The following is a 72089-nucleotide window of genomic DNA, read 5'->3' on the forward strand; positions in this document are numbered from 1 at the left end:
TTCAAAAAATTTAAAATCTGCTTTAAAATTTCTTGTTTTTTCAAAAGCTCATCCTCAATTTTTCTAACCTTTTTTAAACTTATCTTACTTTTGTTTTTTATGTATATCAAAAGGGGAGAGGACCGGAATTAAAAGTTAAGTTTATGAGGAAATGTTAATCTTGTTCTTACCTTGTTTTCAAAAAGGTTCAAGTATTTTAAAAAAATCCCTAAAATGTTAATTTCAAGAGGAGAGATTAAGTTAAAGGGGAATGTTTTGAAAAATTATTGAAATTATTTTTAAGTGCTTTATATTTACTTAACTTTGAGTCAGATTGACATAATAAAAAAGGAGGAGATTGATGGTGTAGAAAGTATCAAATAATCAAACTTGGTTTTGATGTTGGCAAAAGTTCAAAGTTAAGCTTTGTTGTAATCTAACAGAATTGATCAAGTATGCAGGTAGTTCAGAAGAAAGCTCTAGTAGATCATCTGAACCAGATGCTAGGCAAAGGAAAGCTCTAGTAGGTCAACTAGACTTGATACTAAGCAAAGGTGGAAGACTTGACAGATCAAGGACACCATGCGGAAAGTCTAGATGGGTTAGTGGACAGATGTCTAGCAAGTCAATAGGTCAGCAAGGACCGGACATCGAAGGAAGGTTTGAGGGTCAGAGGATCAAATGTTAAGCAAAAAGTTCAAATAGATCTGGAGGACCGAATGTTTGACACTAAATAAACTCTCCTGAGTGGAGTGGGTAAGGATGAGTTCCTTTTAAGGGAATAGTAGGTATCAGTCTAACCTAGAGTTTTATGGGAAACTCAAAGTTGAGACCGAACAATTGTAAAACGGTCACTCTATCGTATTTTTTATATTGTTGTGCTAACATTGTGGTGCAGGGATCTGTAATCGGAAGATGGCCGCAACCAGTGAACTCTAGCTGATCATACCTGTTTCTAGCGCCCAGAGATCCAAGTGCCCGGACAAGTCCCAAGCACTTGGATGGCATAGGTTTGACTGAATGTGTGGATGATGTGGCATAAGTTGATTGGTCCAAGACACATCATATCCAGGCGCCCGTAAAGGATCCAGGCACTCAGAATAGGATATGAACAAGTTGGATAGAGTTTCCTCTAGAACACGTCAAGTTAGTAGTCCAGGCACCTGGAGGGGTTCGATGCGCCTAGAGATGGATAAACTGTGATGGAGTCGGATTGGATGAGATTCAGCTGGGGCATCCAAGGTTGATTCGGTCGCTAGAAAAAGTTAATATAAAGGAGCCTCAACCAGAGCATTAAGATCAACTCTTCTACTAATCTCTATCTTTGTGTTAAAATTAGATAGCAAGGAGAAGCTCTACTATTGGAGAAACTCTAGGAGGAGTACACTGCGCTCAGGACTTTTAGATCGGATCACAGTGTTTTTTTTGTTTAATTTACAAGCTTGTACTTTGTTTTATATTCTTTATTGTGCTTGTTCTTGAACTGTAAGATGAGTTTCTTTGCCTCAGAAAAAGTTTCGGAAAGGATACCACTAGTGGATGAGCACCTCCTATATTTAGGCCTTGGATGTACTGACCTTGGGGGTTGGAAACTAAGTAAATCCCACAAGTATTCTTTTCGTTAAGTTGTTTATTATATTTCTAGTTCAAGTACTAACTCTATACAAAAGATAAACAAACAAATGACAAAATGAGTATGAAAGACAAATCAATATTCACCCCTTCCCCTCTATCGAGTTGCACCGGACTTGCACTAGTCCTACTGTCACGCCCCGAGGGTCTACTTGTCCGCCAAATTGGACGGTACCCTCTAGTGACAATATAGAAAATACGATATCGAACTAATTCAAGCCAACATAAATACCAATGTGGTATAATAATAACATCAAGTCACAAATGGCAATGCGTGTATGTATGCATGAACAAGTTATCATACTAACTAACAGACTAAGAACAACACTCAAGCATTTAATATAGAAAGAAAATTGTAAATACAAGAAGTGAAAAATAACCCAAATAACTAGAATAAAAATCTGAACTCAAGTGGGACTAGCAGCCAGGACCTTTGAGCAGCACAATACCTCCTCTATCTTTTAATCTGAAAGGCAAAGAAAAAGCAAAGAGTAGTGAGTACAACCACTCGGTGGGTAGAAGAAGATAATGCATGAATAATATACTGACAGGAGATCAAAGGATACAGTCTCAGGTAAAATACTTACTAACCAATGTAGGTGTCCCAACATAATCACCAGCTAACCAAAAGTATAATCAATAACATAGCACTTCACTAACCTGCTCAATCAAGTATAATCAACAAATTGGGAGTAAATATAGTACATCCAAACCTGCACGAATAAATACATGATCAACATATAGCAAGTATATAATAAACATTGACTGCGGGAGAACACTCTACCATGGATGGTCCCGTGGACAATCAAGGTAATGACTAGTCACTGTTTGTGGGAGAATGCTCTACCATAAATAGTCCCATGGGCAAACAGGGTCAATAATTAGTCACTGTCTGTGGGAGAATACTCTACCACAGATAGTCCCGTGGGCAAATAAGGTATATACCAATGGTCACTAACGACTCTCTCTCGTCCACGCATGGGAGACTAGATATACTAACAGTCGCTGACGACTCCCTCAACTACGAATGGGAGATAATGGTCGACAGGATATATCAATGGTTGTTGACGACTCTCTCAACTACGAATGGAAGACAATGATCGACAAGATATACCAAAGGTTGCTGACGACTCTCTCAACCACAAATGGGAGACAATGGTCGACAAGGTATAGCAACCAAGAGTCTAATAGGACCCTCGAAATCCTACACTATGATATAATTCTACTAATGTATAGGTAGAAAATAGGCAATCACATCCCCAAGTTACTAGTCACCTAGTATTAATATCTTGACTAATTCCATGAAATCATCACAGATATAATAAATAATGGGATCAATATTAAGCAATCCTAGGGACTGATTCAGAGGGGAAAGTCTAGTGGAATACATTACACTTTTGCTAGGGAGTGATTTTCATCAAGTCTAGGTCAGTATAATCTCACTAACATATATGCTCTCACACTAGTTTACAACTATACTACCTATAATATCATTGCCCTGCAGGCACGAGCCTAAGTATATAACCATACTATAATGCAAATTCATGAACATAAGCTATAGGCCTAAATAACAACGAGGGTCTATTAGGATACTCAATATCCTACACCATAGTATGAAATAACAAACACAGGTTTAGCAGATGCTCCATATCTAGAGACGTAAACCTGAGGGAGGCCTTGTGACAGGAGGTACTATACTGAAAATCTAGAATCTCTAAGTTACTTCTTCACTTGATGACATACTTGGTTACTAGAAGGGGAAGTACTCTGATACACCGTCGTGGGGTGGTATTTGGGAGTAATTTAGACTATCCTGCAAACATATAAGTGGAGAACTAGGAATGAGCGAATTCATAGCACCACATTCACCATTAAAATGAAACCAACGACCTAGAATATCTTTTGAATTAAGGACTTCCTCCATTATCTTTCTTTACTTTTATTTTCACATCTTAGTTGAAAACTCAAAACGAACGATTATCGATGTTGTCTAGCTAAATTCAATGTGTAAAACCAATTACAATTTAATCCTCAGTTCTTGTGGGATCGACTTATAAATTTTATTACTTGACGCTGATCGTGCGCTTGCGGTAACACATCACTATCCCTTCTTAAAAAGACCATTTATAAATTTTCAAAATACCTTTTAAAACTTTTCAATATATTTTCAAAAATTTCTATTAAGGTTTTTCAAGGTCTTATATTTTCAAAATTTAAGGTTTTTCAAACTCCTATATTTTCAAAAGAATTTTCAAATATTTTTTTCAAAGGAATTTTTAAATAATTTTTTTAAAGGAGTTTTCAAAGATTACAATTTTCAAAGATTTTTATTTTAAACAAAATCAAATATATTTTTGAAAACTCATTTTCAAATATTGATATTTCAATAAAGACCTCCCCTAAACAGATATACCCTTAGGATATCCTTATTAACCACAAATAAGACATATCTATGTGTCTTAGGGGACTCGGAGTTCAATATCAACCTAGGATTTTATACTCTAAGTATTGGTCAACAAACATCATTTTCAAAGGAATATATATTTTTGAAATACACACACACACTAGCCAAGAAAAGAATGGAACTTTTTGAAAAATATACAATAGCAGAAAGAGGATAGGAAAGTAGTGAATGAAGCAAAAAAAAAAAAAAAACTTTTGAATGATATATCAAAAATTGGATTAAAAAAATAGAAAAGAGACATTTATAAAATAGCTAAGGTAAAAGAAAGGAAGATAAGAGATCTTATCCAAATAAAATATATTAAAGATGAATGCAATATGGTACTAGTAAATGATGGAGAAATAAAAGAACGATGGAAGACATATTTTTATCAACTTTTTAATGAAGGTTTAGGTGAACATCTTAACTTAGGTAGTTTAAGTAAGTCAAATGAGTATAAAAATTTAAATTTTTATTGTAAAATTTAAATTTTAGAAGTAGATCAAGTTTTAAATGTGATGCATAACGACAAAGTTATTGGACAAGATGATATTCTGATAAAGATATGGAAATGCCTAGGAAAATAAGGTATTGAATGATTTATAAAATTATTTAACATGATATTAAAAAAAAATGTCTGATCAATGGCAGGTAAGTACTCTAGGTCCCTTATATGAGAACAAAGGTGATATATAAAATTGTACAAACTATAGCATTATTAACTAATGAATTATACCATGAAACTTTAGGAAAGAGTAATAGAAAAAAGATTAAGGAAGAAGACCACAGTGATCAAAAATTAATTTGGATTCATGCTTGAAAGGTCGACAATAGAAGCTATATATCTTCTCAAGCAACTAATTGAATAGTTTTGGGAGCAAAAATAATATCTATATATGGTATCCACTGACTTAGAAAAATCTTATGATAGAGTACCAAGAGAAATTATATGGAGAATTCTAGAAAATAAAAAGGTATTAGCGTAACATATATTGAACTAATTAAGGATACATATAAGAATGCAATGATCAGAGTGAACACTTCAAGAGGATTAACTGAATTATTTCCAATAAAGATAGAGTTACATCAAGGATCATCTCTAAGTCTCTATCTTTTTATAATAATTATGGATGAATTCACTAGACATATTCAAAACATAGTAATGTGGCATATGTTGTTTACAGATAATATTATTTTGGTATATGGGACACATGAAAAAGTAGATATTAAACTAGAATCTGATGAAAAATACTATAAGTGAAAGACTTTAGTCTTAGTAGAGTAAAAATAAAATATATGAAATTTAAGTTTAGCAATATTAGATGAAATGAGACAATTGTTAAGATAGGAGATGACGAATTATTTGGAACAAAGAGCTTTAAGTATTTAGGATTATTTTATAAAATAAGGGAGGAATTGAAAGAGATGTCTTACATAGAATACAAGCAGGATAGTTAAAATAGAGGAGAGCGTCAAGTATTTAATGTGATTGTAAAGTACTTCTAAAACTTAAAGGAAATTTCTACAAAATAGTGGTTAGACCTGCTATGTTATATGGTGTTGAATGTTGAGCTATGACTCGAGCACATGAGTAAAAGATGAGAGTTCTAAAGATGAGGATGTTAAGGTGGATGTGTTGATATACGAGGATAGACAAAATAAAAAATGAGAGCATTAGAGAGAAAGTCAAAGTTGCATATATTGAGGAAAAACTCGAGAGATACCTTTAAAATGGTATGAACATGTACATAGATGATCAATAAATGCTCCAATTAGGCGATATGAAACTATGACATATATACATCAAACGAGGAAGAAGAAGACAAAAAAAATTAGTTAGCAACAATAAAATAGGATAAAATTTATTTAAGTATAGATAATGATATAATAGGGGATAAAGCTCAATGGTGTAAAAGGATTCATATACTTGACCCCACCTAGTGGAATAAGGTTTGGTTGTTGTTATTGTTATTGTGTGTGTATATATATACACACACTCAATCAATCATGAATTATCATTACACATTACTATTTTAATGACTATTTTGAAATTACTTTTAGAAAATAATCCTATAGATTTTGAATTTTTTTAAAAAATATTTTTAATTTAATAGTTCTTATCATCTCACTCATTCTCAGTGTCTCAGAATCAATCAAGTTAACCAAAAGTTTATGTAAGATGCTTTGTCAATTTTACTTCATTTAAAATTTAAGTTTGAATTAGAAGATTGTTTGATCTTATGTTAGATTCAAATTTAATTTTCAGTCAACTAAGTGGATATTTTAGACTTGGCTTCCAAATTGTAGTGAGACATAGGGACCTTCTTAATCAGATCAATGGTAAAGTCAGTTCAAGAAATTGTACGCTCAACCAATTTATTAAAAATCTTGATCTAACTAGTTTATGATGTGGCGAGATAGTCTTAGTCAATTCCTCTTAGTTGAGTTCACCAAGTAGCATACTCCTTATCTAACCCAAGCACACTTAGATTAAATCTCTCTAACATATTATCATTTTACCGCATCCTGATAATATGTTGTCAAGTGTTAAATAATCTTTTTCCTATCTAACTATTCTAGATTACGCAAGAAATTAAAGTTAGCATGTATGACATGGTGTGGCATAAATAAACATAAAATAATTAATTAACATATGCATTTTCATGATAATTATATGATATGCCAACCATGTTAAACACTTAATAGTTGATTTATAATAATGTATCAAATTCTTGATTTGATACATTTAGTATGATTGTGTCACTCGCTTTGACACATTTTTATTTTTATTAATTTCATTGTTTCATTGGGTATAATTTTATTAATTGGTTCCATAATTAAAAAATACTTTATGATAATTAGTATTACAATTTAATTTCAGATATTTTAAATTTAGATTTGACTTGTTAAAATATGTAGATTTATTTTTCTTAAATTATGGTATTTAATTTAAAATTTCTGGGATTTATTTTTGATTTTTTTTATTAGTCATTGTTTCATAACTAAATGGTACTTTATTATAATGAATTTTAATATTTAAATTCGAATATTTTGAATTTAAATTTGAGTTAGTATTTTAAAGATTTGAAATTTTATATTATTAATTTTTAAGATTTAATTTCAAATTTTTTGAATTTTTAAGATTAGAATTTATCTTATTTAAAATTTTATCCTTTGAATTTGTAAAATTTATCATTTTAAAATTTGATAAATTATTTTCTGAATTTGTCTTTTTAAGATTTGTAATTTTTAAAATTTTAAATTTATTTAGGATTAATATTTGAAATTTTCTTTTTAAGATTTATATTTGTAGACTTATTTTTGAATTTATCTTTTTAATATTTTTAATTTTATTTTCTGAATTTTTAAAATTTTAATTTAGAATAATTGACTTTATCAAATTATTTTTAAAATTATATTGATTAATTAATTTATTAATTAATTATAAATTATTTAAAATTTTAGGATTATCTTGATTAATTAATTTATTATTTAATTTCGAATTATTTAAAATTAGAATTGATCAAATAATTTTTGAATTATTTTGATTAACTAATTTACTATTTAATTGTAAATTATTTAATTGACTATCTTGATAACTATTTTGGTTATTATTTAATTTTGAATTAATTGAATTATTCAATCTGGATTTATTTTGATTGAATAAAGAAAATATTTTGTTAAGATTATGATTAATTTTATCTAGATGTAAATTGACTTGGTCATTTTCTTGATTATATTTATTATCAATATTAATTAATTCTCAATTAATAAATATTCAAATCAGAATTTTCTTTATTAATTAAATCATTATTAAATTTTGAATTACTAAAATTAATTAGTTTTGATTTATTCAAATTATATTCATCTTGAGATTTAATTAATTTCATATTAATTGAATTATTCAAGTTAATTTATCATGCAAATTATCTAATTTATTGCTAGAGTACGACAAAATTAAATTAGCATGCATTTTGACAGGGCTATTTTTGTAAATTTCAAACTTACTAACATTGCTTGCTTCTATAACGCCCGAAAATTTTCAAATTAATTTTTAGAAATATTCTATTATTTTTCAGAAATTTTAGGATATTTTTATGGAATTTTTAGAATAGCCGAAGTAGCAAAATTAAAAAAAAAACATAAAATAATTTAAGCGAGAATTGAATCCAAGACCTATTAGACCATACAATAGAAGCCTCTAGTAACCAAGGGGCCCAACAGAGGTGTGCTGAAAAAAAAAGGAGAGCAATTATATTTAAGATTTAGTTGGGTTGTATTAATCACTTAATATAAATAGGAATTTAAGAGGGAATTTATTATTCTTGAACGACAACTTCCCCCACCCTCAAACCCTCACCGTCGCCTCTCTCTCTTCCTCACCCTCTCGGCGCACAAACCCAAGAAGACCTAGGGTTCCATCCCTAGGGTCGTAGGAGCACCATCTGACGACGTCTCCGATACGAAGACACTCCCCTCCGCGAGAAGGGAGCGTAGACGTAAGAGGATTGCCGAAACGATCTTCTTCTCCGGAAACCTAGCGATCGGATTGTAAGAAAACTTAGCGCAGGATGTAAGTAACCCCTCACCTGCAGTATAAGTAGCTAATCGTATATTTTTATGTCCTTAGTTCGCTCTTATGTTCTTAGTGCAGCCATATGCAGAGTTAGAGCACACCAGATGCTCGATAAAATGCTTAGTACAGTTATATGCTACAGTAGGTGTTAAATAGTTCAGTTAAATGCCATAGATGTATTTTAAATAATATACTTAGTCTTGCTTCAGTTGATATGGGACTACGGTCCAATGGGTGGGCTCTCATAGTCGCCTCTAGGTTCAGATAACCTAGTCAGAACAAGACAAAATGAATTAGATTAAGAATCAGTATTTTACTTTATCAGTGGCACTGTACTGGACTCTCAGTTGCCCTTAGGTTGGGCTCCCATAGTCGTCCCTAGGTTTAAATAACCTAATAACCCTACTAGATTTGGGACTTGCTACCTCGGGCCTAATTAGGGATGCGCGCACAGTAAGTACAGTTGTCGGACCCATCAGCAGCATGTTTATTATGTTTATCTATTTATATAAATAGTTTTCAAACTTCACAAACCAGATATGTGAATACAGCTCAGTTTCAGTTTAATTTTCCTATTGATATAACAAATAGCTTAGCTTATGTATCGGTTTAGTTTGCTTGTTGATACAATGAATATCTTTATGTTCAGTACTTGATTAGCACGACTTGTATGCCCATATGCCATGTTTTAGCATTATCAGCATATCATCAGCATGTATTTCAAAAAGCATCCTTGAAAGCATGTTTTCTTCGAATGCATGTTTTTGTGAGGTAGATGGTTCTTACTAAGCTCCCAAGCTTATAGTTTCCTTTTTCCTTATACTGCAGATAAAGGTAAAGGGAAGATGGATTAGTGGAGGCTGGAGGGCAATGCGACGAGATGTGTGTGAGAAGGAACTTGGAATAAAGATTCTTGGTGACTAGCAAGTCTAAAGACTTAGTTTTCTTATAGTGTTACTTTTCCGCACTTTTAGATGTTTAAGTGTCTTGAACTATGAAAATGTGCTTAGATTATTAGTTGTCCTGATATTAGATAGCTAACCATGAGTTATGACATGCCTAGTAGTGGTATTATGCTTTTATTTGATTTCTGAAGGTCCTGTACGAGTTCAGGTGGGATTTCTGCAGAAATCAGAAACTCAATCGATCAGCCGATCGATTGAGGAGTCCTCAATCGATTAGTCGATCGATCGGGAAGTAATTCCCCGCGTACAGAATGCTATTGAATCAATCAGCTGATCGATTAAGGAGCTCTCAATCGATCAGCCGATCGATTGAACACGACTTCCGCGTACAGAGAGCTGCAGAGTCGATCAGCTAATCGATTGACATTATTCAATCGATCAGCCGATCGATTGGGAGAACTCCCCGTGTATAGAACGCTGCCGAATCGATTATCGGATCGATTGACTAGACTGGATCGATCAGATGATCGATTCTGAATTTACCTCCGTGCACAGTAGCAAGTTGAATCGAACCGTGGATTGATCAAACAACTCCAATCGATCAGCCGATCGATTGGAAAGTCTGATTTCAACTAGAAGTGTCTGATTTCAGCTTTATGATCAAATAGAAAGTTTAGGTTCCCTTCTTTAGCATATGTGTAACTTCAGACGTGTATTTTGAATATAAAACCCAGATTTTTATAGAAAATAACAGAGAGTTTTAATTAGTTCAACTTTTCCGCACTTTATAGTCCAGTTTAGCATAATGTATGTAACCCCCGACCTTACAGCTTAGTCAGTAGAAGGTGAGGCGTTACAGAGTGGTATCAGAGTAAGTTCCATACTTCCTCCACACACACATCAGCATTGAACCTGTAGCTTCCAAGTAAGAATACCTCTCACTTTATTTATGTTTTGGTTGCTTTCATGTTTATAGAAACTAAAGCTTGTTTATATATGACAACATCTAACATGATAATAGTAGTTATGTACCTATGGTTGTATTAGTTATGTATGTCCTCTATTTCTCTAGAAAATGGTACGAGGACGCCCAGCTAGAAAGATACCAACTACTGAGCCCCAGCATGAGGCAGGCAGCTCAGTGCCTCCCCAAGACCTTACAGAGGTAGTGGCTCAGTTACAGAAGCAACTAGCTGAACAGCAACAGGAGATAGCCACCCTAAGGGCTAATCAGCAAAACACTCCCACTGTCACTCCAGAACCGAACTTAGCAACCCCAGTAGTGATAGAGGTTCCACCAGTCCAACCTACAGCACCAGTAGCCCCAGCAGCAGGGGCAAGGAGAGAAGCCTATCTGATTCAGTGGCAGAAAATCAAGCCAGAGAACTTCTCAGGCACCAGTGAACCATGGGATGCCCAAGCTTGGTTCAAAACACTGGAGAGTACGATGGAGCTTCTGGACTGGCCAGAGTATGAAAAGGTGAAATGCGCCTCCTTCTGCCTGGCAGGAGACGCACGTATGTGGTGGGAGAGGATTAAAGCGAAGCGCCCAGTAAACCAGATGACATGGACCGACTTCCAGAGAGAATTCTTTGAGGAGTTCTTTCACATGCGGGTCACAAACCTCCACTATGACGAGTTCACCGAATTTCGTCAGGGCAACCTTTCAGTTGAGGAGGCCGTGAAGAAATTCAACAGACTGGCTCGTCTATGCCCTGAACTAGTCAGCACTGAAAGAGAACGAGTCCGGCTGATGCTCAAAATGCTAAGGCCAGAAATAGCACTGAACGTGGCTAGCAGCGTCCGTAGGCCGTAAACCACTGAAGAACTGGTAAGTACTGCTCTGATCACCGAGCATTACCAGAACAGCATGAAGCAGCAGAAGCAAGCCTTTTCAGAGTCCAAAGGCCAAGGAGGCTCAGGTACTCAGAAACACCAGGACCACAACTCTAACTGGAAAGGGAACTCCAGTAACAAACATAAAACAGGGAGTTACCCAAAAGGAGGACCAGCTAGTAAACAACCTAGCTATCCCAAGTGTTCTACTTGTGGGAAATTCCATCCCGGAGTTTCTCGTAAGGGCACACGAGGATATTTCGAATGTGGCCAGGAAGGACATATGGCTAAGCAATGCCCGAACAAGACCAGCTTTCCTCCACCACAGTTGATTCAGTACGGAGGTAACCCAGCACAGTTACACCAGATGCAGGCCGTTTTAGATGGTCCACACATCAGCCAGGGCAGACTAGAAGCCCCCTCAGCCACGACGAACGTGAGGATCTACTCACTCACCAGAGAGGACGTAGCGAATGCCTCGACAGTTGTTACAGGTCAGATCAGTATTTTACAACAAAATGCAACTGTCTTATTCGATACTGGGGCAACCCATTCTTATATATCCAGGACATTTGCCGAAAAGTTAGCAATATCTCCAAAGATACTTAGTGGTCAGTTTTTGACAACACTACCTTCAGGAGAAATCATGGCATCCACGCACTGGCTCCGAGCAGTGCCAGTCATTATAGCAGACAGAGAGTTTTTTGGTGATCTGATAGTGCTAGATATGACTGACTACGATGTCATCTTGGGAATGGACTTTCTGATCAAGTACGGTGCCTCCATAGAGTGCCGTAAACAGAAAGTTGTATTCCAACCTGAAGCAGGAGTGCAGTTTGGGTACATAGGAGAACCAAAGAGAAAGGCCAAGAAGTTTCTCTCAGCTCTGAAAGCACAGAAACTACTTGATTCAGGATGTATGAGATTCCTAGCACATGTAGTCAATACCAGTCAGGACAAGGACCAAAAGCTAGAAGATGTCCGAGTTGTGTGTGACTACGTAGCAGTCTTCCCTGAGAAGTTACCAGGCCTAGCACCAGACAGGGAGATTGAATTTGAGATAGAACTTATCCCCGGTACAAATCTCATCTCCAAAGCACCCTACCGCATGACTCCAACAGAACTGAAGAAACTTCAGGAGCAACTACAGGAGCTGCTCGACAAGGGCTTTATACGCTCTAGTCACTCACCATGGGGAGTGCCTGTATTGTTCGTGAAGAAGAAGGACGGGAGCATGCGCCTGTGTATAGACTACCGGGCACTAAACCAAGTCACGATTAAGAACATGTATCCTCTTCCCAGGATAGATGACCTGTTTGATCAGCTAAAGGGAGCAGCAGTGTTCTCTAAAATAGACCTCAGATCGGGATATCACCAAGTGAGAGTTAAAGAGGGTGATATACCCAAGACAACTTTCAGGACCAGATACGGACATTATGAGTTAGTGGTCATGCCCTTTGGCGTGACGAATGCTCCAGCTACTTTCATGGACCTCATGAACCGAGTATTCAGAGAATACTTAGATAAGTTTGTTATCGTGTTCATCGACGACATTCTTATCTATTCCAGAACTCAGGAAGAACATGCAGAGCACCTGAAGATGGTACTGTAGACTCTCCAGCAGAACCAGCTGTACGCCAAGTACACGAAATGTGAATTCTGGCTCAATTAGGTATCCTTTCTGGGTCACATCTTCTCCAAGGATGGTATCATGGTAGATCCCAGTAAGATAGAGGCTGTGAGTAACTAGAAAAGACCTAAGAACACCAGTGAAATCAGAAGCTTTTTGGGACTAGCAGGCTATTACAGAAAATTTGTAGAGGATTTCTCCAGGATAGCCTCCCCACTGACAGCTCTCACCAGGAAGAACAGAAAATTTCAGTGGACAGAAGACTGTGAGAACAGTTTCATCGAGCTAAAAAGAAGATTGACCAGTGCACCCATCCTAACTCTGCCAGAAAATACAGACAGTTTTGATATTTACAGTGATGCCTCTAAATTGGGACTAGGAGCAGTACTGATGTAAAATGGCAAGGTGATCGCCTATGCCTCCAGACAACTCAAGGACTATGAGAGGAACTACCCTACTCACGACCTTGAGCTTGCAGCAGTTGTTTTCACCCTCAAAATTTGGAGACACTACTTGTATGGAGCTCAGTGTAGAGTGTATACAGATCATCAGAGCTTGAAGTACTTCTTCACTCAGAAGAATCTGAATATGCGACAGTGTAGATGGCTCGAGCTGGTCAAAGACTATGATATAGACATCCTCTACCACCCAAGAAAAGCCAATAAGGTGGCAGACGCACTTAGCAGGAAATCCAGTGCCACCTTACTATCCCTAGCAGCCATGTCACCGCCCCTACAAAAGGAGAGTATAGATTTCGATCTCGAGCTTATAGTTGGGCAACTCTCTACTATGACATTAGCATCTACCATACTTGGTGACATCCAGACAGCTCAGGATCAGGACCCTGAAATTTAGAAAATCAAGCAGGGTTAGCAAAATCAGAAAGTGGAGAGTTCAAAGTATCTGATAGTGGGGTATTATATTTTGGTGACAGACTATGTGTTCCGAATCAGGAGGAACTACGGAGGAAGATCCTAGACGAGGCTCACAAGACTCCTTATGGGATGCATCCTAGTTCCACCAAGATGTACCAAGACCTAAAGAAATATTTTTGGTGGCCTGGGATGAAAAGGGACATCGCTAGATATGTCAGTACCTGTCTGACCTGCTAGAGGGTCAAGGCAGAACACAAGAGACTAGGAGGAGTTCTGCAGCCTATTCAGATCCCAGAATGGAAGTGGGAGGATATCTCCATGGATTTCATAGTGGGACTACCCAGAACCACAAATGGTTTTGATGTCATCTGGGTAATAGTCGACAGATTGACTAAGTCAGCCCACTTCTTAGCTATCAAGATATCGTACTCCAAGGAGCAGCCAGCTCAGTTGTATCTCAAGGAGATCGTCAGACTGCATGGAGTGCCACGGACCATCATTTCAGACAGAGACAGTAGATTCACGTCACACTTCTGGGAGTGTGTACAGTCAGCATTGGGCACCAGGTTAAAGTTTAGCACAGCTTTCCATCCTCAGACAGATGGTTAGACAGAGCGGGTAAATCAGGTACTCGAAAATATGCTCCGAGCATGTGCCCTAGACTTCAAGGGAAGTTGGTGCAAATATCTGTGCTTAGCAAAATTTGCATACAACAATAGCTATCAGGCCACTATCGGCATGACACCCTACGAGGCTCTCTATGGGCGGAGGTGTAGATCTCCAATCTGCTGGTATGAAAGTGGTGAACAGAAAGAACTAGAACTCCAGACAGATCTAGTAGCAGATACCACAACAGCTATACAGCAGATCCGCTAGAGGATAGAGACAGCTCAGAGCCGCCAGAAAAGCTATGCTGATACACAGCGTCGACCCTTAGAGTTTTCAGTTGGAGACACAGTATTCCTCCGAGTGGCTCCCATGAAGGGAGTAATGCATTTTGGGAAGAAGGGCAAATTAAGTCCTAGATATGTGGGACCATACCTTATCACTAGAACAGTTGGCAAGGTAGCATACGAGCTAGAGCTACCCCAGGAGATGTCATCTATCCATAACATATTTCATGTCTCTATGTTGAAGAAGTATATCCCAGATGCCACCCAGGTGATTGAGCCTCAGTCGGTACAAGTCCACGAAGATCTCAGCTATGACAGTCGGCCTATTCAGATAATAGACCGAGCAGTTAAGAAATTACGGAATAAGGAGGTACCATTAGTAAAAGTTATTTGGCAAAATCACACAACAGAAGAGGCAACTTGGGAGACAGAAGCTAGTATGAGACAGAAGTACCCAGAGTTATTCTAAGTTCGAGGACGAACTTTTTATAAGGTATGGGGGATTGTAACGCCCGAAAATTCTCAAATTAATTTTTAGAAATATTCTATTATTTTTCGAGAATTTTAGGATATTTTTATGAAATTTTTAGAATAGCCGAAGTAGCAAAATTTAAAAAAAAAAACATAAAACAGCTTAAGCGGAAATTGAATCCGAGACCTATTAAACCCTACGACTTATAGATGACTCTAGTAACCAAGGGGCCCCAGCAGGGGTGTGTTGAAAGAAGAGGTGAGCAATTATATTTAAGATTTAGTTGAGTTGTATTAATCACTTAATATAAATAGGAATTTAAGAGGGAATTTATTATTCTTGAACGACAACTTCCCTCACCCTCAAACCCTCACCGTCGCCTCTCTCTCTTCCTCACCCTCTCGGCGCACAAACCCAAGAAGACCTAGGGTTCCATCCCTAGGGTCGTAGGAGCACCATCCGGCGACGTCTCTGATACGAGGACGCTCCCCTCCGCGAGAAGGGAGCGTAGACGTAAGAGGATCGCCAAAACGATCTTCTTCTCCGGAAACCTAGCGATCGGATTGTAAGAAAACTTAGCGCAGGATGTAAGTAACCCCTCACCTGCAGTATAAGTAGTTAATTGTATGTTTTTATGTCCTTAGTTCGCTCTTATGTTCTTAGTGCAGCCATATGCAGAGTTAGAGCACACCAGGTGCTCGATAAAATGCCTAGTACAGTTATATGCTACAATAGGTGTTAAATAGTTTAGTTAAATGTCATAGATGCATTTTAAATAGTATACTTAGTCTTGCTTCAGTTGATATGGGACTACGGTCCAATGGGTGGGCTCCCATAGTCGCCTCTATGTTCAGATAACCTAGTCAGAACAAGACAAAAATGAATTAGATTAAGAATCAGTATTTTACTTTATCAGTGGCATTGTACTGGACTCTCAGTTGTCCTTGGGTTGGGCTCTCATAGTCGTCCCTAGGTTTAGATAACCTAGTAACCCTACTAGATTCGGGACTTGCTACCTCGGGCCTAGTCAGGGATGCGCGCACAGCAAGTACAGTTGTCGGGCCCATCAGCAGCATGTTTATTATGTTTATCTATTTATATAAATAGTTTTCAAACTTCACAAACCAGATATGTGAATATAGCTCAGCTTCAGTTTAGTTTTCCTATTGATATAATAAATAGCTTAGCTTATGTATCGGTTTAGTTTGCTTGTTGATACAATGAATATCTTTATGTTCAATACTTGATTAGCACGACTTGTATGTCCATATGCCATGTTTTAGCATTATCAGCATATCATCAGCATGTATTTCAAAAAGCATCCTTGAAAGCATGTTTTCTTCGAATGCATGTTTTTGTGAGGTAGATGGTTCTTACTAAGCTCCAAAGCTTATAGTTTCCTTTTTTCCTTATACTGCAGATAAAGATAAAGGCAAGATGGATTAGCGGATGCTGGAGGGCAATGCGATGAGATGTGCGTGAGAAGGAACTTAGAATAAAGATTCTTGGTGACTAACAAGTCTAAAGACTTAGTTTTCTTATAGTGTTACTTTTCCGCACTTTTAGATGTTTAAGTGTCTTGAACTATGAAAATGTGCTTAGATTATTAGTTGTCTTGATATTAGATAGCTAACCATGAGTTATGACATGCCTAGTAGTGGTATTATGCTTTTATTTGATTTCTGAAGGTCCTGTACGAGTTCGGGTGGGATTTCTGCAGAAATCAGAAACCCAATCGATCAACCGATCGATTGAGGAGTCCTCAATCGATTAGCCGATCGATCGGGAAGTAATTCCCCGTGTACAGAACGCTATTGAATTGATCAGCTGATCGATTGAGGAGCTCTCAATCGATCAGCCGATCGATTGAACACGACTTCCGCGTACAGAGAGCTGCAGAGTCGATCAGCTGATCGATTGACATTATTCAATCGATCAGCTGATCGATCGAGAGAACTCCCCCGTGTACAGAACGCTGCCAAATCGATTATCGGATCGATTGACCAGACTGGATCGATCAGATGATCGATTCTGAATTTACCTTTGTGCGCAGTAGCAAGTTGAATCAATCTGTGGATCGATCAAACAACCCCAATCGATCAGCCGATCGATTGGAAAGTCTGATTTCAACTAGAAGTGTCTGATTTCAGCTTTATGATCAAATAGAAAGTTTAGGTTCCCTTCTTTAGCATATGTGTAACTTCAGACGTGTATTTTGAATATAAAATCCAGATTTTTATAGCAAATAGCAGAGAGTTTTAATTAGTTTAGCTTTTCCGTACTTTATAGTCCAGTTTAGCATAATGTATGTAACCCCCGACATTACAGCTTAGTCAATAGGAGGCGGGGCGTTACACCTAATTTCGCTAATTTTTTCTTCATCTTCATCTTCTTCTTCGGGCACTAGTTCTTGTAGTGATCGGTTTTTAGCACTTGAAGTATACGATATGCTCTTTGTTCCTTTGAATTCCTAATATTGGTTCCTCCTTTGCCCTTTATTGTGTCATCCAAATCTTACAAGTAGGACACTTATTTTTGTAATATCTTCTCTCCTTGCACTTAAAATATATTATATGAAATTTGAAAACGGAATTAACAATCATATCTTTTCTCCCCATCTTTGGCCTCCTTGCTCCCTTGGCGATTAGTTTGATCGAGAGCTAGTTATCTCTGATACTAATTGTAGGATCAGTATGATCGATAAAGGGGATAAAGGGGAGTGAATATTGATCTTTAACTTCATTTCATTGTGTTCTTTATTCTACAGAGTTAGTACTTGCATAGAAATATAACAATAACTTAAACAAAAAGTAAGGAGAAGAAGACACTGATTTACTTAGTTCCTAACTCCCAGGATTAGTACATCCAAGGTCTATGTACGGAAGGCACCCGTCCACTAATGTTCTCTTTTCTGGATGTTTTTCAGAGGTGGAAAAATCTTTCTTATAAATTTGTACTTACTAGCACAAGTATTGAAAGATAAACATTAAGCATATGTATTAACAAGCAAACCAAATAACTGGAAGGTCGGTCCAGAAACCCTGAGCATCTCACACTCCTCCCGGTGCTTACCCAGTCGACGAGCAACATGTTGTTTCTTTTCTTCGAACGCAAAGCGGGAGAACAGAATATGAGAATTGATATTGTAAACATCATGCTCGAGGTTTCTTTTATAGGAATTTTTTTATCACATAATAAGGCCTATCAGTCTACCAATTATGGATAAGGCATACGATCATCCTTGACTTATTTGATTTTTTTCTTACTAGTCATCTAGTCAATTTTTTACATTACTATACTTTACCTTTGTTAATCATCCTATCAATCTTTGACCTGACTATACATAGCTCACTTTCAAACTTAGGGGTGCAAATGAGATGAGCCACTCGTGAGCCGCTCGTGAGCGACTCGGTCAAAGCATGACTCGAGCTCGAATTTGACCGAGCTCGAGCCGGATCGTTTAACATTCGAGCCGAGCTTGAGCTCATTTAATACTGGCTCGAGGGCCTGTCGAGCCTTGTTGAGACAGGTTAATTTAATATTTTAATAATTAAAATTATTATTACTTTTAAAATGAAGAGTAAATTAAGGAGGATTTTATGGCTAAAGCATGTCATATTTGAAGTCTACGGTTCAAATTCCTAATTGAATAGGCTTTTAATAGATTATAAAACATTGAAACAGGTTGATTACACAAACATAGATTATAAAACATTGAAACAGGTCGATTACACCGACATAGGATTGTTGAACCACATAAAATTACTCTTGCTTGTCTATATATTATAAAACATTGAAACAGGTTGATTACACCAACAGAGGATTGTTGAACCACATAAAATTACTCTTGCTTGTCTTTCTTCATTGTCTTGTGTTGTTTTTGTTTGCTTCAGATGCACTAACAATTACAAGCATAAATATATTTGACCTTGGAGGTAGGCATTGGAGATCAATCGACAGGAAATTAAAAAAACTAATACCCTAAAGTGATTCGAAAGTTTGACCAATCAATTAAGTGTGAAATTCAGTTGAGTTGATTGATGAAATAAACAATCATCTAATAAATCAAAATCCTAAAGTTGTGATAATTTGAGATTTGTAATTTGGGTCAGTTGACTAATTTGAAATCGAGTTTTATATGTAGGACAAGGGAGTACAACTCACAACCAACACAAAAGGAAGAGTCCGTGAGATAATTCGGTTGAGTGATGCCCAACAACCATAATAAAAGATAAACAAGCATTGCCTTCATCCAAGAATAAGGGAGGTCATTGATCCTGAATGCATCAATCTCCAACGTGAAGGATGACGCTCGACTAATCAAGGGAAGAGAAGCATTTACCTCTTCAAGGTCTGAAAGAGAGTTTAACTCTTTCGAGTATTGAAGATCCCACACCCAAAAGTTTACAAGTGTTAAATATTAAAATTAAAAATCATATTGCATTGTTTTAAGTTACAAAATTAGATGTCCTACATCTACGAGAAAACTCTAATGTCACTCAAGACGAAGGAGGCTCCATCCACATCCCCAAACTATTAATGGCCAAAGAGCACATAATGTGCTTCTTTTACAAAACTAAAGACATTCTCCAAATCAAATGCCAAGGGGAAGGAAACTCAAGAAAAACATGAGGAAGCTGGAATCAAATTGAATCTTCAAAGGTAAAGGAAAAAAAGTATCATCTAATTTATATGCAACTTTTAATAATGTACCTCATTGGGATAAGATGCATGCAAGAACATTTAGTGCCATTAACGGAAATTAAAAAAATGTGATAACCCAAATCACAATTTTATATCTATGCATGATAGACATGGATAATTTAGGATTAATGGATATCTACATCCACATCATCACATGTGAAAAGTAATGGATCAAAACAAAACTCAACATGACAAACTACAGCTGTTTCAAAACAAATTATTTCAAATTTGCCAAAATTCCAAGATATTAAAATGAAAAATATAGAAACAAAAATTGCTAACATGTCGGGTAAAATCCATCCTTCAATGTGTATCATCAGCACCAAGGGGCAAAGAACATTGAGATCCACATGTTAAGTGTGCTTGACCTGCACAAATTGCTTATGCAGCATCCAATCTGCAAACCCAGTTTCTTCAAATAATTGCCCTGCTCATACTGAGCATTAATTGCTTCTCCTTTAATATGCTACACTTGAGGTTTCGGAATTAAATAGAATCTCTAATCATAAATTATCACCAGTAATACAAGGTGGATGAATGCTGGTCAACTATCAATCTGTCCATCTTGCTAGCTTTATCGTCAATCTTCATCATCTGAGTTTGAGAATGTAATTTTAGTCGACTTGGGAGCATCAGCTGTGATTTCCTTGAAGTGTGCCCCATAAAGCTTCGATTCCTGCATAAAGTAGACAACCATGAAGCTTAAGGTACATATAGTTTAGAATGTAGTCACGTACATTTTTGTAGCTATACTGTGATAAATGTGTGCTGTTTGTGAGCGGGTACAACATCTACAATATTATGAACGTGATATATCATTCCAGAGTCGATTTTTTAGACAATTTAACCAAACAGCAAACACATCTACATTAATTCATGATTCTTCAATATAATTAGTTGGATAAGCTATCCTTTGATACCAGATGACATGGAGATTAATATGGCAAATCCTCCTTATCCTTTAAAATTAAATAAAACTCATGCAATAGAGGATATGTAATAATGAAAAGATAAAGCATGAAGGGACAGATGAAAAGTAGAAACAAGTGCATATCAAATAAGATAATAACTATAGAGACTGAATTCAGAAAACCTCATGGAATTCCCTAACACTCTAAGGCTCCGTTTGGTTTGTGGGATAGGGATTAATGGTGTAGGTGGGATAGGGATTAATGGTGTGATAAATAATCCCTTGGGGGAGCCAATGATTATTTATCACACCATTAATCCCTACACCATTAATATCCCACCTACCAAACACTCACTATCACATTATTAATCTCTAACACCATTAATCCTATCCCACAAACCAAACGGAGCCTAAGGGTAGTCAATCATAAACTTGAATGATATTGATGATAAGTTACTCAAAAAGGAAAAAAAAAAAAAAAGCTATCATGATATTTAATATCTTGCAGTTGCTTTATCATTTAGAAGAAAGATTAGATATATAAATTGCACACATAAAAACAGTTCAGCCACATTCCAGATGCTCAATGCTGGCATGTACTGGAAACCATCAGATAAGTTTGGTTTTTTCTGTTTTGGACTTCCACATGGATTTCATGATCAATTAAAAGTTACAATTAGTACCAAAGATTCATCATGAAAAACTGTATTGATAGTGTTCTACATAGTCTTCCTTAATGACATACCTAGAAAAATAATAATAGTTTCTTCCCATAGTAAGGAACATAGTCTTGAATCAACTAAAGAAGATTTCATTATGCAAGAGGCAAGTAGATGGCTATACAACAGTGTGAGAGAGAGAGTACTTCGTTTACTGACCTTTTTCTTCACATGTGTACCAAAGTTGGTAAGGGCTACAGGAACAGTCTGCCCGGCTTCTCGAAGGACATTAACAAGTTCTCCAGCAAGGCCCTAAGTTTAGCAACAAAATAGCATGTTCAACACCATCATAACAACAAACAAGTGACTCAAAAATCGATAGTATGATTTTGGCTGCTACCTTATTTTCCTTGGTGAAAAAGGTATGTGCAACTCCCTTTTTACCCGCACGGCCTGTCCTACCTATCCTATGGACATAATCCTCAGTGGTTAGAGGAAAGCTGTAATTGATAACTACTTCCACATCAGGAATATCCAATCCTCGGGAAGCTACATCTGTAGCAATCTGCAAGAGTTTGACCAGGATAAAACTCTCTCCATGTCAGTACCAACATGAAGCTTGAATGATACCATTCAAATAACCAGAAAAGGGGAAATCAATTGCACACTAGTTTTTCACAACCTAATGATGAGCCAGATTGCAAACTTGTTTCGACATTTAAACTCACCATTAAAGGGCATGTCCCTTCCTTAAATAAACATAATGATTTTGTTCTATCATGCTGAGCTTTGTCTCCATGTACTGAAACAACCTTCCATCCTCTAGAAAACAAAAGGTAGCAATAATAACTTGAACAAAAAAATAGCAAACACTAGAGGCACACACACAAGGTTGCAGATAGAACAAATTGAAAGATATATAGGCTTAGGAGCACAAAATCACACCACAATTTTGTCAAAACAAACTAGGAGATAGTCACATTACTTATTTTGGAGCATATTCTCAACGCGAGCAGCTTCTTTCTTGTACAAGACAAAAACCAAGACCCGATTGCTGTTACAAAATAATAGTTAATTGGAGACTACAACTAAAAATAGATTGATTACTTTAATGCTTCATTATCTTGATTTTGCAATAAGAATATTGAGAAAATCTGCAGGCTTATAAAACAACAATTTGCACTTCCTTAAGGTAAATTGGCCTCATGTGCAACTTATATCAATTGTGCAGAGACTACAACTAAAAATAGATTGATTACTTTAATGCTTCATTATCTTGATTTTGCAATAAGAATATTGAGAAAATCTGCAGGCTTATTAAACAACAATTTGCACTTCCTTAAGGTGTATTGGCCTCATGTGCAACTTATATCAATTGTGCAGCAAGATAAACTATAAGAATTCAAAATTCAGCTACTAAAACAAATTATAAAAACAATCCTAATTTGATTAATCACCGTTGTGATTGGTGGTATTTTTCTAGCAAGGAAACCAAGCGAGAATCCCGTGAATGATCATCCAAGACCTGTGAATATTAAGTTGATAAGTAAAAAGAACATACAATGCAGTCATTGTTTAACTAGAAAATAAAAATTACCTCTACTATCTGCATTACATCATGATTAGCAGAGAGATCCTCAGATCCCACAACAACCTGGAAGTGGTAATTCCAGGATATAGATGAGCAACTATGTCAAAAAGTCAAAACAAAGCAGTAGCCATACCTTCACAGGGTTTGGATCCATGAACTCTTTGGCTAACTGGTGAACAGCAAAAGGCCATGTTGCACTAAACATTACCATCTGCCTTGCTGTTTAAGCAAGGATGAGTTATATATAACAAAAATAGCACTTCATAATATATCAGTTCATTTAAAGGGACAAGATTTTGTAATTCAGAAGACATCCAATAACAACATTTTATGCAATATTGTAAAGAAACTACAGAATTCAAATTAAAACAAGACAATGACTGAACATAGAGAGCAATTTCGGATTCACTAAATGTAAAACAGGCATAGTCATTCAACATGGTAAGTAATGTAAAAAATTAATACCATTAATCCACCACTGTCAAATATCAAGAGACAGAACTACAAAATGCAAAGGATGGAGGAAGATTCTCTTTCAATTTATAGTGACATCTGTTTGGTACTGGAAAATGCATTGATATCATTAAAAATCATGTTGTATCTATATGATGAGCATAGAATGTTTTGCAAAAGTGATGCCATTTCAATCAACTATGACATTTTTAGGTGGGTATTTTGGCAGGGCCAGCACAAAAAAAGAAGAGAAAACTTGAAATGAGGTTTGAAATTAGATGTTTTGGTTTGAAACGAACTGTTTAACTAGCAGTTAGAGACTTAGAGTATTCCCCACATTAATTGATGATGAAAAATAATCATGAAGTGACTGCTCAAATTTCTTCAGCACTACATAACTTACTTAGCTTTGGAGAAACGATAAAGTTGCTACTAAGTGACCTTGTGGTCACGAGTTTGAGTAACGGAAATAAGGTCTTGCAATGTAGGGTAAGGCTATGTACAATAAACCCAATGTGGTATGACTCTTCCCCATGACCTCACATTAGCGGGAGGTTCGTACACCAAGCTGCCCTTTTTCATTACGTAACTTACTAAGTGTTGCTCAATGGTGTAAAATTATCAACTTATTCTACCCACTATTATGATGATGGTGTGTTGACAGTGTTATCAACAGTAGTAAAAGCTACTCAACCTGGATACTTCATGTACAACTAATAAGAAGATATCATTTCCACATCATGACTACTATGGAGATGCAGCTATCATTCTCACCCCATGACAAGTCGGCGCATTTTCTTATTCATTACAAGGGGCAACCAAAAAGAAAGAATATGCATAAGTTTCTTAGTTATAGACTATCAAAGAAAACATAAAGAAGAAACTATTGTTCCTTGTACTTGGAAAGTAGCCAAGAAAGATGATAACAATTGGACTACGATCAAGTTTTCAATAGGATAGCACAATGCAAATTAGGAAGTTAAATTTTAAAAGTTTCAGAAATTTTTATTTTGGTAGAACCTCTTAAGAGGACTAGTTATTTAAGAAAAATATCTCATTAGATGAAGGATAGTTTTGGTAAACCTTTAATTTAATTTGATTTATTTTCTAGTTTGTAATATGATGTATTTCTCTTCGGTGGCATAGGGTTATTCATTTCTCGAATAATTTTATATTTTATTTAAGTTTGTCTAGGTTGGAGACTTTAGACCTTAATCCCTCATCTAAAACACTCTTTTGCTTAATAAAAATTTTCTTTGTGAGCTTCCTTCTCTATGAGTACATTCATTTCTCTGTGTGAGGTTGTTTACCTCTCAACTGAATTAGGTGGTACCAATTCTCTAAGTTTTGAAACCTTTCCATGGTTCCTTGCTGAAATTGACAATGGAGGGAAATCAAGGGAAATGTAGCAGAATATGATGTTGGAATCAAACAGAAAACAGTGAGGACTTGAATATAATTTGAAAAAAATCGCAGAATTGAAATTGTAGAATCAATAGAAGATAACTGAAACTGCAGGAACGATGCAAAGAATAGCAAAAATGGAAGGACTGGAAAAAACAAGCTAATCTGATCTGCTTGAACAGAGTCACTGAAAACTAGAGACCAGAAAGAGGATCTGTGAATAAACAGCAGAAAGAGAAAGGTGGAAATCTGAGAAGTGCAGGGATAATTCTTCCTAGCATCAGTGGAACAGATGTCTGAGAACAATTTCTGCAAACAGCAAAAATCTGAAAAATAGTGAAAAATTGAGAAAACTGCAGAAGAATAGGACAGCAGGTTGAGAAGAACAAGGCAGCAGATTGCCTTATTGGTATCACAAATTTGAATTGAGAGAACCCTTCACAGAAGCAGCCATCATCCAAGCAATTTCTGCTTGTTGATGAGGACAGCATTTGATGTTTCCCAGCAGCAGGTTGTCCAGGTCATAAGACAACAGATCAACCATGCTTTGAACAAGATGAAGAGATCTCCACTCCATGATGAAGAAACTCACAGGAATGGAACTCGCGAAAGGATGAAGCCATTTGGCTCTGATACCATGTAAATTAGGAAAGATATTGGGGTTTCATACTATGCATGAATAATATAAAACTAGACTTTAAATAAGAAAATTATTGGTGTTTAAAACCAGTGGTAGTCCCCACTATGTATACACAATATAAAACTAAACTTTAATTGTATCACATTCTAGATCACTAGGATTACAATTAGGTCCAAACAATTATAATGACAAAGAATGATGCAAATACAACCAAGCTATTCCTAATCATATTTTCTGAATGATAAAAAATAAAGCTATTTTCAAAGCTTTGAAAAATAAATAAAACAAGTGTTACTTGATGATGTTTGACTTAATATCGAGCGGACTTCTGGTTCAAAACCCATGTCAAGCATTCTATCTGCTTCATCAAGAACCTACAATTATCAGCTAACCATGAGTAAGCACTCTTCAAGATCTGCATGTTACTGAAAAAGCAAAATAATATTTGCAAAGTACAGAAAAGTAGGCAAATTATAGTGATGCAAACATAGAATAAATTTAAATTTTGAATTTTTATTTGAATTGTAGTTGAATTTTGGTTGTATTGAGTTTTTGAATTGGGTATCTTTTGATTTAATACAAGAGTATGTTATTTTAGTTAATGTTTAAGCAGGTTAATTTATTTCTAAATTATTAGTTTTTTTTATTATTTTGATTGAAATAGTCTATAAAAGTTATAGTATATTATTTTCTTAGTTTGATTGGAATTGTATTTTTTTCTTCTTAGGTGGTAAGAGAAAAAAAAATTGAGTTGAGTAGTGAGCCATCATCGATAATGCCATATAGTTTAGATCATCTTCAAAGCTATTTACAGACAAACTTTACAAAGCGGGTTAAGGATTGATTACCAAATTGTTAGATCCAGTATAACAGATACCAAAAATTGCAAGATCGAGTGCAACCACCTTTCAACCTCAAACCTAATGGTAATTTCAGCAACAGACAGGCCTCACATGATCTTGGTATAAGTCATGGTTTGAAATCTCATACCGTGCAAACAGTCAAAATGTATCATTCTGATAAATTACCAAAACACGATACTACTTGGCACAATAATAGAAGATTCAAAATTTTGAACTATGCTAGAATTTCGGGTTATGACTGAAACAAGGTATTGTTTCCATATTGTGTCATGCCAATACGATTTCAATACTTTTTAAATATAAAATATATTAATTAAAAAAAAAACTTAATTGCTATATATGTATAAATTTGAGATGTTGAATATTGAGTTCAAGTTTTGATATTATCTCGTGAGATATTTAATATCTATTGAATCTTTTGTAACAATTGTTAAATGTATAAATTTAATATATATTTTATTATTATTATTATTATTATTACACATAATAAAATATTTTAAATTATAATTTTATTGCAAAGGCATCAAGTAAAAGAACTTGCATTTACAATGATAATGAAGATTGATCTTTAAGTTTATTGTAAAAGCATCAAGTCCACAAACTTACATTATGAAGATTGATCTTCATTTTGAAGTTTTATTGCAGAGGTATCAAATTCGAGACCTTGCATTTATAATAGTCATAAAGATTGATCTTTGATTTCTATATTTTGATGATTTTAAGTATTGATCATGTTATATTTATTTAAAAACTTTCAATTATCATGGATTAATTAATTTTTCATATTTTGAGAATTATGTAAATGTTTTGGCTAAATTTTTTATTATATAGTGAATGGATAAAGACAATCTTTTAAGAGACTCTCTAACTATCACTAGTATAAGAGATAAGAGACGTGAACCTAGCTGTCCAAATGAAGAAGAGCTTAAATTCTTAAAAAACTAGATCCGATCAAACAAATAATTTTAATAAATATTACCTTTTATACGCAAGTGGCTCCATGGATGATAGGCACCTCAACATATGATTACATTAACCTTTATTTGTGAATCTAATTTGAAGACAATATTTAAAACCTCTAATTCACTCATAATAAAAGAATTTTTAATTCATCTAAAGAAATTAAGCTTAAAAAGGTATTCGGCTAACTCAAACCTAAAAAGGCCCTCACATAAAATTTAAGAAAAAAACCCTTTAATGACACCTTATATGAAATCTTGATGTCCAGCGACTTGGCCCCCGAGGTAGCGTTGAGTTGGCTAGTGCAGAGCAGAGTTGCTACATAGGACAAGGGTTCAAATCTTGCAAAGCCAAGGAAAAAAAGCCTTCCCCGCGTTGGCCAACAACATCTTCCCGATTTACCTCCTCACAGATGATCGTGGGGTCGACCGTGTGGAGCCGCTAGGGTAGCGGATTCCACCTTTTGCTACCATTGATGACGAGCGACTTCATATGACTTCTGCTATAATTTATTTATAAAACAATCAAATATAATTAAATTCATATCATGGTTTAAAATTTCGTACAGCAAAACGGGCAAAATTTGTCGTTCTGCCCTCTGCTCGGCATCGTCTCGAGGTCACGGAGGCTATGGCGACCTCCGCGGGATCACGGAGGCAGTTGCAGTTCGCAAGACATCGGCAAAGAGGCCAGTCAGACAGCACAGAATAGGAAGGGCAGTGGTAGCATCGTTGCTGCCCACATGGAGGGAAGGGCAGCATCGGCGGTCAAACATGCGACTGCAAGGCAACAAACTTAGTTTTCTAATTAAACTTAGGTTAATAATTCAATTAACTCCTAGCCATAAATAGGGATAATCTAATTGGCTTAATATTAGGTACTATCCCACTATATATATATATATATATATATATATATATATATATAGTTTATTTTAGTTTCAAAAATATCCCACTTGTTAGTATCAATTTCTACCTTATGGTTTCAATGTATACTTGAGACAATCTATTCCTCCTTATTGATTATCTCAAAAGTATGCAAAATAAAATAATAATTTATTAATAGTGTAATAAAATAGATAGGGTATAAGCATACTTCCCATTGTCACAATGTAGAAATTACTGATTATCTCTTCCCATTAAGAATAGAAATAAAATAAGTAATAGGAAGCTTGCTCATCAAATGTTTTTGAAATGGAAAATCATTATCGTCAATAAAAGACAACTTAGCCACGACCTGACTTTAAAGTTACTATCAGTTTCTTCCTTGTTTCAATGTACACATGTGAGAATTTATTCTCAATCATTGTTACATGTTGAGTTCATATTGGCTATCGTCAACTCTATCTATTTGATACAATTTTTTATTTTATTCTTAGCTTTGAAATTTAACTATCAGACTACTTTACTTTTATCATAAAGGGCATTCCGGTACACAAAACTTATGCCAATGTGGGGTATTGGGGAAGGGTCGGATCACATTTGGTCTATTGCACACAGTCTTACCTTGCATTGAAATAGATTGTTTCCATGACTCGAACTCGTGACCACGAGGTTATATAGCAACAATTTTATTGTTGCGCCAAGGCTATCCTTCATATATAATATAAAATTCAATAATTTTTCTTCTTTTATAATAAATTTGATTTAATTTTAGCATATTGGGAATTTTGGTAAATTTTAATCTTTTAATTAGTTTTCTTTCTCATATTTAGAAATATAAAATGAAATTTGCATTAAATTAAACTAAATCATAATGGTAATTTTCACTTCCAATTCATATGTAAGAATTGTATCTTTCATATATGAATAGTATCATATTGTATGATAGGAATCATGAGTTGTATAATTCTGACAACTAGAAATCCAAGATGAATTGCACAAAAGAAGATTCGTGAACATAATGAAATTGTTACAACTTACAAGCAAATTATAATTATGATTATACCCAAAAGATTAGATGTATAATAGTGAAATAAATTGTAAATGAATTACGGTCGAAAAATTGTATAATAATCTATAGTTTATTCTAAGGGTAATAAAAGTTGACCCAACCCTTTTACACTTGACCCATAATTCGGCTGGTTTGAATTGGTAAACAAGTTTGGAGTATAAGCAGTCAACCCGGTTATGACCTGCAAATAAAGAGGTCGAATTGGGTTTAAAATGATAAATCTATTTAATTAAATAGGTTGAATTGAGTCACATGGCCCATTATGACCCAATTAAAGCATTTAATTAAGCGGGTCCTTTGGCACAATATATCCCGTGTAACTCATTTAATTAAATAGTTTCGGTCAAGGCAATCCATTTGAAAGTGGATCATATGCAAATTATATAATTTGGCCCAAAGGATGTGAATGTGTCATGGTGAATGAGATGCAATCCGTTTATAACTTGCCAACCTAAATTGTGTTACCCTTAGTTTATTCTTACCAAAAATGGAAACCAGTAGTAATATCCTTTCATTTAAAAAGGACCCCATGAACCATCACTTGAGTTATCAATCATGAATTCAACATTTATAAACTATATTGTATGTCAATTATTGAGTGCAGATCCTGTGTGTTCCTAGATCAGAACATGTAAATGATAGTATGATGAATGTCTTACAATAATTTTATAAAAAGATCCACATTGTACGAGAAAAAAGAAAGACTAAAAAAATGGAACATTCAATGAAGATCATCATACTCACCACAAAAGTTACTTCCTTGAGTTGGCAAATGCCCATTTCAATTAGATCTTTCATACGACCAGGAGTACCAATAACAATATCCTGGGAGAACCATAGGAAAAAACCTAGTTAGATATTGTACAAGAATAGATAATTGCAAATGAAGTGGGGCCGTGTATTTTCTTTATGGCAATTACTATACAATTTATGGAGAAAGAACAAAAAACAAACTTTACTTACTATCTACCTAGTTGAGAAACTGAAATTTTTGATTGAGTTTATACATTCAGAGAACAAAACTATTTTTTCCTATTTTTATCATGTTCCCTCATGAATAATCTCAAAAGGCAATTACAGATGGATGACTGAAATATCAAAGTTCATCAATAAGGCAAAACAGATGAAATTAAGTGGCCAAAGCAACTAATAAATGCAAAGGAAAAAAAATAACATTGAGAAAAAAAGGCGTACTCATTTAGTCCTGATATAAGCTACTTCACTGTGACTTCGTTTACTTATGAGATAAGTCAACAAAAGGGTAACATTACAAACATTGCATGGAGGAAGGAGCCCTCAATATCCAGTTAAACCTCAAAGCTTTCTCTAGGCAACTTGAATTTAATTTGATCAAAAAATGCTCCTCTTGTCCAGGTTTCCTCATAAAATTTTGAATCACACAAACCAAACCTCTTCGATTTTGAGTTCCTCGTGCAGTCAAAACTAAGGCCTAAGGTGAAAGAGTTCAACTAGAACGAGTTTTATCCTACGCCCTCCACCATAATAGGATCCAAACTAGAGAAATTTAAGGATAGACAATACAGCCCAAACTCCTTTTTCCTCCAACTTCTTTTTCCTCCACGCACCAGTTACTAGCAAGAGAGCCTATGTGTCTCTCGCCAATTGCGCTAACCTTTTCTCTAAATTCTTTCATGTCAGCATCCAACTTGACTTGCACCCTTTTATCTAAAAACTTAGAAATCTAAGCATTAGTCAATTCTCCCCTAATCACGGGTGCCACTTGTTTACCTTCTTAACTGAGTGATTTTTAGGGTTAAACCCAAGTGAAAGGTTATTTCACTGAGGGTAGAGGGTATGCATTACCAAGAGAATCTAGAACATATCTCCACTTTCATAATGGAAAACCAGCATTTCCCCTCTTCTACTGGGGGTAGAAGAAGCAGTTTGCCAATGTCTCTTGCTCCTTTTGATTGATCCTCAATGGGTCTGCTGTGACATGACCCACACAACATTCTTCTGGGGCTCTCTGAGAACAAACAACATGATGCAAAAACACTATCTGAATGCATTAAAACCTCCAACTTCCTAAATAAGATAGACAGAAATATTGTATAGTAATTCCTCGAACACACCCTTGAGATGACCATTGACAGCAGAGGGAGTATGTCTTATGTGCTTGCATGCACACCTCTATCAAAAACCCCAAAAACATCAACACCAGGAATCTATCATTGGCGACCTCTAGAATCACTTCTTGAACCTATAGGCCATATAAATCAAGCTCAATGGGATATAAAAGACAGATGAGACTTGGAAATACTCTAAGTTGACCAAAATCTATCTTCATTGAGTTATGTTCCCAAACCTCTCAACGAAACTCCACATCTAATTCTTTCATGAATTTTTAGCCCTTAGAAATTTAGCCAATGATATTGAAGTGCATATTAACCTTCTGTTGGGGAGAGCTAACAAACTTAAAGCTGATGGTGAGTGTAGACAACTTAAAGATGAGAACAAACAACTCACATGGGAACAAGTCAACCCACTCAAACTAATATAGCAGAATTACAGGTGGCATTTTATATCGTAATTTATCATGTTAAACGTATCCTAAATGAAATGTGTTATTTAGGTCAACTAATTATATTTTTTTTAAAAAATAATTTGGTAAGGTCGATGATTAACCTCTCTATAAATTTGTGACATAAAAAATTATTAAAGATTTTAATATTAATATACCTTGTACATGAGTCAACTTGTATCACTCATTTATATATTCAAATTTTATTGTCACTTTCAAGGTTAAATTATATTATTGGTTGTCTGATACCGTTATCCCTAAGCATAACCATGGCCTTTGAGCTCAACTAGAAAAAAAGAAAAGTTGTTGCTCTAGAAGCAGGAGCAATTAGGTCTTCTACAAGTTCAATTCACCTTAGAACACATGATTTTCCAGATTATCTTGGACATCTAAAAGGGATTAGTGGCTGAACTCAAGACTGCCTTAGACATTAGCGTCGCCACTCATAACAAGAACTTGACTGTTTCAGCATCAAGCATACACAGACTAGACAAAGCCACTGGGACATAAGAATTGTGCAAAAAGCTCCTTGAATCAGTTAAGGACTCCTGAATTTCACAAAAAGGCCATTAGACTCTAGCTACCTCTCATGGCCCTTGAATCAGTTCTACTCAAGTAAAAAAAGGCAACTAGAGATGAACGAGTAGGGGGTCATATGGGTTGGGTTGATAATACTAAATCTCCCAGACAAATTTAAGGCTAAGTTACTTGCACAGTGGTCCAAGAAAAAGCTACTATCAAAGAGTACCTTCCCAAGCCCCCAGCTCTCCTCATCATAAAGTATAAACAATCTCCCTTCTTTCTTGTCTGATTTTTTTTTTTAAAGCTTTGCATTGTGGTGTAACATTTTAAATTTTTATTCCGACCTTACTGTTAATACAAACTTGCTCCTGTCAACACAACTTTTTCATTTTACTCATCAGCCATAAGATCCATTTCTTAGAGTCCCCAAGCCTCATACATCCAAGAGCCTAAACCTTTCAGAGTCTCATATTTATAAGACTTGAGGGTTATTAGTCCATTTCTTTAGACCACTTTTATGCCCCTTGAAAATTTACTTAGAATCTGAGGAAGCAATCGTCAAAATTTGAGATTGTTCCCGGTGCTACAGTAGCCAAATTCTTAATCCACTATCAACGAGCTCCTTATCCCTGGTGCAAGAAACCCTCTCTTGCATGAGAAACCCTCAGCACTTTATTTCTTGTGATCACACGATGATATCATAACCCACCTACAAGCTTCCTTCTCACCTATAGTTGCTGCAGATCTTGAAGAGTCAAAACAAGATCTGCATCAGAGAGTCCAAACATAAACCCATAGTCACTGCAGACCTTGAAACAGTATCCCTCACGCAAGAGGCGGCCAACTTCCTGACTTAGTCTATCGCGCAATCCTGCACCTTTTTTAGCCAACTCTCTTGTAAGACCTCAACAGTTGACTGCCTATGATCCCCCACCAGCAAAAAATTTCCCACTGCTTCTTTGCCAGTGCCACCTCCAGCATGAGATTCTGCCACCCAATGGCTTGAATTACCCAACCTGACAATTCACTGCAGAGTGCCTATTGTTTGCCAACGACCTTATGACTACATGAAGAGAATTCCAGCTAGAAGCCCAACTTCCACATCCACCACACTCAAACTCCACCATCTTTCCAAGCTTCCCTTTCAATACCAGTCGCACAACTACCTGCAACCACCTCATAATCTGTTTTGGCACCACAGCAGCCTCAGCAATATTACAGCTCCACTTCTTCTATGGATCCCCCAACAGATAAGTATTTGATGTTGGTGTAATTTTAACTTGCAAGGTGAATAGCTAGGTTCTCCTGTTGACCAGGATTCTCTGCAGATTAATTTCAATTTATCTTGTAGAGAAATGGCTCAGTTTGGATTACACCATGCTAGACTCAATTACTGCTCTATACATTTTACAAAACAAGCTGCAGATAAGGCATCACTATAATCTAGTTGATATTTGCTGATTTCTATTAGCCTCGCATATCTTAGGTAAAATAATTAAATTTTAGTTGCTAGTAAATTCACACCATTAAAATTATGATCTCAAAATAGATTTCATCGTTTTATAGAGAACCAAGCAATTATTCATGTAAACATGTAGGGGTGGTTTAAAGTATAAATTTGTATTGCTTATTTCTTTTACACACATATTTATGACAAATTTTGCAAAGAAATTTTATGCACAGAAAGAGTAAGATTTTCAGAGACATCAGGTAAGACAGTAAGTCCTGAAAAGGAAGAGATGAGTGGTCTGTGGTCCAATATATGAATTATGAACTGAAGCAAAGTCAAACAAAGCAGTTGTAACTGAACTCTTCCAGGGACTTCACAAAGTAGGTAATCCATTCCTTAGGCCATGTTTCCTACAAGAGAGAGAAACAACTATGGAAGGGAGGTAAAGAAACTTTATATATATATATATATATATATATATATATATAGGAAAATGTTTTCCTAATTTGTATGTCCTTGGAGAGAAAGAAATTGGCCATGTTTCCTATCAAACTGTGATCTTGGAGGTAGAGAAAGGAGGAAGAAAAGTTTACTTTCAAAAATTGATTTGTTAAATATTTTAAAAACAAATAATTAAAATAAATAATTACAGAATAGATTTAAAAACAAATTAATTTAAATATTTTAACAGTTTATCCAGTTTCCTACTGAATCGGGTAGAAACAAAAATGAGCTTTGCTGGGGAAAGAAATGCCAGGCCTTTCAATCTCTCCCTCTATTTCTGCTCAAGGAAATGGAGGGAATGGGCTCGTAGAGAATTCTTTCCCCAGCTGTGTTTCCATTTCTAGCTGTTTTCTTCAAAATATTGTCATTTAAGTCTCAAAAATAATAAAAGTGCTTAAAATATTGTTTGTTCCCTTTGCTTCTACAAATATAAATATTTGATATTTCTAAGGTGCAGCTCAATATATACAAAATAAAAATTCTATATGATACACATTTATTCAAATGACTGCAAAACAAAAATATCAAAGAGAAACTTCTTTGACTTACAACTCCAGATTTTAGAGAGGCAATTTGTGGTCCCTTAGAAGTTCCACCATACAAACAAACTGACTTCGTGCCTGAAGGAGTCCCAGCATCACTTAAAACATCTGAAATCTGTTACCAAAAAGAGAACTTCAACCTCAAAAAGTGCGTACCAACATTTTTAGGATTCATCAAGGAACAAACAGAATATTGTATGATGCAACGAAAAACACTGTCAACATAAACACAATACGTCTCAATCATAATTGTAAGCTTCTTGAACTATTTATATCTAGGGAAATTCTAACAATGATTCCAAGTCTTAGGAAATATCAGTGCATTAACTCAGGTATCACATATGTGCAGCATAAGATTTGATGAAATTTCAAAGCTTTTTTACCATGACATTACAAATATTCAATAGTTTATAATTTTTTTTTAAAGTATAAAAAAAGGTACATATGAACTATTAACTAACTGGGGAACTGTGTCTGGACTCTGGGTGTGTTAGGCAACCTCTCTAAGATTTATAATCAGTAAAATTCCGGGGGAAAAAAACTTGAGAATAACTGAAAGAGAAAACAAAATCAAACCAAACATACTTGTTGAGCTAGCTCCCTTGTAGGAGACAAGACAAGGCAACGAGGAACTGTCCTTTTGGATTCTTTCCCATTCTTGATCCGTAGAATATGCATTAATGCTGGTACACCAAATGCCAGTGTCTTTCCTGTAGAAATGAGTAAACCAACAACATTCCCGTACACATCTCTCAGTATCTTAAAAAGAAAAAAAATGAAAACCGTAGAGGTGAAACTACGAATGTACGGGACTGGTATTGATAGCAAACAATGATATATTTCTCAGTCTACCATTGTTCGTGATCCTTTATGACAAGCTACAGGGCCTATAGCAAACAAAAGTATAGTCCAGCGAGATGGAGTCACCACAGTTAATCTCAATGGATACATTCATGGGTGAAGGGTTTAAAAGATATCAGGTTGCCAGGAACAAATTGAATGAGCATAAATCATGAAGCCTAATTAAAACAAGGAGTCGGGCAAAAGGTTCATGAGATTACCGGATCCAGTGGCAGCGATACCAATCAAGTCACGACCATCTAAGAGGAAAGGCCATGAATGTGATTGAATAGGCGAAGGCTTGCTGAAGCTTTTGCAGCAATCAAGGACTTGTGCCGGGAGCCCAGTCTCGGAGAATGAGCTGAGAGCCTTGTACTTGGCACCTGAAGTGTTGTTTCCAGAAACAATCGCGGATCCACATACTCTCGGTCCCTGCTCCACCTCCACACACTTCTTTCCGCCCTCCTCTTCGACTTGCTTCCTCTCCTTATTCACCTTTGAAGCCGTCTCATCCCGAAAATGAACACCTTTCTCACTCTCCCTCTTCTTCTTAACCTTGTTAATCTTCTCCTCTTGTGCATCTTGCTCTGCCTCCTGAGGAGGGTCGAACTCGATCTCGACATCGCCTGCCTTTCTCTTCTTCTTCTTCTTATTCTTCACGGATTCATTGTGCCCATTTGCAGGGGAATCCACGGCAGCGATTTCATCCTCACGGAGGGCTCTGCTATTGGATTCTTTAACTTTGCTCTTTTCTCTCTTATTCTTCGTCTTGGATTTCTTTGCGAGGTCTTTTTCTCCTTCGTCGAGACGAGAAGATTGCATTGTCTCCACCACGGCGACGGCGGCGTCGAGCGTTCTGCCCATGGAGAGGAGAGGAGAGAAGGGTCTGGGGTTTGGAGTTTGGCACCGAGAAAAGTTGCTAGCGATCGCGGTTCGTTAGGGCTTTAGCAAAAAAAAAATAGCCAGCGCATCGCGACAGGTGGCTTGAAGGCCCATGCACGATGCATCGGGCTCGATCGAGGCCACAATTGTAATTGTATGTGGACCCGACCGCGGGTCGAGTTCCCGCCCGAGGCCCAAATTCTTAACCAGATCAATGGACTAATTCCTTGTTGATCCAAATTCCTAACCATTTGTTTGTTAGTATGTTGTTGATTTTTAAAGATAGTAATACGGTGTTAAATTATAGGTTAAATTATAATACACATAATATATTAAATTAAAATTTATTCAAAGATTTTGATTTACTATATTGTGCGTTCTATATTTCAATCTGAATAAAAAATTATCACCTTAAACGTTTGATTATATTTTCCAACTGAAATAGAAAATAACTACCAAAATGAAATTGTATATCTAGAATAGACCTAAGAAGACATGATCTCATGCGTATACTTGACATATCCCCCTTCTTCCAAGCCCATCACAAGGGAAACGAAAACCAAGATTTGTTTTATTAGTGATCAAACGAGAACTACGAGTAAATAGAACAACCTTCAATGGTATCAATACAGTTACGTAAATCGTAAATGCATGAATATGATGGATTAAAAAATCTGTTGTTCCTAATGGAACAAGTAACAAATCAAAGTTAAAACTGTAGTTGTAGTAGTTACGATTTCGTAGTTGCTACAACGAGTATGCTGAGTAAATTTCGAAAGAACATAACTTTTGACTCAGATTTAACCATGGAATGCACAATATATCAAATCGAAGATTTCTAAATAAACTTTGATTTGATATATTGTGTGTCTCATAGTCAAAAGTTATGATGTCTCAAAGTTTAAGTAAGCAACAATGTTATTGTTAATTTTTTAAAATTAGTAACACGTAGTAGCTAGGAAATTGTAGCTGCTACAACTATAAGTTATAACTTTGAGAGACCATAATTTTTTATTCGGGTTGAACTACAGAACGCATAATATATTAAATCGAAACTCGTTCAAAGATCTTTAATTTGATATATTGTGCATCCTATAGTTCAATCTGAATCAAAAGTTATCACCTCTTAAAGTTGAACTTGTAGTTATAATATATATGGTTTCATAGCTGCTACAATGTATATAATAAGCAAATTTTAAGAGCTATAACTTTTGACTTAGATTTTTCTCTCAGATCGCGTCATCTCCTCCCTTTGGCTAGTACTGAACTGGAAACACAACTTGTAACTTTGTGAAGTCATCTTGAAGACAACTCGGTATGGATATCAATAGAAGAAAATCTTATGAGGTTTACTAGTTAATGTCATTTCTGTTAAACGTCATCCGACATGTACAATTCCTAAATGAAATTTTATTCGACGATTATGTTTACGCATGTATATTTTTATGGATGTGTGTGATGTGAAATGACCTAAAACTTTATCCCCTTATACAAAACACGTCATACAAAATCTCCCTCCCAAAATGGATAAAGTTAAATAAATCAACTCTGACGTCGTGCATTTTGAACATGTTCAATTAGAAATCAATAAAAATAAAATCATGTCTAAACATCAGAATTAACAGTGTGATTAAACATCTAAAGACCAAAATGTGCAACCAACTAAATTAAGGAATCTAAAAAATCTGACCAACAATTACATTATCGACTTGGAGAAAAAAACTCAACATCCTAAAGTGGAGAATAACATAAACTAAAAAAGAAGGCACAAGGTCATCGGATGTACACTGCTTGGTACAAGTTAGTTCATCCATCAAGACCCTCTGTCTCCTCATTACCTGCACCATATGGATCTAGTGAATTTGAAAACTCAGCAAGTTTAAACATTTTATAGCAAAAAATAAACATAAATTCACATGTTTTTCAATATATATTTTTAAGAAAAATACCTTGGACATTTAAAATTTAAACCTTGATGACATTTAGTCCCATGAACCTTCAAACTTTAATAAAATAACATCAACACATTAACTTTCAACATCAACTTTAAACATTAGAATATTTAAGTGAGTTCATATCATTGAATGTGGCCCCTTTACCTCAACCTCTATTTGTTTGTCCAAATGTTTACCTTAGTACTAGGTTCAATTGTGTTCATCGATATCCTCTAAGACGGATTCCACATCCCCTTTTTCCTCTGATTTAGTAAGAATTTTAGTACCTCTAAGCCGGATTGCTTACCTGTCAAATAGCCACGAACAATTCTCATTGCTAAAAGAAAAACAATTTTAATTTTCATGCGTTGAAATAATTACTAAAACATATAAATTCCTTCCTTTTCCCTATGTTTTAAAATGCAATACCAATGGCATGTAATAAATGAATTAAAGGTTCTTAGACATAAAATAAAGTTTAGAGGTGATGCCCGCCACACTCATTGGTTCAAACTAAAAACACCAAAACCCCTATCATCCACCTCTAAACGTACCCTTATAGCCCAAATCTTCAACCTCTCAATTTCAGACTTGAAACCTTGTCTCGAGAGCTCTTGCTGCACCTCAACTGTTGTCCTATAACTGATCCAACTCCTCCCATCTCCTACTGCAACCTCTAAACTCGGCCGATAGAAGATCTTCACTTGAACCTCTTCCCAACCCTCAACTCAACCATCGACTCAACCAATGATGCAACCATTGACCAGCTCCCTTCCAGACCCCTTCGACTCACGATTAAACCATTAGACTGAACCTCCCTGACTCCAACCCTTTTTCCTCGCCACAACAATACTTCCTCAACCCCTCCAACACCCTTCCATGTCTCTAAGCGGCAACAACTCTCGATTATTTCTAGTAATAAATTTTCAATCAAAAGATCGACAAAACTTCGTCAAACCATCACTTCAATGTCCCTAAGGCAACAATAGACTCTCGATTATTTTCAGCAACAAATTGTCAATAAAAAGATCTACAAAACTTCGTCAAACCATTACTCCAACGTCCCTAAGGCAGCAACAAACTCCTGATTATTTTCAACAACAAATTTTTAATAAAAAGGTCGACAAAACTTCGTTAAACAATCACTCCAACGTCCCTGAGACAACAACAAACTCCTAATTATTTCGAACAACAAATTTTCAATAAAAAAGTCGACTAAACTTCGTCAAACCACCTCTCCAACGTTCGTAAGGCATTAGCAAACTCCCAATTCTTTCCATCATCAAATTTTCAATCAAAAAGTTGACAAGACTATATCAAATCCTCACTCCAACGCCTTTAAGGAAACAACAACTTCGTGAAAATTTTAGCATCAAAATTTCCAAGTAAAAAGGTCGTAGAACTTTGTCAAAACATTGTAACCATTGGAAAAACACATTCGTTATTCATAAAACATGCATCAAGCATTAAAACATTCATATTATGATCCATATAATACAGAAACAAATGTTACAAATCTTGCTTTAGCATTTTAACTTGCAAAAAATTGAACAAGGCATAGGAGAGCGACAAGAGATGATCTGACAATGTTTTCCTTCAATTTCTCAAACTTTTGAGACATTTTCTCGAGTGTTTTCTAAGGATGAAAGTGGCAACACAAAAGTTCAAGAAAACCCTAGAATTCCTTCTCTCCCCCTTAAATAACATGCTAAGGAATTATCTATTTGCTGCAATTTGGGTCAGGCCCATTAATGCAATAGTTAAAATATTAATTATATAAATTACACAAACTATATTTTATTTAATATTATTATTATTATTATTATTATTATTTATTTTTTGTACCCTATAATTCCTCCCCCCTAAATGAATTTTGTCTTCTAAATTTAAAATTTATTGAACAGCTCCGGGTAACAACTCCTCATGTCAAACTCAATTTCCCAAGTGGCCTCCTCATCTGAGTGATTCAGTTATTTGACTTTGACCATCATCTTGTTCCGCAATTTCCTCTCCTGTTTATCTAAGATTTGCATAGGCTTCTCCCCGTAAGATAAGTTTGGTGTAAGCTACAACGACTCATAATTCAATATATGTGAAGGGTTCAACATGTATTTTCTCAGCATTGACACATGAAACACATTGTGCACCCCTACAAGATTCGACGATAAAGCCACTATGTATGCCAATATCCTCACTCTGTCTAGGATCTCGAATGGTACAATGAACTTCGGACTGAGCTTGCCCATCCTCCCAAATCGCATAACACCCTTCATGGACACTATTTTCATGAAGACATGGTCACCAATTGTAAACTCAAGTCTCTTCTCCTTTTATCTGCATAACTCTTTTGCCTACTTTGAGTGGTCTTCATCCGATCTCAGATTCAGACTATTACTATTGTTATCTATTGTGCGATATCTGGGCTCATCTTTGTTCTTTCCCCTACTTCGTCCTAATGAATAGAAGATCTATATTTCCTCCCGTATAAGGTTTCGTATAGAGTCATACCTATAGTCGACTGGAAATTGTTGTTATAAGTAAGCTCCACAAGCAGTAGATTCTTCTCCAACTTTTCGGATAGTCTATCACGCACGCTTGAAGTAGATCCTCTAAAATTTGTATCACCCTTTTGGATTGGTTGTTTGTCTATGGGTGAAACATTGTACTGAATAGTATCTTTGTCCACACGGTAAAATGGAGACTCTTCTAGAAAGACAAAGTGAATCATGGGTCTCTGTTTAACACTATAGAAACCGGAATGTCATGCAATCTGACTACCTCCCAAATATATAACTTTATATACTGCGTCATGGAGAAAGTCATCTTCATTAACCGAAAATGTGTAGACTTGGTGAGACGACCAACTATCACCCATAATAGCATTGAATCCTCTTTTTGTCCACGGTAGCCTAACTACGAAGTCCATCGTGATATTCTCCTACTTCCACTCAAGAATAGGAAGTGGCTTAAGCATTCCCGCTGGCCTCTAGTATTCAGCCTTAACCTGCTAACAACCTGACATGTTAGACATTCAGATACAAAATGTATAATATCTCATTTCATACCCAGCCACCAATACAACTGCTATAGATTTTGGTACATCTTTGTGGATGAATGAAAGACGGGGTGGAATGAGTCTCAATCATCACATCGACTCGTGAGGTGTTTGATATCATCCTTAACTGTATAAAGTGCACACTCTTTGGTCTTGTCTCGCTGCCTCCACTTCTGTAGTTGTTCATCGGAGTTCTACTCATCTCAAATACGATCTATCAAAGTAGGCTGCATTGTCAAAGTGGACAATCACAAAGTGCTTCCCCTCACATACATATCCAGTTCAAACCTCTAATTTCTGTACTATCAACTATGCTACAACTACTGTCTTTTACTTAGGGAGTCTGCAATGACATTAGATTTTCTCGGGTGGTAGCTAATCTCGCAATCATAGTCCTTTACAAGCTCTAACCAATGCCTCTGCCTTATGTTCATCTCTTTTTGTGTGAAGAACAACTTGAGACTCTAGTAATCAGTGAATATCTTGTACTTCTCACTGTACAAGTAGTGTCTCCAGATTTTCACGGCAAAAACCACTATCGCAATCTCTAGGTCATGAGTCGGGTAGTTATTTTCATACAACTTCAACTGTCTAGGTCATGAGTCGGATAGTTTTTCTCTAGATTTGCCTTTAATTTTTTATTTAGTTTTCGGTCCACTTGTCTTTTTAGAGAGGTACTCCCTTTTTTCTTTTGGTACCATAAACCCTTTCAATCTGTTAGCAAGATAAAGTCCTCCATTGTTCACATCTAATAATCAAGATCTTCCATTTCAAATGATGGTGAATCATAGATGTTGCAGTTGAGTTTTCCTTCGGCCTCCATCCTTTAGCACTATCGCTTGAGAGGGTTTTAAGCTACTTATTCTCAAAGAGCAAGGACAAGAGAAAAATTATGAAATATAAATGAAATAATAATCCAAAATTAAATGCAAATTATGATTACTTTAGCATATTTTTTTTGCTTCTTGGGATTTAGTCCAATCAAGAGTCTGTCATACTATGATACCAATTGTAGGATCAATGTGATGCGTTAGAGAGTGTGAATAGTATTTGGCCAATCATACTTTCTTGGATTTTTTTTAGAATACATCATAATATATATAATAAAACATAATAAATACATTCACCAATGACACATCAGATTTACGTGGTTCGATGATCCCTAAGTTCTTGTTGAGGATCGGTGGGCGGCTAGAATGAGGGTTAAATAGCTTGGTCACCCCAAATCGCTTGCCTTCCTATAATGTTAGTTGCGTAGCAAAATAGAACTAAAATAATACAAGCAAATAAGAATACAAACACTAACAAAATCGATGTAACATGATTCGAAGATTGCTTGCTCCTACTCCACGACTTGTCCTTGAGGTGGACGAGCCCTCAATCCTTCAATGGATTAGTCCCCAGCAATCTCTGGCTAAATAGGCCCCTTCTCGGTGGTGTAAAACCTCTCACAAGGATACTCTTCTTTACAAGATTGAGAATTAGGTGTAGGAAGAAGAGTGTAGACTTTGGAAGTTTGGAGGCAAAGACTAGGAGTATATCAACAAGATCAGTAACCTCTTTCAATGCCCCAAGCTCCCTATTAATAGAGTGGAAAGAGTTGATCACTAATCAACTTATTTCCTATGCACTAGTCGACTAACAGAATCATGAGGCGACTGGTGCTACCATTGGATGTAGCGAACGACTACTCCGCATAATCCAGGATTCTGCCAATGGTCACCAACAGCCATTTACTAGTCGACTGATTGTTGCTAGTCGAGTGAACAGAGCCCCTCTATTCGCTCCCAGTCGACTACTCAGTCGACTAGACCAGTCAACTACAACTTTCATTAGTCGATTGGTCCCGGTTACACACTCACACTCATCCTCTCTGGAGTCACCCTTGAAGTCGTCTTCCTCAGCCTTTATCCCTCAGATGTACTTGAGGCTGCAACTCCTCTCCATGCATCCTTTGCATTACCTTGAAGTCCGCTTCCCTCAACTCCACTCCGTTGCTCGTCGTCCGGCGGTCCCTCAGATGAATCATCCTTCACCGATCTCAAGGACCCGAACCATAGAATGAGCTTTTCCAAGCTTGGCCACACCAAGCTCCTCATGTGTGTTTCACCAAGTCCTGCATGACTCAAACACACATATTAAACATATATGAAACCTAACTTAAACTCTTTGACATACATATCAAAATTATGATCGTACCCGATGAAACCTAGGTCAATTGTACCCATAGTTCCTACTCCAAGGTCCTTCTTCTCAGCGTGAGTCCACTACTTTTCTCCTTATTAGAAATCTTCCATAGGTGGAAAAATCTTTTAAATATTCTATCTTTTCAGTAGTACACAAAATACAAAATACTATGATAAAAATAACAAAACTATAAGAAACTTTTACAAACAATGATCATTTTTGGAAGCTCTGATTAAGCACTCATCTTGGAACCTCTTAGAACACATGAACAATAAAATCTTCAAGAGCTTTCGATGTAGAAATGAATGTTGTATTTTTCTAAAGTCTTCTACTCAAAGTTATTTCATGATGATTTTTTGGTCAAGCATGTAGGATCAATCTCAAGGCTAGAGGGGGAGGAGGGGGTTGAATAACGTTTAAATTTTTTTAAATTAAGTAGATAGTAAAAGAAGTTAAATCAATTAGAGTTAGCACAGTGTAGGATCGTTGTGCTAGAGGGGGGTGATAGCGCTTGTGGCTTTCACGTTCGTTTTAAAACTCGAGAGTAACCACAGGGGAATAAAGACAGAAAGAAAGAAACAATGCTAAGATGATCAGGATTTACATGGTTCGAATCCTGTGGCGACTCCTACTCCAAGGTCCGCAAGTAAGAGTGCTTTAGATAGACAAACACTAATCAAACGTAAGATTACAAGTACAATTTCAACTTAAGTACAAGCAATTTGAAATGTAAATAATACAAACGACTTAGAGAATCGAATCTTTAGTGTAGTCATCGTTAGAGAAGCTTTCGAGCATCGTAAAGGCTTTATCGGAGCAGCGCGCAGAAGCATAAGATGCTTAGAATGATGTCTTTGAGGTGCCGGTCAAATTCTCCTTTTATAGCCCACTCTGGGCACCTGGAACCTTCCCTAGGTGTCCCCACAGAGCTAACGTGATGTGCACTCATCAAAAACTCGATCCGGTAAGACTTATCCATCTCCGGGCACCCGAATCACCCTTGGGCACTCAGACTGTGATGTAGGCCCACCAATCAGTGCACTCTAGCTCAGCATATCGATCAACTTTTGGTCATCCGGGTGCTTGGAGCAACTCCAGGCGGCTAGACCGCCAAGGCACCTGGGCAAGCACCTTGCCCGGGTTGTTGCTTCAACCATGCCTTTCTAGGCACCCATACCACCATTTTTGCCAAGTTATTTTTTTGTAAAATAGGGTTAGTCCAGACAATAATATATAAAGAATGATAAGTTTTGCCATGAATAAGAAAAAGTAATAAATTAAGCATCAATCAAATTTATCTAATAAAAATGGTCTTTCTATTAGCTTCCCTTATATTATAGCCTCAATAAGGTCTATCAAGATAATAAATTTGATCCTTGGGGATCCAATATTGATTAAGTCTAACTTGATTAATTAAGTTAAACTTAGGGACTCATGCTTGGACTAGGTGCTTAGTTGATTAATTCACTAAAGACAAGTAAGATTTGAATCAATGTCTAGCATCGTACCCAAGTCAGGTTCGATTGTATATGCCCCTCTATTTTTCAAGAATTAGATCAAGGTTCTTGGTATAGGATCGTAAGAGTGCGATAGAGGGGGGATGAATATCGCACTTTTAAAAACTTTTCTTTTACTCGTTTAAATCAAAGTCGTGCAACGGAAAAGTAGAGAACAAGTTCGATTACTTGGTTCGGAGCTTAGGTCGACTCCTACTCCAAAGCCCGCGATCCTTGATCACACCGATGGACAATCCACTAAGACTCTTCTTTCCAAAAATCTCAGAAAGAAGCAGTGCGTACAATATGCAAGAATATAAGATAGTAACAGACTACTATTTTATATGAATTTAAGTACAATGCAAAAATCAAAGTATACCACATTATATAGAAGTTGAAGCTCAGTCGGCACTTGAACGAAGTATTTGCTTGCGTGTAGACGAGTTGTAGAGCAGTAGCATGAACAACAGCAGCTAGCACAGAGATGAACTTCGAACCCAACTGATTTCATTTTCGTTGCACCGCCTTGGACCTCAAGCTCACTTTTATAAGAGTCGTCGACGTTCGATTGACCGATCCCTAGGTTCGGTAGACCAAACCAACTCCCTTCCATCTTCGCTAAGATCTGATGTTGATTCGATCTTCGACATTTAATGACATTAAAGTGTTCGATCGACCGATCTCCTTGTTCAATCAACCGAACAAAGATCATTCCCTGTTCACTAAGATATAGAATTAATACGCTATTAAGTGATGATGGTTCAGTCAACTGATCCCCTGGTTTAGTCGACTGATCAGTCGCACTTCCTTCTTTGCTTTTGCTCGATTTGAACTGTGCCGAGTCATCAAGGTTCGGTCGACCGATCAAGCTTAGATCGAAACGTGCTCTACTTTGGTCCAAACTAATCTTTGATCTGAGTCAAGCTGGTTCGGTTGACCAATTCCTACGTTCGATCGACCGATCAAGCCGAACCTGCAACACAGAGTTAACAGAGTATTCCTACAACACAAAGGTTAGCACGGTAATATATATAATGTATGAGTAATATTAGATAGTAGAACTTTTTTGATCTCAAATTGGACACGTTCCTGGTTTCTTCAGTTGGATCAGCGACCTTAGGTTATTTCTTTCAGGAATACGACCTCACTGTCGCTCCTCCAGTTGCATACCTCAACTTACCTGTCAAACATTGATCCTCCAGACATGTTTAGACTTAGCCTGCTCAGTATCTGATTGCCTGCTCCACTAAGACTTTTTCTACAATACTACATTAGCCAACAACAATAATAGTAATGCAGAATACTATGGTAAACCTAAACTTAGATTTACCGAGATCCGTTGGTCCGGTCGACAGCTATCTGATCAACCTTGCTTGGAGTTCACTCCTCCAAGGCTTCTCACTACCTAAGGTTATTTCCCCCTAGGATTTTTACCATCTGGCTTCACTCACTAGAACCTAAGGTTACCACCCCCTAGGGTTTTCTCCACCTGACTTCACTCACCAAGACTCAGTATTCGGCTACCCAGGGATTAGGTCCTCCAGACCAATCGAAACCACCTGGCTTCCAAGATCTACCGAGATTTTCCTTGCCTCAGTATTCTGCTACCCAGGGATTAGGTCCTCCAGACCTATCAAATCCACCTGGCTTCCATGATCTACCGAGATTTCCCTTGTCTAGCCTGTAACTAGGACTTCCCTTGCCTAACCGCAGTTAAGACTAGTCATACAGTTGACTTCCCACCCTTATTTAGCCACAACTAGGACTTCCCATGATCAAGCTCTATTAAACTTACTTAAACATATTTGTTGGACATTAAAACCTTGAAGGTCAATTGCACCAACACTTGGAACCCATGGTGAATCGTTCCAACATGTCCTTAAGTCCTTTGACTTGAGTTTTCAAATTGAAATTTTCTTCCTTAAGTTGTTGAACTTGGGTTGAATTTTTACTTTGAATTGGCTCAGTCAAAGTACTTGGGTTAGTCTTCTACTTAAGGGATTTAATCTCTTTTTATAGTGTCTTGCCCAGATATTAAACTTAGCTAATTTTCTTGATAAGTAAGAAATTAAATTATGTGATCTAATTAAGAAAATACTTACAGTGGATTGGGAACCTTCTGAATCAGATATGGATCTGTGGCTTTGCTCAGACTTAGCTTCCGATTTTGTCTTGGACTCGGATTCAGTCTCGGACTCGGATTCAGTCTCAACAACATGAGCTTGTACTAGTATAGAGGAAGCTTGCTTGCTCATGTTCTTCATCAGAGTCTTCCGAGGATTCAGACCACGTTGCTTTCAAATCCTTTCTTCTTCTTTGCTTTTGGTTTGGACATTTAGGCTTGTAGTGCCCCTTCTTATTGTAGTCGTAGCAGGTAACTTTAGACTTAGCCTTCATGTTCGATAGAGTCACCTTCTTGATCTCTCGTTTGGTGAAGCCCTTCTTCTTCTTGTATAGTTTACGTACTATTTTCACGAGCTCGGTGGTGATTTCATTATCATCTTCTGAGTGTGATTTGTCTTCGGACTCAGATTCGGTCTTGCGCTTAATTTGTGGTTTCCTCGTTCTATTTGTACTTGCGACCAAAGTAATACTTTTCTCGACTAGCAGTTCATTAGTCTGTTCATGAAGTTCAAATTCAGAAAACAACTCATCTAATTTAATTAAGAAAAGGTCCTTAGATACCTTGTAGGCATCTACCTTTAATGCCCACAATATATTCCTCGAAAAAATGTTTAGCGCGTACCTAATGACGTCGGGATTCTCCACTTTTTGTTCGATCGCATGGAGGTCATTTAGAAAGTTTTGGATGCGAGTGTGTAACTGGCTCACCGACTCACCTTCTTACATTTTAATATTATACAATTTATTAAGAATTAAATCTCTCTTACCTTTGTGTCAAAGGTGCCTCGATTAGCTTTTCCCATAACTCCTTGGCGCTATTGAAGGGGCCAACATGGTTCAATTCTTCTTTGGTTAAGCTACATTAGAGAGTACATGTCACTTTTGCATCCGCCTTGATCTTCCTCTTTGTTGGTACGCCCCACTTATCGCAAGTGATGAGTATTCTGTCTTTCGTGGGAAATGTGAATCCAGTTTGGATTATGATCCACATTTTCACTTAGATCTTAAGATGGTACTCCATCCGACTTTTCTAGTATCCGAAGCCCTCGCCGAAGAAAAGAGGTAGGCAAGAGGTATTGTAGCTTTCTTGGTGAGCTATTGATAAAAAATCTCACACACACAAAAAAAATAACGAATGTTCCAAGACTATGTCCTGGATTAGTAGCGCAGGAAGAAAGAAAACTGAAGAACTCGAGTGGTGTTGTAACAATTTTGAGAAATAATAAACTCAATCAAGAAAAATTATCAGAAAGGGTGATAGCACCGATTATGATTGACTCCGAAAATCTCAAGCTACAAAAAGTAGAAAAAAGCCGTAAGAATATATTTACAAGTGATAAAACACAAAAATTTTGCTCAAACGGTGGTTTCACTAATTCAAAGCGACCCCGCTCTAATACCAATTGTAAGATAATTATGCTAGAGGGGGAGTGAATAACGCTCGTGTCTTTTACGTTCATTTTAAAACTCGAGAGTAATCACAGCGGAATAAAGATAAAACAAAAGAAACAATGCTAACATGACCAGGATTTACTTGGTTTGGAGCATATGGCGACTCCTATTCCAAGGCCCGCATGTAAGAGTACTTTCAATGGGTAATCACTAATCAAACGAAAGATTACAAGTACAATTTCAACTTAAGTACATGCAATTTGAAATGTAAACAATACCAATGACTTGGAGAATTGAATCTTTAGTGCAGTCATCGTTGGAGCAGCTTTTGGGCATCGTAGACGCTTTATCGAAGCAACACGCAAAAGCGGAAGATGCTTAGAATGATGTCTTTGAGGTGCTTGTTGAATCTTCCTTTTATAGTCCACTCTGAGTGCCTGGAACCTCCCCTGGGCACCCTCACAGGGCTGACGTGGTGTGCTTTCATCAAAACTTGATCCGACAAGAATTATCCATCTTCGGACGCCCGAACCACCCTCGGGCCCCCAGACTATGACGTAGGCTTGCCAATCAATGAGCTCTAGCTCAGCGTACCGATTAACTTTTGGTCGTCTGAACGATTGGAGCAACTCCGAGCGCCCGGATCGCCAGGGCATCTGGCCAGGCACCCTGCCCGATCTGCTGCTTCGGCGAAGCCTTCTTGAGCGCCCAAACTACCATTTTTGCCAAGTTCTTTTTTTTTTTTTTTACAAAATAGGGTTAGTATAGGTAATAATATATAAAGAATGATAAGTTTTGACAACCTTTAGATTGTCCGGTCTTGACTTTGAGTTTCCTTGAACCTCTAGGTCGGATCGACACCTACTGTTCCTTCTTCGGGAAACGCGTCCTCGCCTACTCCTCTCAGGAGAGTTTATCTTTTGCTAGATCGGTCCTCCAGATTATCTGAACTTTTGCTCAATGTCCGAGACTTCAGAACTTCATGCTGGACATCCAATCCACCACCCTCCAGTCTTCCACTTGGTGTCTGTGACCCCCAGGATTTTCACCTAGCGTCCTCAACCCTAGGATTTCACCCAAAGTCCTCGACCTGTCAAGACTTTACCTATTTCCCCATACTAGGATTTCATTGCCTAACTATAGCTAGGGCACTTCACCTGCCTAGTCTTAACTAAGACTTTTCCTTTGCCTAAGATCACTTAGGATTTTCCTGCAAACTCAGATACACTTGTTATATCACAAGACAGTTTAACTTTTAACCCTTTTGTCATTATCAAAACATAGGTTTAATTGTCTAGTGCTCCCTGCACCAATACACAGTAAAAATAAAATTAACTTAAACTAATTCAATCAAGTAAGATAAGGCAATAAATTTATCTAATAGTTTTAAGCATGCAAGTTGATCAACCAAGCCAGAAGTATAGACATGCAATAGTTATAAAATATGATTCTAATTTCTAGTTTCTTCGGGATGGGAGCTGGCAACAACTAAGAGATAGAAACCTCTAATTGTTGTCTGGCAGCACAACAAGCTTGCTGTTGTTCGATTGTCGGTAGACTAACGGGAGGTGGCTACTAACTCGGGGGATGGTGGCAATAGCTGTCTGAGATATCAGTGGCAGTAGGGCAGTTGGCGGTGGCTAGTTCCGATGGAACAAGAGGTGTTAGCCTCTTGTATTAGGTGACGACGACAAGAGAGGGAAGAGAGAGGAGAGAAGAGAAAACCCTAATTCACGATTAGGTTTTTCACACCCTAAAACAATTTTAAGTTATCTTTTGTTTCTCTCCTATGGGGGGGGGGGGGGGGTATTTATACACCTTTATCAAGGTTTGATAGCAAGATCAAAAACTCATATGTGATAAGCCAAATCAATTTGCTATCATTAAGCTTGGTTCAAAACCAAACCAACTTAGTTCAAAACCAAACCACTCTTAGTTAATTATTAAATCAAACTAATTTTGGTTCATAACTAAACCAAAAGGGATTCAACCTCACCTATAAGAGGTGTGACCCACCATCGCTTCTAGCCCTACAAATACTTTTCCATATCTGCCCTTCATCCGGTCCTATCAGACTTAATATCTCTCAATCTAAGAATCTAATTCTTAATCTTGTTTTAAGTCTTTTAGATATACACATAGTGCATGTGACCCAATAGGTTCCTGATTATGTTGGTTGTTCATAATTAACCATTAATTATGAATTGATCATGAGTGACATCTACTAGTATATCATAATCCCCAAACGACCGAAAAATTACAGTTGATCCTAGAATAATTTAGTTGCAATTATCAGTGTCTATATTCCTTTTACTCATCTTATACCCACTTGGTTTAGAACATGGTCTTTGTGTCAGCCCCCACTAGGATAACTATATCATACTTAATCCAAGTAATAGTTCCTTGCCCAGTGGATTCAAATTACTCAAACACATATCCAAGAAGACCATCCTCTTAACATGTAATGTTTTAACCAAAAACTTACGAGTAATAATCCCGACAAGAGACCTTAGGGTATACGTCTTTTTTATCAAAGGAGTAGTGAATCTTCTGTGAGTTATTCAAACATCTTCGGGTATATTGACTTATACCCAACCATCTTAGATTTGCACCTTCTAGGAGATGTCCTACTAAGATGTCAAAGTATAAGCCTCCATGACCAAGGTGATTTGAATACCTTAAGTGTAAGGAAACTTGCACTCAAGCTGTAATGAAATCTTCATTGACATGAATAGAACCACATGAAATCTCATAGCAGGTCACATCTAATGAACTAGTAACCCTTAACCAATATCTATATGTTAATTCTCAACATCCCAATATTTTCGGCCAATAAGGATCGACTGCTTGGATAAACCAAGGAGCATAACATATGCTAGTCTTACAAAATTAATGATGTTCAATCTCATCAATTCATCGACTAGGAAATATTTTCAATACGTACATAATTATACATGCAGAAATACTCACTGATCGTGATCTAGTTAAAATTTCTCCTGTGTTATGCATTGTATTGTGGATTTCATTAATTGAGTTTAAGATCAATATCATATACATATAAAATGCACACTCAAATAAAGAATTTTATTTATCCAATAAATAATACAATATCTAAGGCGATTACCTTATGACACTCTCAAATATAACAATTACTCCGCTGGTCATCTAGAGTCTTCCCGGTCACCTGTAGAGATGTTGACGTGACTACAACGTTTATCCGTAAGTTAACATTAAAGAAGCTCTCTGGTCGCCTAGGAAGGGGTCAAACTTCATCTTGATCGCCTTGCTTAGATTGCAGATAACACCATTTCTTGGTCGCTTGGAAGATGCTATGATCGCTTGTAAGCTCCAATCGCTTCAACCAAGCTATGACTACCTGGATCATCAAAAATCCCTTTATCAGGAGTCATCACCAGTCAATTGCTCCCAAACTCCATCTGATTATTTGGACTATCGAACATGTTTCCCTATAGTTGTTACACATAATGAGTATGATATACAATATAAAGTTACTGACACTTACTTGACTTGATTTGACTTGTTTAGTTCAATTTTACCAAGCAATCAGCTTCTAGCTAACTTCACACACTTGACCTTTTTACCAAGCAATTAGCTCCCAACTGATTCCATATACTTAGACTTAATTCACCTAGTACCCAGCTAGGCATTTGTTTGTCAAACCTTAATCACTTAGACTTAAGTCACCTAACCTCCTAGAAGGAATTTTTCTGTCACGCCTTAATCATTTGGACTTGATTTATTCAACTTTCAGTTAGGAGTTTCCCTGCTTAGTCTTTGACCAAGACTTCATTTATACTTGATTCTCAATCAGGACTTTGATGCCTAAATCCACTAGGACTTAGTCACTACCTGGTTCACAACCAAGATTTTAACACATGTTAAGTAGCATGCATTTGCAAATTTGACACAACTGGCTATATCACAACTAGCTTAACTTTAACTTTAGTTATATATTAAAACTCTAGGTTAAATATTGTGTACCCAACACCAATAATTTTTTTCGTTTTGATAATACGAAAACTAAGTAAAGTTAGTAATAAAAAATAATTTAGAATATTCAATGTATAAAAAAAGATAGAGTTAGTGCACTCATACATGAATAAAATAAATGAAATATAACTCCCCTTTATTATTGATCTTCCTTAATCAGATAGGAATTAAATTTGGAAGTAAGAAACAAAGACAATTTTATAAAAATAATTTTATACTCTAACCCTTTATTTTTCTTCCTTTTTCATTTATCAAAATGGGTTAAAACATAAATATATAGCAAATAAACTATGTATATATGCAATTTTAATCAAACAGACGAGTATAGATTTCAAGTTAAAAAAAGATAAGCTAGACAAGTCAAATAATAGCTTAAACTAAGTTTAAGTAGCTAAACTGCAAGTCAAGTAATAAAAGTTAACATAAAAGTCAATATATCTAACATAAGAAAGTCATAAATAAGTCAACTATAATCCCAAAGTCAAATCATAGTAGAATTAGTGATAAATCAAAGTAGACAAGCACAAGTCTAAACAAGCAACATATCCAAAATAGACAAGTCAAAATAAGTTAAGGTTTATCAATGTCAAGATCTATTATATTTGAGATATGTCATAAGACAATTGCCTTAGAAGTTATATCATTTATTTGAGTATACATTCTTTATGTATATGATTTTGTCTTAAACTCAATTAATGAAGTCCACAATACAATACATAGCATGAGAGAAATTGTGATTGATCATAATTAGTGAGTATCTCATCATTAATACTTATGTACGTATTGAAATCTTCCCTAGTTGATGAATTGATGAGACTAGACATCATCGATTCTGTAAGACTAACATTTTATTATGCTCCTTGGTTTATCCAAGCAGTCAATCTTCATTGGCTAGAAATATTGGGATGTTAAGAATTAACATATGAATGCTAGTTATGGGTAACTAATTTATTGGATGCGACCTGCTATGAGATTTCATGCGGTTCTATATATGCCAATAAAGATCTCATTGTAACTTGATTGCAAGTCCTTAGACTTGAAGTATTCAAGTTACTTTGGTCATGAAGGCCTATACTTTGACATCTCCTAGGAGGTGTAAATCTGGAATGGTTGGGTATAAGTCAATATACCCAAAAATGTTTGAATAGCTTATAAAGGATTCACTACCCCTTGGATAAAAGAGATGTATACCCTAAGGCCTCTCGTCAGGATTATTATTCGAAAGTTTTTGGTCAAAGCATTACACGCCAATAGGATGGTCTTCTTGGACACGTGTTTGGGTAATTTGAATCTATATGACAAAGAACTATTACTTAGACTAGGTGTGACGTAATCAGCCTAATGGAGACTATATATAGATCATGTTCAGAATCAAGTGGATATAAGATGAGTGAAAGGAACAAACACACTAGTAACCTTAGCTATTGAAGGGTTTATAATTATTTGAGAATTAACTGTAATTTTTTGATCAATTAGGATTATAATGTACTACTAGGTATCAGTTATGATCAATTCATAATTAATGGTTAATTATGAACAACTAACATAATCAGGAACCCATTGGGTCACACACACTATGAGCATAAAATAAGTTTTAGTAATAGATTCTCAAATTGAGAGAGATTAAGTCTGGTAGGACTAGATGAAGGGTAAATATGGAAGATATTTGTGTTGGTGCAATATTCCCTATGTCAAGGTTGACCTGGTTGACTGAGCTTGAATTGGGTCAAGTTCGAGTCTTGATGTTTGAGTTTCGATGTTTGACAATACATGGAGACAAGACATGAAGATTGTAGGTGCAATTGTTCATGTGGTGAGATTGTGAAGGAGAGTCAAGTAGGTCAAGGTTGACTGGATACTTGACTGGAAAATCCTGGTGAGTGAAGCCAGGTGAAAGTCTTAACTGGGAGGTTAGGCAGAAGGAAAATCCTAGTGAGTGAAGCTAGGTGAAAGTCCCGGTGAGTGAAGTCGGGCAGCTGGAAAATCCTGGTGAGTGAAGCTAGGTGGAAGACCTAGTGAGTGAAGCTAGGCAGTATGGAAAGTCCTGGTGAGTGAAGCCAGGCAAATGGAAAATCCTAGTGAGTGAAGCTAGGTGAAAGTCCTAGTGAGTGAAGCCAGGCGGAAGGAAAAACCCTACTAAGTGAAGCTAGGTGAAAGTTCCGGTGAGTGAAGCCGGGCAGCTGGAAAATCCTGGTGAGTGAAACCAGGTGAAAGACCTAGTGAGTGAAGCTAGGCAGTATGGAAAGTCCTGGTGAGTGAAGCTAGGCAGAAGGAAAGACTTGGTGAGTGAAGTCAGGCACAAGAAATCCAGATGGATTAAGTTTGATCAGACATCTGGTGTTGGGAAGCTCAAGTAGGTCAAAGGGATTGACCGGATACTTGGCACGGGAAATCCAGGTGGATCAAGGTTGATCGGACACCTGGTGGAGATAAGTCCAAGTGGGTCAAGGATGACCGAACACTTGGCACGAGGAGAAAAGTCCAAGTAGGTCAAAGGGATTGACCGGACACTTGGTGAGGGAGTCCTAGCAGGTCAAGGGTGACCGGATGCTAGGCATGATGTACCAACAGGTCATGGTTGACCAGATGTTGGTTTAGGGGACTTTGGACTTGTTTTTGGATAAAAACAAGAGCTGGATCGATCAGCCGATCGATTGGCTCATGCCCAATCGATCGACCGATCGATTTGGAGAGTCCCCGTGATAAGCATCCTCCCAATCGATCAGTGGATCGATTGGGGAGAAGTGGCACGCGAACAGAAATCCTCCCAATCGATCAGCCGATCGATTGGGAGCCTCCGATTGATCGGCCGATCGATTGGGAGTTACGTTTTCATGCGATAAGCCCTCGATCGATCAGCCGATCGATCCAGGCATTTCCCGAGAGCATAGAGGCGCTCTGGATTGATCGACCGATCGATCCAAAGCCTCCCCGATCGATTGGGAGCAATCCAATCGATCGGGATTTGATCGTTGGCGCAGGATATAGCTGTTGGCGAGCGCTACTCTCGGTAGAACTTCCACGCTTTTCATCTCTGATCCTCACAGCGACTTTAGCTACTTCTCCACAGTTCTCACGCCAGATCTTGAAGGTCCTTGGAGGTTTTTCCAAGTCAAGAGGCGGATCTACAGTAAGAAGAAGAAAGCTAGGGTTAGGGTTTTCTTGTGCAAACTTGTAAGCTTTTGCTTATATTTTGTTTCCTTTCCCTTTCTTCTTGTAGTGTGAACTTGTAGGGTTTTTCTGCCATCAGTAGTTACCGTAAAGGAGTGTTTTATTAGTGGAGGGTGCGTGAGTGGGTGGATCCTTGGATTAGTCACCTCTTGTGAGGTGGATACCAAGTAAATCCTCTTGTTAGCGTTGTATTTTGTTTCTTGTTTGTTTTCCGCTGCATATCTTTGAAGAAACAAGCAACGACGAGCAAGGAATCACGCCGAGCTATTCACCCTCCCTCGCTCTAGCTACATATTTGGTCCCAACAAGTGGTATCAGAGCAAGGCCGCTCTTCACCGGAATCATCGCCGGAAGGGGCAACAAAGCTAGAGGGTGTAGAAGTTGGAGCAAATTCTATCAAGTCAAAGACTTCATCATCAAGCTCAACTTCAAATGGAATTCCAAGATGGTCTTGGATTCGACACAAGGGTGCCTCCACCATATGTTTCTACAAGTTTCGATTCTTGGAAATCAAGGATCGAGAATTTTCTTATGATGGAGATAGAACAATGGTTTGCTCTAATGGAAGGTTTCGAAGCTCCAACAAACTCCAAGGGCAAGCTTCTCAAGAAGAGTAAATGGAGCCAAGAACAAGTTCAAAGGTGCGAAGCAAATGACAAGGTAATTATTGGTTAATCTATTACCAAGCACCATTCTTTGCAAAATTGGAGAATTTGAAGATGCAAGGAATTGTGGAGCAAGTTGGCCAAACTTCATGAAGAACCCTTCACTGTACCAAGCCAAGAAAAATCCAAAGAGGGTGACTCATTGGAGCAAGACCAAGAGGAGGAGAATTCCGAAGGTGAGAGATGCTCATCTTCCGAAGAAGAAGTCCAAGAAGCTTCATCTTCAAAGGAATGCAATGAAGAGGGCAAGGAGAGGACATACTCCTTGTTCCATATACAAGACGAAGATGAAGAAGCCTCCACCTCTAGGATTGAGGGGGAGTGTAGATCATTGACACCGGAGCAAGAAGAAGCCTCCACATCCGGGTCAAGAGAAGAAGAGGATGAAGAAGCATCCACCTCCACAAGTCAAGAAAAATCAAATGGAGGATCAAGTGTCATCCCTACACATGGAGTTAAAAATATTTCAATTAAAGATAAAAATCACATTATATGTTTTGAATGTAGGGAACATGGGCACTGCAAGAGCAAGTGCCCCAAATTGGCCAAGAAGAAGGGTCAAGTGGCACTAAAGGCAAGGTGAAGCCCAAGGAGACCGTCCTCGGAACAAAGAAGAGCAAGGAGCACATTGTGTGCTTCTCTTGTAATAAAAAGGGACATTATATAAGCTAATGTCCTAAGGGGAAGAAAGCTGTCAAGGCTCAAGGAGGAAGCATGAGTCAAGGGGGAGCCTCCAAGGTAAAATGAAAGGTATCATTTATTGAGCCTAACCCTTTAAATAATGGTAAAAAGCATGCTAGTTCTAATTTTTATCATTTTAATGCTATTTACCACAAAAATAGGGAGCATGATAGCCTTAAAGAAAAACATATGGCTCTCCATGCTAAGACTACCACACCTAGATTTAGGAAGGTAGATGAAAATCTAGGAAAGAAAACTAAGAATTATAGCTATAAGCCTAGAAACAAAAATGCTCAAGGATTTAGTGAAAAATCAAAATCTAGGGATTTATGGGAAGAAAATCAAGTCTTGAGGTCAAGACTTGATAAAATGGAAAAGACCCTAAAAAGGATGGAAAATATCCTTAAAGGGTAAAATGAGCATAACCTAGGTTTAGGACAACAAAAGTCATCCAATGGTCATAGAGGTTTGGGATACAAACCAAAGACTAAGAAGGATGTAATTTCTTACCATAGGGTTCCATATAGTTATGGAACCAACCCTAGGACAAATGGTCAAGTCAAAAATACTAGGAAGGTTATTCCTAAGAGTATTTTTGCAACAAAAGTGACTAAAACTTCTAAGAAGTCCAAGAAAGTCACAAAGAAGGTCACAAGGGAAGAAATTCCTAGAGTTGACCTAGAAAATGTGACCAAGGCTTCTAAGAAGCCTAACAAGGTCACTAGGAAGGTATCTTGGAAAGTTATCCCTAGTGAATACCTAGAGCATCCAAGGAGTACCAATAGGTTTTGGGTTCCTAGGAGTATTTTCTCTACCCCTTAGATGGGTTAGAGAGTGTCAACTCTAATTGAAAGGGTAGTTAACCCAATCATAATAAAGTTGGCACTCTAAGAGCATTTTCAAGGTTATTGTTAACCTTTGAAAATGATAAGGATTAATGACTTACTCTTGGAAAGAGTAAGGTGTGCCAAAAATTTGAGTATTTTGATATAATTTTAATTGGCACAAGAAATCAAGTCTAAAGAAATGCCAAGTTGGGATGTTGGCATTTTATTGGGAAGTTAAAGGCAAGTCTAAGCCTTATTTTAATTTGTTACTCTTTAAAAGAGTAATTTGTGTCAAAATTTGAAGAATATGCTTAATTTAAATTGACACAAAATTAGAAAAATCAAAAGAAATGTCAAAAATTGAATTTTGGTATTTTTTTTGGGAAATAGTGGGCAATCTAGGGTTAAATTTTAATTTAGCTAAGGATTAAGGATACTTAGATAGATAATCTAGGTATTTCTTTTATGCTAATTTGTCATGCTTTATTTGCCCTTCATATGTCATGACATCATATTTATTTTTGCATTCATGTCTTATTATGAAAAACACAAAAATACCATGTCATGTCATACATACATCATGTAGTTATAGGAAATTTTCTTTTGAAAATTATTTCTTTTTGATGTATGTCATAACATATCATGCATTATTTTAATTCCTTGCAATTTAAGGACAAATGCATTTATTAACAAACAACATCCTTAGTGGATGTTCATAACCTCAAAATGCCTAGGTAGATATGCATGATCCCTAGATTAGGGCAAAACCAAACTTTACATCTCACTATGAACTATAAGATGACTTGTATGTGGTTTAGTACACATTAAATACAAGTGAGATATTAGGATGATGAACAAAACTCAAGATGTTGATTTAGTGTATTTTTGTGAGTTTTAAGTTCATCAAAACACATAGTTATGTGTTTTCCAATCATTGGGAAAGCTAATGTACAAGTCATGTGCATTGAGCCCAAAGAACATGGTTGGAAATTGGTTTTGAAAATGATTTCAAATATGTTTTGGAAAACATTGGTGAAGACTATCTTTTGATAGTACTCATCATTGAAAAGTTAGACACAAACTAGAAGAAAACACTAAAGTTTTTACAAGTTTTCTACTTTGTGTCAATCTTGAAAAATATGAAGTATTTTCTTAGAAAACTATTTTTCCATGATAATATATGCCCTAAGGAATGTCTACATGAATTTTTATAATTTTTCAAATTTTGTAGAATTTTTGGGGAGTTTCTGAAGTTGTCTGAAATTTAATTTCAGGTTTTTCAGAGCTTCAATCGATCACCCGATCGATTGAAGTGCCTCAATCGATCGGGCAATCGATTGAGAAGGAATTTCTCACGAGCAGAAGCTCGCTGGATTGATCAGCCGATCGATCCACGCAGTCTGAATTGATCAGTGGATCAATTCAATAGGGTTCAATCGATTGAGACCCAACTCCAATCGATTGGGAATGCTGATTTTGGCTAGGAAAGTTTGATTTCGGCATTTTGAACCACCTTTAGTCTAGGTAACTATTCCTTACCCCTCAAAACACATTTGTATACATTTAGGGGGAGTTTTCATGATGAAAACAAGGATGGATTGGTTAAGGGAGACTAAGTAGAGGTTTAGGTTGAGGTTTGGTTTCAATAATGAATTTTTTTGAACCTCAAAACTTCTAAATTTGGGTTTCCTAAGGGTTTAGGGATTCCAAGTCATTGTTGGTGCAATGACAGAAGTTACGTGCATGTCTTTAGGGGGAGTTACTCTTTAAGGACATGAAAATTTATTTTACATACACCTTGGAAGGTGGTTAACCTTCTTTAGCAAAAATGCTCAAGGTTGGGCATTTGAATGTAATGAAGAGTGGATATCTTCATTATTTATGTGGTGTTTGCTCACGGGTGAGCATTTGATGACAATGAAGGGTATGAGACCTTCATTTGAATCGTGTGTAAATATACCAAGTGGTATATGCTCAAGAATGAGCGTTTAGAATAATGAAGGGTATGGGACCTTCGTTATTGTGTTGTGAACAATGAGTGAAGTTGTCAACAACGTTGGTTAACTCTTTAGGGGGAGAGTTTTTGATATGTGCCAATAGGGAGAGAATGTGTGGTTAAGTTAGGCCTTCATTACCTCAGAGGGAGTTTACCCTCTAGAAAAGGAGGAGAATGAAGGAAATCATCATTCTCATATTGGCATGAAGGAAGTTAAGGCTATGGGATTAGCCTAACTTACAAGTTAAGGCGAACAGAAATCCTCCCAATCGATCAGTTGATCGATTGGGAGCCTCCGATAGATCGGTCGATCGATTGGGAGTCACGTTTTCACGCGATAAGCCCTGGATCGATCAGCCGATCGATCCAGGCATTTCCCGAGAGCACAGAGGTGCTCTGGATCGATCGACCGATTGATCCAAAGCCTCCCCGATCATTTGGGAGCAATCCAATCGATCGGGATTTGACCGTTGGTGCAGGATATAGCTGTCGGCGAGCGCTACTCTCGGTAGAACTTCCACGCTTTTCATCTCCGATCCTCACAGCGACTCCAGCTACTTCTCCACAGTTCTCATGCCAGATCTTGAAGGTCCTTGGAGGTTTTTCCAAGTCAAGAGGCGGATCTACAGCAAGAAGAAGAAAGCTAGGGTTAGGGGTTTCTTGTCCAAACTTGTAAGCTTTTGCTTATATTTTGTTTCCTTTCCCTTTCTTCTTGTAGTGTGAACTTGTAGGGCTTCTCCGCCTTTGGTAGTTACCGTAAAGGAGTGTTTTATTAGTGGAGGGTGCATGAGTGGGTGGATCCTTGGATTAGTCACCTCTTGTGAGGAGGATACCAAGTAAATCCTCTTGTTAGCGTTGTATTTTGTTTCTTGTTTGTTTTTCGTTGCATATCTTTGAAGAAACAAGCAACGATGAGCAAGGAATCAGGCCGAGCTATTCACCCCCCCTAGCTACATATTTGGTCCCAATAATTTGTTGGGCCAGAAGCATTAGTAGCTATGTGATGTGCGTAGATTATATATATTTCTAGGCATTGTTTATTATACATTTACTTACATTTCATAAGCATAATTTACATCATTGCACCCTATTTTATTATGATTTCATTGCTTTTGCTCTTTTAGTTTGAAGATATACTCTTTTCGTATGTTGATTGTCAGGATGCTTTTTTAGAGTAAAAATGGAGCATATTGGATATTGGAATGATCTCAGAGAGAATTTAGCAAATCAGGACCGTGCCTCGTAGGCACGGTCGTGCCTCCCAGGCATGAGGGCTCAAAATAGAATGACACTCGGTCTGACCATGCCTCCCAAGCATAAGGGCTCAAAACAGAACGTCACATGGTTCGACGGTGCCTCTTCCTAAGGCTCAAATAGAATACCACACGACACAACCATGCCAAAAAAGACATGATCATCTCGTGTCAAAACAACCCATGTAGTGGCCTTATAAAAAGGCATTGAGATCCCCATTTTGGGGAGAGGAGAAGGGTTTTCCCTTCAAGGGAACCCACAAGATCTATTTTCGAGGCAAATTTCATTGATCCATCGAATATGAGAGCTAGGATTTCATTCGAAGACATTGACAATATCTCGCTAAGCTTTCTCTTCTCTTTTTTTTTTTCGATTTGAGTTGTAGATTGTGATTTATTATGTCTTGTGATTGTTTTTCTTTTACTATGTAGTAGATTCTCCGAATTTTAGGATGTAGAGAATTATTGTGATGTGATGTTGATGTATTAACTATGGATTTGATTATTTTCTTCTTTTATGATATGCTTATGCCTTGTTTTTATTTGATTGAATGTGTGTGTTGTATGTGTTGTTGGGATATGCCCGATGCGGGTGCGTGCTAGAAAACGTTTCATAAACATACGCAGTGGAAAATAAAATAATAGTAATTCCTAATTATTATATCACACATACTATATTCATATAAGGATACAACATGCCAAACATGATCACATAATTAAAATTTTTACAAAAAATAAATTTACGCTAGGTATACCTTACGGATGACCTGTAACGAGAAGGGCATCAACTGTAGCGATGTCGTCGAACCTCACCTCTATTCATATCCACGTCAAGCTCCTCAAGATAATACCTTGAGTACAAGCCTCTTACTAGTCACGAGCGAAGAAGAGGGATAAAGAGGAAGAAGAAGATAAGCACACAAGGGAGTATTTTTCTCCCTTGTGGTGGTCACGACAACAAGAGGGAGCACCCTCTTATTGGTGGTGGGAGAGAGAGGAGAGGGAGAGGAGGATTGAGTTTTCAAAAGTCAATCAACCAAATAATGAAACTTGTTTCTAATTCTCTCCTAATTACATGTATATATAATCTTCTTTAATGAATTGGACTAGAAAGCCCAAATTCAACCCATTATCCCTTAACCAAAAATTAGCTCATTAATCCCTTAGTTTGGTTTACAACTAAACTAAGTTGGTTCATGACTAATTCATTATTAAACCAAATATGGTTCAACTCTACCATAAGATATGTAGTCCATCCGCGCTTCCATCATGACAAATATTTTCATATTTATCTTATGTATAGTCCAACCAAATATTTATCTCTTAATCTAAAATCATATTGTTTAACTTGTTTTATGTCTTTTAGAGACTCGTTAGTGCGTGTGACCCAATAGATTCCCGACTTATCTTGGTCGCCCATAATTAACTACTTAATTATAGAACGATCATGAGTGACACCTAGTAGTATATCATGATCCCCAATTAGCCAGAAAATCATAGTTGATCTTAGAATTAATTCTAAATCCTTCAACAACTACAGTGAATCGTGTCTTATTCCTTTTACTCGTCTTATACCCATTTGGTTCAGGACATGACCTATGTATCTATCCCCACTAGACTGATTACGTCACACCTAGCCCAAATAATACTTCCTCGTTCTACAAATTCAAAATTACTTGTACATGTGTACAAGAGTCTCGTACTCTTAACATGTGATGCTTCAGCCAAAAACTTTGAGTAATAATCCTAACAAGTGATTATAGGGTATACGTCTCCTCGCAAGGAGCAGTGAATCCTCTGTGGGCTATTCAAACATTTACGGGCATTTTAACTTATACCCAATCATCCCGAGTCCACACCTCAATAAGGTGCTTACTTAAGATGTTAAAAATATAAGTCTCTATGACCAAGATGACTTGTATACCTCAAGTCGAAGGAAACTTGCACTCGAGCTGTAGTAAGAGTTTCACAGACATATTCATATATAGATAATCATATGAAGTCTTACAACGAGTCACTTCAATGAACTAGTTATCATAACTAGCACCCACGTTTAACTCTCGACATCCCAATATCTCCAACCAATAAGAAAATAGCTGATTGGTGAACCAAGGAGTATAACTCATGCTAGTCTTACAGAATTGATGATGTCTGAATACATCAATTCGACGACTAGGAAAATTTTAATACATTTATAATTACATATATAGAGATAATCACTAGTTGTGATCAAATCACAATTTCTCTCATGCTATGAATTGTATTACAAATATTTAGTAAATGAGTTTAAGACAATCAAACATATAATATGCACTCAAATAGTGAATCTATATTTAGTAAAAATCATAAGGTGATTGCCTTAGTGTTGGTTGCTACTCGGAAAACCCAATGGCTCCACTGTACAAAAATTTTGTACGTGATCTGAACCTTTCCTAGCTACCATGTGTTCTTTTAAGTTAAACTTGTATCTCCTGCGGAACTTAACACGTTTGATTCCAAGTTTAACTTATATGTTCTTTTAGGTTTAGATTTGGATCTCCTGCGGAACTTAACACGTTTGATCCAAATCACCTAGATTATAAATTCAATTAAATATTAGTTTCCAAACTTGGCTTCCAGTACTGCATGGCGAGACACTTGACCTTCTTGGATATGAGAGCAACCACCACCGACTAGACAAAGCCTTTTAAGGAAAGTTAATATTTAATTTCCTTATATAACTCTAGGTTAACCAAAAGGAACAATCAAATCACAAGGAAAAAAGAAAAAGAACACAACATCGAAATTAAATTCGAAAAACAAGAATCGAATGCCTCTTGTATTTGGTATTTATACAAAGAAAAATTAACTAGTATGATGCGGAAATTAAATACTAGTTATACCTCTTCCTTGTATGCTAAAAACCTCGAGATCTTTTGCCGTATCCCTCGCCTCCTCTTAGACGTCGTGTGGGCAACGATCCTCCAAGACGAACACCACCCGGAAAGCTTCTCCTCCTTCTCTAGAATTCGGCCACCACCACCACAAAAGGAGCAAAAGAGAGCAAAGGGAAGAGAGGGAGAGGGGCCGGCTACTTGATGATCTCCGACAACACAATAACAATTGTTATGTTTTTTTAAGGCCTCCCCTTTCCCCCTTTTTATATTAGTTTCCCAACGGAAAATTATGGAAAGAGTTTTATAAAAAATTAGACTCATTCCTATTTCCTTTTAATTTTTTCTTTTTCTTTCCTTTTAATTAATCAATCCTAGATTGATTTATTAATTAGACAACTATTTGTTGATGTTTAATTATTTGACCGGCCCCTTGCTTGGGCACCAAGCAAGGTGGCCAACCACTTATTAAAAGGGAAAGAAAGAAATTTTTTTTATAAAATTTAAAAGAAGAAAACTTCTAATAAAATTTTACAAACTCTCCTTTTTTTTCTAATGTGGATATTAAAAGGAAAGTTTTAAAATTTAAAACCAAGTTTTAAAATTTAAAGCATCTCTAATAATATTTCTTTTTAAAAGAAAGTTTTATAAATTTTACAACTCTCTTTTAAAACCTTGTGGCCTAATTTAAATTAGGAAAATTTTATAAATTTTTAAAATCTCTCTTTTTACAAATTATAAATATCTGAGGAAATTTAAAAATTCAAAAACAACCTTCCTAATTTAAATATTGCGGCCGACCCCCTTGCCCAAGGCAAGGGCCGACCACTTCTAGAGAATATATGGCCGGCCATTGCTTGGTCACCAAGCAATGAACCGACCCCTTCTTGGACACTAAGATAGACTTTTCTTTGGATGAACTTGAGGCTTTATTGAGGCTACAACAGGGACCTAGAGGAGAAATTGGTTTTGGCCTTCCGATGAGCTTGAGTATCCCGTGCTCGCCCCGAACAAACAACTGCAGTTCATCGATAATAACTCATTCCACTAGAGAGTTATTACCGCACTACCGCACCAATCCCAAATTACATTATGGGCTCCTTCTTATCATGAGTGTATTAGTCTCCCTGTGTTTAAGATTATGAATGTCCACTAATTAAGTGAGTTACTGACAACTCATTTAATTAATATCTAGCTCCAAGAGTAGTACCACCCAACTTTATTGTCATGTTGGACTAGGTCCACCTGCAGGGTTTAACATGGCAATCCTTATGAGCTCCTCTTGGGGACATTCTCAACCTAGATAACTAGGACACAGATTCCTTCTATAATCAACAACACATACTATAAGTAATATCATTTCCCAACTTATCGGGTATATTGATTTATCGAGCTAAACCTCACCCTTTGATAAGTCAAAGAAATAAATATTAAATATACATGCTTGTTATTATATTAGGATTAAGAGCACACACTTTCATAATAACTAAGGTCTAGTTCTTTTACTAAGTCAGTACAAAAAAAACTTACCTAAATGATCCTACTCAATACACTTAAAGTGTATTAGTGTAATTTATTAGTCAAGATAAACTAATACTTAATTATACTGCGTCTATTCTGATGGTTTGTTTTTTTCCATCTTAGTCGTGAGAAACTGTTTATAATTTATAGAGAACCGACAACATGATCTTCTAAATGTGACTCCGCACTTCATGTTATCTACTATATAAATTAATTGAACAATTACATTTAACAAATAAATGTAAACATTTGACCAATGTGATTCTTTATTTCAAAATAAATGTGTACAAAAGCTAAACGTTTAAGTATACACTCCAACAATCTCCCACTTATACTAAAAGTCTAATCTGCCATATCTGTTGACATACATCTGATTCCCATCCCCTCCACATGCCGATTAAAATCTTTCGCCGGAAGGGCCTTAGTGAAAGGATCTGCCAGGTTATCTGCTGATGCTATCTTGGCGACGACAACTTTTCCTCGCTTGACGATGTCTCGTATCAGGTGGTACTTGCACTCTATATGTTTACTTGCCTTATGGGCTCGTGGTTCCTTCTAGTTTGCAACTGCTCCACTATTATCACAATAAATTGTGACGATCTTGGGCAAACCAGGAATCACATCTAAGTCCATTAGAAAGTTCCTGAGCCATACAGCTTCTTTGGCTGCCTCAGAGGCTGCCACATACTCAGCTTCCATGGTTGAGTCTGAGATGCATTTCTGCTTAACACTCTTCCATGCAATGGCTCCACCTCCTAAAGTAAACACATAGCCTGATGTAGACTTACTGTTGTCCCTATCTGATTGGAAGTCCGAATCCTTGTAACCCACAGGGAGTAAATCGTCTGCTTGGTAAACTAGCATATAATCTCTAGTCCTTCTCAGGTACTTTAATATATGCTTTACTGTAGTCCAATGTCCTTATCCAGGGTTACTTTGATATCTGCTAACCATGCCCACGGCAAAATAGATATCAGGTCTCGTACACAACATTGCATACATAAGGCTTCCTATAGCCGAAGCATAAGGAACTGCCTTCATGTCCTCAATCTCCTTTGATGTTTTTGGAGACATCTCTTTAGAAAAGGCTACTCTATGCCTAAAAGGTAAGAAACCTTTCTTGGAGTTTTGCATGCTAAAACGAGCAAGGATTGTATCTATATATAAAGCTTGGGATAGACACAACATTCTTTTCTTGCGATCCCTTATAACTTTGATCCCAAGAATGTGTGCACATTCTCCTAAGTCCTTCATATCAAATTGTTTGGAAAACCATACCCTTACGTCTGATAATACCTTGACATTGTTGCCAATTAACAAAATATCATCTACGTATAGTACAAGAAATACCACCATATTTCCGTTACACTTCTTGTATACACAAGACTCATCCGAACATTGAATAAATCCATATGACTGGATTACTTCATTAAACCGGATGTTCCAAGATCTTGAAGCTTGCTTCAGTCCATAAATGGACCAATTAAGCTTGCACACTAGATGCTCTTTGCCCTTTTCAATGAACCCTTCTGGTTGCTTCATATGGATGTTTTCTTCAAGACTTCCATTAAGGAAAGCTGTCTTGACATCCATTTGCTAAATCTCATAATCCATATGAGCGGCAATGGATAAGAGTATCCGGATAGACTTAAGCATAGCTACCGGCGAAAAGGTCTCCTCATAATCGATTCCCTCTTTCTGAGTGTACCCCTTCGCAACAAGCCTTGCTTTGAAGGTTTCTACCTTCCCATCTGTCCCTCTTTTCCTTTTATAGATCCACTTGTATCCAATGGCTTTTACACCATCAGGTAGTTCTACAAGCTCCCAGACCTTATTAGAATACATAGATTCTATTTCGGAATTCATTGTCTTTGCCAAGATACTGCATTTATATCTTGGAGTGCTTCATCATATGTCCGGGAATCTGGTTCATGTTTGCCTGGGATCAAGTCCGAAGACTCACCCAAAAACATGAATCTCTCGGGCTGCCTTATAACCCTCCCACTACGACGAGGCACACTCTGTGGTTGTGTATCATGTGTGACACATGTTGCAGTCTCTTGTGGTACTTCATCTTGTACTGTTGGTACTGAAGTAGACGTGTCCTCTCTAAGTTCTTCTAGAACAATTTTACTACTGGGCTTGTGATCCATTATATAGTCTTCTTCTAAAAACTGGGCATTGGTGCTAACAATGACCTTCTGGTCTTTAAGACTATAAAATAAACCGTCTTTCATTCCTCTGGGATACCCCACAAATATACGAACTTCTGTACGAGATTCTAACTTATCAGCATCTTGTTTCAGCACATGTGCTGGACTACCCCAAATCCGAATATGTCTTAGACTGGGTTTCCGCCCATTCTATAATTCTGTGGGAGTAGAAGATACTGATTTAGAAGGTACTAAATTCAGAATGTGCGCTGCTATTTCCAGAGCGTATCCCCAAAACGAATTTGGTAATTCTGAATAACTCATCATCGATCTAACCATCTCCATAAGAGTCCTATTCCTTCGTTCTGCCACACCATTCTGTTGGGGTGTACCAGGTGCGGATAATTGGGATTGAATCCCGGTCTCTGATAAGCAATTCCTAAACTCTCCTAAAAGGTATTCGCCACCACGATCAGACCGTAGTGTCTTGATACTTTTACCTAGACGTTTCTCTACATCAGCCTTGTACTCTTTGAACTTATCAAAACACTCAGACTTGCGGCGCATTAGGTAAATGTATCCATATCTTGAATAATCGTCTATAAAAGAGACAAAATATTCAAAGCCACCTCTAGTCTGGATAGACATAGGACCACACAAATCAGAATGAACCAATTCTAACGCTTCTTTAGCTCTATACCCCTTGGCCTTAAAAGGTCTCTTGGTCATCTTACCTTCCAAGCAGGATTCACACATTGGAAAGTTTTCCAACTCTAATGGACCCAAGAGTCCATCAGCTAGAATTCTTTGAATCCTACTTAAGTTAATATGACCAAGCCTTAGATGCCAAAGATGTGTTTGGTTCATTTCCAAAGGTTCTTTTCTCTTATTAGAGTTAGAAGATGTGTTATTAATTTCCATATTTTGTTTTGTGGGAGAAATTGGATTTAAAGTATATAAATTGCCAACTAATGCACCAGAACAGATAATCACTTTATTTCTCTTTATAACCACATTGTTACTAAAGGAAACTGAATATCCATCCAAATACAGTTTAGAAACTGAAATTAAATTCTTTCTAAAACTGGGTACATAAAGACAATTCCTTAAAACCAATTTCCTATTCCTATCAAATGATAAGTAGACGTCTCCCACTGCAACAGCCGCCACCTTAGTAGCATTGCCCATGTAGACAGTTATCTCTCTATCAAATAGTCGCCGGGTTTCCTAGAACCCCTGCAAAGAATTGCAGACATGATCAGTGACTCCCGTATCTACACACCAGGTGCTGGTAGATAACACCGCTAAACATGTTTCAACTACTAGAGTATGAGATATACCTTTATTGTTCTGTTTCTTATGAGGACAGTCCGCCTTCCAATGTCCAGTCTGCTTGCAAATAAAGCACTTGCCCTTCGGCTTCTTTATTCCAGCTTTTTGTCTTGCACCTTAAGGTTTATTCACCTTCTTTGATGAGCCATTTTGTTTCTTCTTCTTCTTGCCTTTCTGCTTAGAAGTAGAACCATTTTCAGCATAGTGAATTTGAGAATGTTGACGAAACAACCCTTCGGCTGCCTGAAGTTCTGTCAGAAGTTCCGCCAATGAATACATCCTTTTATTCATATTATAGATCAGGTGAAAATGCTCAAAACTTCTGGGCAGCGTTTGGAGGATGATATCGACCTGGGTTTCCCCATCAATTTCCCCTCCAAGAACTTGTATTTCGTTTAAGTAAGCCATCATCTTGAGAATATGATCCCTCACGGGAGTCCCCTCAGTCATGGTGGCTGTCATCAGTTTTCTCATTGCCTCTTACCTAGCAGCCCGATTCTGATGTCCAAAGAGTTCCTTGAGATTGTTCATTATATCATAGGCTGTTGGTAAGTCCTGATGCTGATGTTGCAATACATTTGACATCGAAGCCAAGATGTAACACCGCGCCATCTCATCAGCTTTTACCCATTTACTATGATGCTGAATCTCCTCTGGGGTAGAATCATTGCTAGGAGTTTCTGGGCATTCCTCTGACAGTACAAACTTATAGCCCTCAGCAGTTAAAACAATGTCCAGGTTTCTTTTCCAATCTATATAGTTGGGACCAGTAAGTCTGTTTTCTTTTAGAATAATGGCCAGTGGGTTGAAAGTCATCCTAAGAATCACAAAATAAATTTTGGTCAGAACTCTAAATTTAGAATAATATTGATTCCTCAAACAATACTATTTTAAATTAACCAACACCTTAAAACACCGTGAATTTTGTATGCCACGATAGTGTGGATGTATACAAATTCAACATTTGTAAAAGGAGGGTTTATCCCATTAATTTTATTATCTTGTCAACCTAACTTTTGACAAATAAAATTAATAATTGGTTTCCTTCGGTCACACAAATAATAGCAGTGACTCCGATGGGGAGGATACTATTAGACGTGCCTAAGTGTATACCATTACTTGACACTAAGTCCATTAATAAGATTGTGCCCCTTCCGATGGGGAAGATCACACGCTCTTAATTAATTTCCTATAGTCATCCGAAATGGAAGTTTGGTCTAGTGATCCGCAAACAAACTCATCCGATATGGAGGAAGGCACTCAGAGCCAACGCACAAGTTTGTTTGCATCACTTACAAACCAGTAATGGAGACCGTGGAATTCACTAAAATAAATATGTTTGTTTGTTTGCATCCTTCGGTCTCCCACTTAGTTATTTAAAGTGAGGAATTTTGATGATGCTAGCCTACTAAACATGTACACTAACATTCACACACAGTACAATACAAAAGCAATAAATAGAAAAACTAATTTTCAACTATTATGGTTTTTATCTATTGTTGTCCTCCGTGTGTCGTCATCCCTAGCTGCTGCCATCTTTGGCCATCGCCACCGGGTCTAGTTGTCGCATCCATCTTGCTCCTTGTTCCGCTGCGCCACTCTGATCCTCAAAAGGTTCCACGCCTTATAAGATTCGATCCGCGACATAAATAGAATTTTACATTTTTTGATCCTATATTCCTCGAAGGAATGTACATGTAAACTAGATCGAACATAAAATAAAATTTACATCCATCGATCCTATATTCCATAAAAGGAATGTATATGTATCTAGATCAAAAAATAAAATCCTAATAAAACTAAATACAGCTCCTGCTGTATTTTATAATACAATCATGCACACATAATAAATGCCCTTAACATGTCCAAGGGTCCAATCACACACATAATAACTATAAGTCAGAACAGTTGGATCCTGCATCCACAAAGTTAGCACATCCTACTATTAACCTGCCTAAATTATGTATGACATGTGCATAATTAAACTAATACCAAATACACAGAGGCAAAACCCTAGCTCTGATACCAATTATTGGTTGCTACTCGGAAAACCCAATGGCTCCACTGTACAAAAATTTTGTACGTGATCTGAACCTTTCCTAGCTACCATGTGTTCTTTTAAGTTAAACTTGTATCTTCTGCAGAACTTAACACGTTTGATTCCAAGTTTAACTTATATGTTCTTTAGGTTTAGATTTGGATCTCCTGCGGAACTTAACACGTTTGATCCAAATCACCTAGGTTATAAATTCAATTAAATATTAGTTTCCAAAATTGGCTTCCAGTACTGCATGGCGAGGCACTTGGCCTCCTTGGATATGGGAGCAACCACCACCGACCAGACAAAACCTTTTAAGGAAAGTTAATATTTAATTTCCTTATATAACTCTAGGTTAACCAAAAGAAACAATCAAATCACAAGGAAAAAAAGAAAAAGAACACAACATCGAAATTAAATTCGAAAAACAAGAATCGAATGCCTCTTGTATTTGGTATTTATACAAAGAAAAATTAACTAGTATGATGTGGAAATTAAATACTAGTTATACCTCTTCCTTGTATGCTAAAAACCTCGAGATTTTTTGCCGTATCCCTCGCCTCCTCTTAGACGTCGTGTGGGCAACGATCCTCCAAGACGAACACCACCCGGAAAGCTTCTCCTCCTTCTCTAGAATTTGGCCACCACCACCACAAAGGAGCAAAAGAGAGCAAAGGGAAGAGAGGGAGAGGGGTCGGCCACTTGATGATCTCCGACAAC

The 72089-nt window shown here is 36.9% G+C and overlaps 1 protein-coding gene across 1 annotated transcript; it reads right to left on the reverse strand.

Annotated features, from left to right (window-relative positions):
- Positions 1-20112: 20112 nt before the first annotated feature.
- Positions 20113-36728, reverse strand: LOC122046882 (DEAD-box ATP-dependent RNA helicase 5-like). The gene is made up of 13 exons (XM_042607815.1): positions 36000-36728; positions 35524-35648; positions 34946-35053; positions 30123-30203; positions 25898-25976; positions 23239-23324; positions 23112-23168; positions 22972-23039; positions 22500-22568; positions 22243-22336; positions 21915-22079; positions 21734-21826; positions 20113-20621 (listed from the first exon to the last, which is right to left on the reverse strand). Exons 1-13 carry the CDS (start codon positions 36640-36642, stop codon positions 20526-20528), a joined length of 1764 nt encoding a protein of 587 aa, XP_042463749.1. The 5' UTR covers positions 36643-36728; the 3' UTR covers positions 20113-20525.
- Positions 36729-72089: the final 35361 nt, after the last annotated feature.

This window comes from Zingiber officinale, chromosome 2B, assembly GCF_018446385.1.
Source record: "Zingiber officinale cultivar Zhangliang chromosome 2B, Zo_v1.1, whole genome shotgun sequence".
Taxonomy (NCBI): Eukaryota; Viridiplantae; Streptophyta; class Magnoliopsida; order Zingiberales; family Zingiberaceae; genus Zingiber; species Zingiber officinale.

Bases quoted from the DNA above. Each gene is read 5' to 3' on its own strand.
- LOC122046882 (XM_042607815.1), bottom strand. From the start codon at position 36,642: ATGGGCAGAACGCTCGACGCCGCCGTCGCCGTGGTGGAGACAATGCAA. The intron at 35,649-35,999 runs GTAATCTCATGA...TCATTTCTACAG, and splicing joins TATCGCTGCCACTGGATCCG to GAAAGACACTGGCATTTGGT. The intron at 23,040-23,111 runs GTAATTTTTATT...TAATATTCACAG, and splicing joins ATGTAATGCAGATAGTAGAG to GTCTTGGATGATCATTCACG.